The 60,948-nt window shown below is 48.3% G+C and overlaps 1 protein-coding gene across 1 annotated transcript; it reads right to left on the reverse strand.

Moving 5' to 3' along the window:
• Positions 1 to 16,875: 16,875 nt before the first annotated feature.
• Positions 16,876 to 60,377, reverse strand: MAP2K6 (mitogen-activated protein kinase kinase 6). The gene is made up of 12 exons (XM_075169412.1): positions 60,100 to 60,377; positions 35,386 to 35,452; positions 34,382 to 34,430; positions 31,776 to 31,889; positions 30,115 to 30,234; positions 29,225 to 29,341; positions 28,708 to 28,759; positions 26,510 to 26,637; positions 25,712 to 25,789; positions 24,804 to 24,943; positions 21,837 to 21,882; positions 16,876 to 18,370 (listed from the first exon to the last, which is right to left on the reverse strand). The coding sequence occupies exons 1-12, from the start codon at positions 60,113 to 60,115 to the stop codon at positions 18,293 to 18,295; spliced, it is 1,005 nt and encodes a 334-aa protein (XP_075025513.1). The 5' UTR covers positions 60,116 to 60,377; the 3' UTR covers positions 16,876 to 18,292.
• Positions 60,378 to 60,948: the final 571 nt, after the last annotated feature.

A 60,948-nucleotide genomic window follows, 5' to 3' on the forward strand; every position in this document is an offset into this window, starting at 1 on the left:
TTTTTTACAAAAAGAAGACTGTTTTGCTCAGAAATCATTCCACTTCCAAAACCTCAAATAAAGTTTCATATCTTTCAGCAAATCTTGGACCGGGATTATAAATTCAAAATAAAAATACAGAAATTTCCTATGTTGAGCTTATAAATGCTAGTTTACGACATTTTCTGGTGTCTTAATGAGAGCCATGTGACCAAAGTTACATATTATAGGAAATAGCCAAAAGGCACATATTATTTTACAGGTATATTTTTAAATGTAGAGGATTGCTTTTTAAAATTTTAACACAAGATGTTATTATCCTTTTTTAATTAAAAAATTACTGGGCTATTTTTTCCATTTTTAATATGCTCTGCGCTCCACAAGAGAACCAAGTCCTGTCTCCAGAGTCCCCAGTGCACTGCAGATGGTTGCACCAGGGATATTTATATTCCCCTTGCAGCTCCCAAAAGCTCAGACTCACCCTTTTCTTCCCTGGAAGCCCTCACAGCATTGCTTCGGAAAGGGTTTCGTGAGTACAGCACCGCTGATGTTCTTGGATAGTAACAACAGCATCATTAAAACACATTTTACTTAAACCCAGCAAACTATAATGGCACGTAATGGTATCGGAGGGGGAAGATTCAGGGCCATTGCTAAGCCTCGCCAGTTATATATTATCAGTTTTAATATCACGGGATTCCTGAGCTCTCTGGTCCTCACAACCTGGTCCTTGTAATTATCCCTGTCTCCAGCCCCATCTCCGCTTGTTTGTCCCTATTGACCGTGTTGCTATTGAATACCCAGTAGCGGGTTGTAGCCTCCAGCGATCCTCCCTCTCAATCTCTAGCTCAGGGAAAACACAACAGGTGAGCCCATACACTAGAAGGATGGGAGGCCATGCTCGCTTAAGACGGTGGTTCCCTGTAAAGTCATCAGTGGAGGTCATTCGGGTCTTGGGCACATGGGGCACACACCAATGATGACCCAGTGGCGGTTTCTGTCTATCTATGTGGTGCTCAACATGGGCTCAAGACCTGGTTTGCAACCAAATCCATCAGCTAGGTGGGCATCTTGAGGCTGACCTAGAGAGAAAATGCACCAGGTCAGGTTCAGGAGCAGTACGGAGAAGTCCTTCACCCTGGGCTGGCTCACGTTGGGAAGGAGCCACAGCTGAAATCCGTCCTGGCACCTCAAACCTCCGTATGCTACCACGAGATCAACACGTATCCCTCAGACAGTCCATAGAAGCCTTCAGTGGCACCAATTTCATTGTAAAATATTTGCATGTTTCCAATTATAATTTAGCCCAGGCAGGCTCGTGAGGCTCTTTGCAATACTGAGACCGTGTAATGGATGCATTATATCGTTCTCTTAAGCATTGCCTGGTGGGCCAGGAAAACACTGGGTTTACAAGAGTTAAGGACTGGGGGCTGGGAATTAATTGACATCTTCCATCTTCATATGATCTCAGGTGGATACTTTATTTTTTTGTCTGAGGAGGTTTATTTTCCTCCAGATTGATTGGATGAATTGTGTTCCCAGAGATCAGAGAGTTCAGATGGCAGAGGATCCTCTTACCAGAAGATGAAAGCCAATATAATCAACTGCACAACTTCAAAACATGCAGCTTGTTCTTGTTGGCTGCGCCTAAGTTTTCCCTGCAGAGAAGCTGTCGACAATGATTTGATATCAATCCAGTAACAATCCCTGGTTTCTAATAATAATTTGCACTTCAGTAGAAATGTTCATGTGAGGCTCTGAGAACATTTAGCAGATGGTCATTAGCGAAGCTCCCCAGTTCTCCTGCAAGGAAGAGATAATAATTATTAGCCTTGTTTTACAGATGGTGACACTGAGGTGAGGCACTGAAAGGTGAAATAACTCTCCTAATTTTCCATAATGAGCCAGTGGCAACAGATCTATGAATGAAACCCAGGCATCCTGCTGCGATTACTCCACAAACCCTATATCCTTATCTCTTACAGGAAAACGTGGTCAAAGAGGTGAGCCTGGAAAGCAAAAAGCAAATGACTCAAAGGCAGGATTCATGACACATTTCTGGAAATAAGGAATTAGGTCTGGGTCAATAAATAACTGGAAAACCAGGGGGACGCAATCTGAGAGGCATGTGAAATGAGGATGGGTGGAAAAGAAAGAAGATAATGGAAGGGAGGGGAAGGAAAACAGAGAGTAGCTCTGACTTTTTATTTCCACTCTTGGTTTCAATCAGCGTTGTAAAATTAAAGGTTAGGGCTCTGAAAGAAAGAAGAAAGCGAACTCCATCTCCTCCCGTGGGTGTACATCTAATGGGTGAGGCTTCAAACGTGAATTGCCGATAACAAAACCCTCCTCCTCGCGTGTCTGACGGTACGTCACCCCGCAGCAAAGTGCCGGCCGCGGTGCAGCCAGGGGACATCATTGTGTTTCGGGTGCCGCAGAGACGTGCCTCTCCCTGGGCAGGGCAGGGAAACGGGGCTGGAGCTCTCGGGAACACCGGCTCTGCCCAACGGCATCCGCACGCCCTCAACCACCAAAAAACCCAAGTGCTGTCCGGGCTAGAGAGGGCTCACCCCTGTTTTCCTCCAGCCAGCCACGGCCGGGCAGTAGGTCAGCCGCCGAGCTGGACGTGCGCGGATGGGTGCTTTGGGGACTAATTTTAGCTTGCAGTTACACTGTCTTTTCCTTTCTCACCCAGAACGTCTGGACTGCTAATACTGATGGACTGGCTGATGCTACAAACCGCCCTGCTAACATCACACATACGCGACAAGGGGAACACAGCCCAACTAGCTGGCCCAGCGGTGGAGTTCATAAAACAGCCAAGTGGAAGCCAAAAGACTTGAGTTTAATCCCTCCAGTTAAGTCATCTAGATTCCTTCTCGCCACCAGCCATCTGATCTCAATCAACAAATCTTGGCCTTCATCTCCTAACCTAGCCGAGAGTCACAATGCTGAAGCCTGAAGTAATCTGCATGCAAAATGCTTTAGTAATGATTCCTTCAAGAGGGATTTTTTTTATTATTATTATTTCCCAAAAGCACTCTAATGTGAAAGTGGTAGGCAAACAAGAAAGGTGTCTTAGTAACGTTTGCCATGAATAATTTGTTAACACTCTGTAATGTTCTTCCATTTATTTTCAATACCTATAGTTAACAGCAGCATATTGAAAGAGACCTATTAACATGAATATGTTAAAACCAGTCATTGGGTATTAAAATGGGATGCTTTTTTGAGACTGAAAATACTTCCAATTTGGCTATTCCTCTCATAACATTAGTAGGATTTGGCAAGCAAATGAAACAGAATTGAACATCTGTATCTCTAACATCAGTAAACGACATCATCTCTAGATGCAATGTGTTCTTAAGAAACTTTGCAATATATTGCTTTCAGCGTCATACCATGCACTTCCAGCACTGGAGAGCCAGAGAGCCAGAACTGTAACCAGAAGTGTGTCGGAGTGGTAATACGTGGCTTTGTAGCAGGAAACATCAGGGTAATTTGAGAGAGCAGAAATGATGTCTGCATTGGCAAGATCAAAAATAGAGTTGGAAAAACCATAACCATGAACATATACGCGGATGCTGCTATTGCAGGTGCTCCTGCGGGGCACCGGGGTCTTGCTGGAAGGAGCAAGTGCTCACCAGCAGCTGACTGGCATGAAAATTGGGACGGGGATTTCGGGGTGCTTCATTTGCCATATTTGCATTTTGGAAGCAAATATTACTGCACACCCAGAGGGATCCCAAATGAGAGGAGAAAAGAGAAGACCGAGGAGGGGAGCACCGTGCTGCTGTGCTTGGGCTAACTATGATCACATTTTTCATGATACAGAGAAGACAGCAGAGCAGCTCATGCCGAGGAAGCGTGTGCGTCACCTCAGATATTCTTACTTCCATACCCCATTTTATAAAACGCAATGGCTAAATTTCAGAGCCACAGGAAATCAAATAGCAGTGGAGCCAACCTGCAGAGCAAGAACTATATTTGAACAGGTACTGTGTGCTTAAAAAAATTCCTGCAGTTTCTTCAAATCCTTGGTCCATAGTCCTGGACATCTGTCACCGTGGAGAAGTATTAGGAAAATGCCATTTGTCAGGCCAAAGTGTGTCCCAGTAAAAGTCACAAATCAAAGTTGGATTCTAGATGTTCAAGGCTGTCTTTAGCAAGAAGAGTTGTGAAATACATCTCTCCTCCATTTTATAATCTCTCATGACTGCGAATTGTTTATGCCTAGGCATTTGCTTTTTCTTTATCACCTCTTTCCCATTTCAGCAAGCACCACATATATAGAAAATGAGGACACGGTCAGTGGGTGAGGTACTTTCCACCAGGGCAGGGACATTTCTCTGTGAGTGCTACTTGCTGTGCCGGAGGATTGCTCTTGTGCCATGTGAAGGGAAAATAATCCACAAAACTGTGTGTATATTCACACATGCAGAACCACCGGGCAAAGGCATTTCAGCAGCCACCTCTTTCTAGCTTTGAGGATTTCAGAAAGCCTCTAGTAGCAAATTTATCACCATCAGTACAGAAACTCCCAGGCCAAGTCCCTTGTCTTGCATGGGTGCAAGACCAAAAGGCAGGAATCCCAGCCTCACAAATGCTTCAGTTTCTGCAAAATGGCTATTCTTCTTTTTTTAACTCAATACCCTGAGACTGCTGCTGTTGAAAGGTATTTGGGACTTCACTCCAGCTTACTCTACATTTCTCTTAGAGAAAGTTAGACCTTTGGTGGTGGTCAGAGTGGATTAAGATGGGTGCCTGCAACTTCCGAGAACCCATTGCCAGCCCAACGTTGGCCCTACAAGTCACGCCCAGTGCGAGCGACTCTGTTTTGGGAAAGTAACCCAAAGAAGGACCATATAAAGATACGCTTTAAGCTGGACACATTTAAATATTGTCTTGTACAGGGCTGGAGTTCCTGTTCGGCTGTGAGGACCTCAACTTTCATTCTTTTTCTTTTCCTCATTTCAATCTGACATTAGTTGTGATAATGCAGGACATTATTTCACAATTTCATTTTCTGCACATATATGAAATACTATATAGTAGGCAAGGGAGACAGAGGGAACGAGATCTGCCATTTCGCCAACTAAAATAATTGTATTACAAAGCTCAGCACAGCTTACATTATTGTGCCGTGTTCAATCAAAGACTATCCCAAAGGTGCATACGTATCTCCAGACTATTTTAGAGGCTGACAGCTGCTTCAGTACACTTACTCCTTTTTATTTATTTTTTTTTCATCTAGGGGCTTTTAAAATTGATGGGAGGCTGAAGGCAAGAACTGATGCATTGTAGATGACAACAAAAGAGGCTCCATAAAATTGCTTTTGGCATCTCGTGTGCGTTCCGTCTACATCTTATAAATTACTGCTGCATTTCAGTGATAAAAATAGTTTTGTATTTGGAATTGATTACAGTGAGATAAAGCTCTAATAAAAAAAAAAGTACTGATGCATAAATATTCTGAACATACAAGGGTAATTTGATTTGATAAAATAAAAGTATGGCTCTTAATTTCTTCCTTTTAAACAGAACACACATACACACACACATACCACAGTGCAGATAAAACTTCAGCAGCTGTTTTGCTTAGGTTTCCCAGAAATGGTTATGTGCCTCTTGCAACTCTTCTCTTCAGACATTTTTATGGCAACCTCCGTATCACCGGCATTCCCATCACCGACGCCGGGTAACATTCCCCCTGCAATCTGAAAGCATTCAGCCCAGGCCACTGCACTTTCTTCTATGTGATAAACATTGATTCCTTTCCTGTGCCCTTAAAGGTTATTATATTAACCGGGCTGGTTTTGTTTAGTTCCTTAGCGCATCAGCTTTGCCTTAACTGGGACTGCAGGATCAGCAGAGGGAGCTGATATATTGTTTTCGGCAATTCTAATATAAATGGAAGCATCATTTTATTTACGTGAGAAAGCGGGAAATAGCGATTCATGTTTCAGTATGACCCAGACCAGCATGCTTTACTCAAGCAAAATCCTATTTGACTTAGCCTAATAAATTAAGGGTGAAAATTGGCTTTGCATCATGACAAATGCAAGCCTAATAGTTAACCTTTAAACAAATGCAAGGCTTAATTGCAGGTAATAGTGATGGGGCTGGCAGTGGAATCAAAGGTTGGATCCAGGACCTGGTGAAAAAGCAGAGCAAAGCATCATGTCTGTTTTCCAGCCTGCGAGCGCAGGGGCCGAGAGCTGCACAAAACCCACTGCTCGCTTCGGCCACATCGGTGCAAGGTGTTGAGCGAGCCGCCGGGCTTCCAACCCCAACAGCACGTGTTGGTGTCAGCCCAGCCCCAAGACCCGCACCCCAAGCAATGCTGGGCATGGAGGCTGTGTCCACTTGCAGCCCCTTGAACCCCCCCATCCCCGCTGGAAAGCTGCTTTTTGGGGGGGGGGCCAGGAAGCCGGCTCCTCTCGTCGCACCAGCACCCTGCCAGAGCCGCGGCGGGAGCCGGGGCTCGCGCCTTTGATGTGGGCTGGACGGGATGTGGATGTGTCTGCTCTCGCCAGCCACGCTAGCCGAAGCGCAGAAAGAAAAACCAACGGCAGAATGACTGACAATTATTTCTGTAGAGCAGCTTGAGCATTCCTGAGTTTTCAGTAACGTACGATAAGCTGTTACGAGTAAGACGATCCTTCAAAACCTTCCACATGAATAGGAAAAGCAGTACAAAGCGTGTCCCCGACAACTGGTAGTACTTCCACTGGGTAAATACAGGTAGACTGACAGCGCGTTACTTTTAAATTTCATTTATTTATTTTTGTGTACATTTTTCTTAATTTGACTGACATACCATTGCTATAAAGATGCCCTGCTCTTTGAATATTTAATCCAAGACCACTAGTTCAAGTGTGGTTATGAAAAGTCACGGCAAACATATGACTGGAAAGAGGTGGTTGGTTTTGACTTCCAGGCAGTTGTCTGAAGCATTTCATAGATGCACACAATATTCAGCAGAACACACGCACACACAGTGCTGAGTTTAACACACACACACGCACGCACACACACACACACACATCTGGAAAACGGTTACAGTGGTTGAAGTTTCAAAAAGGTGTACTGTCCCCTTCTCTCAGCAGCAGTGATAAACCTTTGGATATCCTGAGAAATAAAATCGAAGCGTAGGAAAGAAGATTAACTTATTCCATCAGCAAGGTTTGGGTTTTTTTTTCAAGTTAAATATATTCTCCCAATCTAATTTTTTTTTAAATGAGGAGGGTGGAGGGAAAGGATCTGGGGCAGTCGGGGTTAAAGAATACCAGTTCAATTGTTCCACCAAAATCCTTAAAATCCAGTACAACACGGATCCTAAAAGCATCTCATTAAAACAACAACAACATTAAATAAAAGCCTATCTAACGTTACGCACATGGTCCTACTGTCAGTCTCCTACTATTTATCATCTTCATAGTACAAGGAACGGCTTTGAGATGAATGAAGACAACACAGGCTAAGAGAAGTGTTTCAGAGGGAGCTGACGTGAAGCCGTACGGGTGGGCACCCGGGAGACCACCAAAGTACTTTGGAGCGCAGGGAGGACCCCGTGAACTTTGCAATATCTGACTGATGAAATTTCACCTGGTGGCAGACAGGAATAGGAGCTCGGAGCAATGGTTCATCACGGCATGGGGCGGCACTGCCTCCTGGCCACCGGCTCTGCACCGCTACAAACCCCGGGCAAAGCCCCAGGGGACCTTAAGCAGCACTGACAAGAACGTGGGTGCCATCTCACGAAGAGGACAGCACCTCATTTCTTTTAAACATACCACTAGTACATGTTCACGAGAACTGGCCAGGGCAGGGAGAGTCTTTCTCAAAGCCGCTATCTCTGGACCAATCCACCCGCCCCCAAAGCTACGATTCGGGGTCTTGGATGCGGGCAGTTTTGATTCTCATGAGGACAGAGTTTCCTCAACAAGGCTAAAAATCAAAAATCGCTCATATTGCATTGTCCTGCCTTTTCATCTAACACTACCTTTTCTGTTCCTCCCATCGATGTGAACACCAGTGCTTCTCCTGAGGAGCCGCAGAGCCTGTGCTCCTGTGAGCCCCCCCGTGCCATGCGCTCCCTCGCTGCGAGAGGGGTTGTGTGAGGTTACGGGGGCTGCTAAGTAGCACTGAGCACTGCAGAGGAAACAGGCCAGCAAAGACTTAGACAACAAAAACAAACATGAAGCAATTAAAAGAAGGATGGGAGATGTGGTCTGATGTACTTTTGCCAAGAAATAAATATTTTACATTGCCTTTTTTAAAAACACTTGCATTGTGTTTTTTAAATCTCCAAAATGGTAGACTCGCTCACTCCACCCACCATGCACAACACGTGCACCGACACACACGCTCACACACATACACACACTCTAACGCACATACGTTTCCAGCTTTGTAGAGCTACTGGATTTACTTTGAGACAAGTTTCTTGTGCATTTTGACAATTTACTTTGAGACAAGTTATTTGCAAGAAGGCAAAGTTCATGCATGGCTTTGACAGCTCCACTTTCTCATAAATGGTTTTTGAAAAGCAGAAAGCAAATGAGGGCCAAAGCTCCATTTAAAGTTCACCTCAGATGCCTGAAAAGCATTTATACCCACATCCTTCTGAGGTCCCTGCTTTATGAACTTCTAATGAATTCCACATTCTGCTACCCAACATTTCTTATACATGGGGGGAAGAAAAAACAAACCAGAAACCAATGCAAGCTGTTTGAAAACAGATGCACCACAGCATTCTTTATCAGAAAGGCTGGGGAGGCTTTTGAAGCAGTAGAGCAGCAAGGCACCTTTGCAAAGAGGAGAAAGGGAATAAAAAGAACAAAAAGCTGATGTTTTTGAGCCCCCAATCCTGCTTGTCTCCCACAGGTCATGCTTATGGGATTTCACCTCAACATCTCTTATAGAGCAAGAAGAAGCCGTTCATTAGTTGCTCCATCATTTCTGTAGGACTCGTGTCCTCCAAACCCAGAGCAGATATTTGGCCAGAGGGTGCCTGGGTGGCCCTCTGCGCTGCTTTGAAGCAATCCTGGCAACCCCGAGTCTCATTGGCTCGAGGGCTAAAGGAAAACTCCATGTAAATTTGATACAGAGAAGCCTGGCATGAGACTTGGACAAACCAAATTCATCACAAACCAGATGTTATTTTTCAGGTGGGAAATTATTGGGTTTTTTCAGAATTCCAGTGCGCTTTTGGTTAATGATGTTGTGACCTAGAGCATTTTTACCAGTTAAACTGAACCCTGACGCTAGTCAATCCCCTCTTGAAGGAACAATTACAACTGGTGCTTTTCCTATTAAAAACAAAAGTGTGAGTAGGTTTATTCAGAAGCCTCCAAGATGTTTAAAGAAAAATTGAAAAATGCAATTTTTTAAAAAACATTCCTTATCCCCATCCCTAATTCTAGAGCAAACCAGGTCACTAAAAGAAAATCTAAATTGCTGTAAATATAATTTAAAATAATAATTAGCCATCTACTGCCATTCGCCATCCCAGCTGTTAGGAGATACTGCAGTGATTCCATATGGCTCGAGGGCAGGCTGGGAGATACCTTCAGCACATCTTGGATAGTACCAGAAATAAATAATAAGAACATGAGAAACAATAATCAGCCTTCCACATGTAAGGAAAAGTAGAGACTTTCACAGTTATAAAACAAATGATGTTACTGTAAAAAAAAAATCCTAAAAATAAAGTAAAATAAGGACTTGCATTACAGCAGGTTGGAAAGCCTTCTCTTTTCTAACATGTTCAAAACACAGGTGCTTTGCCTGTGCCCTCTGCAATACCAGCAGACTACTGGGAAATGATTGCTTTTCCATTGTGCTCATACTTTTTTTATTTTTTCTAGCTGAAATTATGTAGAAATATCCTTCTTACAAATTTACCACTATCTCAAGAAAAAGCAGATTTCACACCTTCAGACAGAAACTCTAGAAATTTCATATATTTTGATGTTAAACATAGATCTTTGCCAATAAAACTGTAATTCCTTAAATTGAAGATTTCGGACATTTTTAGACAGTTATTTTTTTCTATGAGAAATGACAAGTTTTACTCCAACACATTTCCAGTTTGCAAGAAACTACGTTTAGCAGCTTCCCCCCAATGGATTGCTATTAAAAAATAAATGCAAAATTCTGACTATCTTGTAAGTTGTGACTATTTCCAGCAGCCCCACTGGCACAGTGACAGCTGCCACCAAGCACAAGCCGCTCGATTCACAACTATGGAGGAAACAAAACGGTGGCAGAGTTCTGGGAATTCACTTCATACATAGATTATATAGGAAATGTTTGGAGCCAAATCGTGGTTTTGGCAATACTGCATTTTGAACCAGACTTTTTTCTGCCTGTAGAGCCCCAATCTGCCAGAAGCCCACCAAATGGCGCGGTCCGTGCTATTAAATATTTATGCAAGACTCATAACTAAATCTGGGCTAAACGTGGTCGGAGAGCTCTGCAGCTGCACCTGTATATGTGAAAATTTGATCCTGACTTAACAGCTATGACAGAGAGTGTAATTTATCTTTAAACACACCTTTTTGGCTCTTACGAGGCACTTAATCTACATCTCTTCACTCTGGCTGCGTAAATCAAGGACACCTGGCCCTTCCTGACTTTTCACAGTATCCATCTTGAAAAAAACCATACAACTGAGCTGGGAAATACCGAAGGCTTTCAGATATTGTTCCAGGACACTCTGAAACGGCTGAATGTTCTTTACTAGAGGGAAAAAACGAGACGTGGCAGACCCTGATACCTCCATCACACAGCCCCTGGGGAAACTGTGTCTACCTGTTTTTGGAGGCCATGGGCATGCTTGCTGCCAGACTGCTCTTTCCAGCCATCAGACGTTGGCCGCCTCTTACTGTAGCACTTATCTCCATCCACCTTCTGGCACAATTTGCTGCGTACCCTTGCGTGACGGGTCACAGCGTTTTGGAAAGACCATGGTCTGATCTCCTATTTTCTCAAAAAGAATAATTATCTGGGGCAAAACCAGACTGAATTAGGATAAACCCTGAGCTGGCCTGAATTATTCCTGTACGAGAAACCAAACAGAAACTTTCCTGATCGGTTCAGTAATACTTGGGGTGTGTTTAATCTTTATTTAAAAATTACACTATTCTGAGTTTCCTGGATTTAGCTAGGCCCAAAAGCGAAAGTAACATATCAAAATACCCTGAAATAAACTTCTAGGGAGGGTTTTCAGGTCTGGGTAAAACCACACAGCTTTGGAAATTGCCGAAAGACGTCTGATCTTTTGAGATTTCCATCTCTATTTCCAGAGCGTTTAAGATGCTTCCAAGCTTTTCCCAGCTTATCCTCGCGGTACCTCGCAGCCGCTGGACTTTTGCCCCATCATTTAGAGAAAACCAAGAGCCTTTCGAGGAAGGAAACGCGGCCCGTCCTGCAGCCCGGCTGCCGGCAAGGGCCAGCCGCCTTGGAGCGAGGCGGGATTTTTAATGCAACGGCAGCGAAGCACGAAAGGGGAAGCTCTCGCTTCGGCTGGGTACCTGCAGGGTAGCTAGCCTCTGGCCGCGGCTTCCCGTTAAGCAGGCACTGGATAACAGGCAGGCGGCTCCTTCCCCTCCCAAAGCGCTCTGCGGAGAGCTGGCTGGAGGCCCCTTCCTCTTGCCTTCACCCTGACCAACCGCCTAGAAAAAAGGCTGCTAGTAAAATCCCAGACAGTAAAATACAAAAAGTAAAGGTGGCCGAGACGTAAGGTGTCGATGGAGGCGAAGAGCTTTCTAGCAACCCAGGAGCGCACTAAAGGAGGCCATGTAATAAACGTCATGCAGCCGAAACTGCTCCCGGTGGAACGGCACTGGCGGCTGCATAGGCCCCTGAAGAATTCATTTATCCCTGTGGCCTGTAAATTAGATACTTCCACCATTAGGCTAGTTAGAGACCACCTTAAAATGTTTACCCTCTTCTTTCTCAGCTACGGCGGCCTTTCCCATGCTTTCCCCGTCCTTTAAGTCGGACCTCTGAATCTCGCCGACGAGCTCGGCAGGGGAGGCAGCAATGCACAAGGCCACGCTGCAGGCAACAAGCGTCAGCTCACTTGCAGTGTTTCCCTGTGGGCTTCCTTTGGGGTTTAGATTTTGTTCCTCTTGCTGGAAGTGGGGATGTGGTGGCAATCTGAGGCTTGTGAGCAAACCCATTACTACAATCAGGGCCTGAAGGAGTACGTGGCAAGAGAAAGGGGAGACAGGCTGCTCTCGCCTGGCTATGTACTCGACGGAGCCTGTGGCCGCCTCTTCTGCCCTCTCTTTCTGCTCCAGCCTTCCCCATCAACTCCAGACCTTCCTTGGCAGAGTGGATTGACACCGGCTCCCTGTCAGAGGACCCCTTTTGCCCCTATGCCATTAAAACCACCCTTGTACTTTACCACACTCCCTGTAGAGTCCTCTTCATTTACACAGCACATGAACCGTTGTGTTCAGACCCCTGGCACCACCACCTCCTAGCTGTGTCTATACGCATCTGCGAATACATAAAAGCTGAGATTCAGCTGAGCTTTTTCTGGCCCTCTTTATTAACAAAATCAACTGGTTTTATGGTGTGGGGTTATGTGAAGGAGCAGCGTCCTTTCAACCTGCAACACAGCTGCCTACTGCACAGAAAGGATCTCTTCCAGCCACGATTCGGGAGAGCGAACCTCGCTGCACGGCAGAGCTCTGGCCTGCCAGAGCGCACGTCAAATTTCATATTATCCATCTGCTCCAGTAAAGGCTGAGCTGAAATATTAATTAGGAGATCTGATCCCTTCTCACCAGAAACAATCTGGATTTTATAGCTCAGCCAGAGGCCAGCGAAGCAGACAAAGCTCTGTGATACATCCTTTGCTGCTGGTTAACGGCTTTCAAGGAAACAACCAACTTGGGGGGAGGACACAGACTGTAAAACACATGGACATCTGGTCTGTTTTGTCCACCCTTCATCTCCCCCATGCTCAACCCCCACCTCCTAAGTGCATGTTCAGAACAGAGAGAGACGACTCATCTAACATAAACAGCTATAATATGGCAATAAAGATTAATGAGTAAAACTTGCCATTTTATGTATAATCCGTGGGGATTTACAATCATTAATCTTTATTAGTGTGTAATAACTGTTTAGACATTAAGGACAGATTCTCAGCTGGACAAAACTGGCCTTATTCCAGCCAAGCCAATGGAGCAATGCCAGTTTACACCCTCCATGACCCTAGCTCTCAATGAGACCCATCCCCATCTGTAGGAATCATATCACTAACAGTATTTCCCCAACAGCAGGGGCAGACCAGTGAAGGCAACTATTTGTCTTTCTCTGTATCCGAAAAAGAGAGCTGCATGTGTCCAGGAAGCTCAACAATAGACATGTCAATAAACATGAGGAAATTCAATGAAAAAGCAACAGCAACAAAAGGAACCCCAAGGAGCAGGGAAGTGGATGATTTTTGAGGCAAGACTATAAGATCTGGTTTGGCAGGAGCGTAACTAAGAGGGATGTAGCAATCTTTGGCATGTGAAAGAGTGAAAGCACCAAGACAGGCTCCCAGAGTTCCTCTAAGAGGAACAAGATGGAAGAGAGAAAAAAAAGAGCATCTTGGCTGGCTTTTCTGAGAGAGGAGTTTGGGTTTTGTTTTTAATAAAAAAGAGGTCTATTAAGCAAGGGAGCTGGTGGAAACCTTGTCTGAACTACATCAGACCAGCCACTAAAGCAATGCTGCGTTGACCGAGCAGGATTTCCTCTTCCAAAATGTCTAGGAAAGAAGGGAGATGTGCAGGTACAAACTTATCTTGCAGCAAGCATGGAGAAATCCCAGCTAAGGCGGTGCACGCCGGTGTCTCTGCCCTCAGCACCAGGCACTGCTCCGCTGCATGGGCGAAGGGCCTGGCAGCCCCTTCCCACCAAGACAAGGTGCAGTTAGCACTGACCCAACAGGCACACAGCCACCTCCCTCTGCACCTGGTGAAGAACTGGGAGCTCAACTGCGTATGGTTTTTTAGAGCTTTTTCTGAGTAGTGACCCACCAACTGCCTTCTCCATCACACAGGGGAGGCCAGCTGCCTCCAGAAATGGTGTTCCAACCTCTAACAAGTCAGAAATGCCTCCTTCCTCACCAGTAAACCCGACAAAAGTCAGGAAAAATGCAGAAATACAGTACGTAGATATCCATGTAAAGTTTTGTACACCTGGAAAAACTCCAGAAAAGATGGGCATTTCACCCACTGCAGCAGCACAAACCTGGTGCTTGAAAACAGTAACCAGCAAATGCCCTCCAACTCCTCTTTCAAGTTTAAGGGACCAGTGGGCTCTTGGGGACCCAGAAAATAGCTTTTCTGCCAGTGACACTTCAAGAGCTCTAGCGATGGCAAGGCCTCAAGCATCCAGGAGGTTGCAGGATCATCAGGAGCTGTATGGTGGAGGAAAAAAGAGGATGAACATCATGCCCTGGCGGTCCCCCGCTGCCTGCCATAGGGATGGGCTGTGCATCTTTCATGCAGCCCGATAACCACTGCCTGCGGCGGAGCGGAGAGGCCCTCTCTGCCTTGCAAATGGCTAACGGTGCTGGAATTAATTCACGCAACGGGTCCAGGTCACAGCTCAGTGCTGAGCTCTGAGCAGCTTTTCTTTCCTCTCCACTCCCCGGTGTGGTTTTGGTTTGTTTCAGGGTCTATGGCACAAGACCTGCTACTTTTGCAGTTCAAAAATCCCAGTTCAGGACAATCTAACATGCTGCCCACAGTCTGAAAATAAAAGAGCTTTTTGAAGAACAGCTTTAAGCCTTAACACCTTGGCTGTTCAGGGGGCATGGTAGTTGAGAAAGATTTAATGTCCCAGAAACCATGCCTGTCCTAGGCAACCCTGTGCCCATGTTATAGCTAAGCAAAGTTCTGACCAAAGGCTGTTCATCTTCACAGAGGTTACAATCAAATGGAAGAGAAGAGAGTCTGATTTTCATCTTGTAGCCCAGCATGTTTTCAGAGCTTTTAAGCACACAGGAGTCCCTGGCTGTCCTCCCTGTGTCAAGGCCACCAGCTCAGGCTTCTCTCTAAGAAAATCCTGGGTCAGGCCAAGCTTTGTGTCCACATGTGCCACGAGGGATGCAGAGACAGACAGACAGCCTCTGCACTTCTCTCCTGCCATAACTACCTCCGCAGTGGTGATCACTTGGATCACTGTTTTCATTCACACTGGTCATACGGACTCACACTTACTCTGGGCTGACGCAAATGACTTCTAAAGGAACAAAGTCATGGAGAATCAGGAGGGAAGTGAAGTGATTTGTTGCGTGCCCTATTGTAATGTCATTAAAACAAAGGGATTAGACAGCCCAAGCACTGCAAGAGCAAAAAGCATAAAAGAAAGCACTCAGCCTGTAGTGTCGAGGCATGTAGGAATCATTTTAGAGGGTTACTAGCTGCAGACAACACTGACATTAATTTTCTATTGGAAAACGCTGGTGACATTAATATCTGCTATTAATACTGAACTTTGACAGTATCTCATAAATTCAACCTGTCAATTACAATGGCACTGAAATAAAGGTGCTCTGAGGTCAAGGAGATGTGGTGTCCAAATGAGACTTATATTCCAGGAGAAAAGCGGCAAAAACAATCTTTAACAAAAGCATCAGATCCATATGTAGGAAAACCAAAGGGTGGTTTTAAATGTCATGTTTTTCAAAGCGAGAATTGATGCTGGAACCAACTCTATAAACTGGCTGGCTGGACTTTTAGCTGCAGCTGAGGACAATCAATCAAAACAGCTCTGCAACTCTGAGAAAGTGAGAGAGAGAAAACACACACACACACCATGGAATATGAGAGGGCAGATTATGAGCCATGTGAGGCCTCTTAAAATTACACTGCGAAGTAAAACATCCTTGTGTTTCATCCGCAACAAAATGTAACCTGAAAGGTTCCCCTCGACACAAAGCGGAATATAGAGCTTATCGTTACCAAGGGCCGGGCAGGCTCGTGAAACATGGCTGAGGAAGGGGAACCTCTTCCCCAAAGTCTGCACGACCCATGAGCTCTTTGCAGCAAGGAAACCCCTGCACCCCGACTCCTGCAAGCTCTCCTCAAGCCACCCTGCTCTGCAGCTGGGTGGCACAAGGATTGATGAATCCCCATGAGCAATGCTCCCCTATCTCCTTCAATGCTGGCCCCAGGGCAGAGGTGCACTATTTTAGGGTTCATAGCCACCTCTGTGTGCCAGCCATGGCTGTGGCGGTGACAGTGGCAGCCCAGGCACTGGCAGTGTCTACGTGCACCTCTTTAAAGTGGTTGGCATGTTCCTAGCACAAGAGTTACCACCGTCTGGGAATCCCTGCTCTAAATACTGCCCTTCCCATCAGCCCTTCCAAGGGATCGCCTCCCAAACAGATGCTCACGCTAGTCCAGAAGCCCAACCTGCACCAACAGAGACTGGAGCCACTAAACAGGGAGAGAAAGGGCTGGATCCCAGGCTGAATTACATCCTGCACAACTTAAATATTGCAGAGCAAGGCATGCTTCTAGTTGGGATTTGACTCTGGGCTGAAGCAATGGATGGAGAAGGGAAGCATGTGGAGGGGCACAAGGCACGCGTGCACGCTCCGGCACAGCCACACGCGCAGGCACTCTCCTTCGCAGGGCCGGGGCAAGGAGCCACGGGCAAAGGCAAAGGACCTCATAGCCGAGCAAGGCAGCTATGCAGGTTTGGCTCAGTCAAACTGAGTCTCAGTCAGACTCGCTCCAGACTCACAGCAACACCTTGCAGTGCACGGTCCCCCCTTTCGCTAGACAGTAACTGTGTTACCTAAAAGCAGCACGATCTGCTGTCTTCCCCTCCCACCCCGACAGTCCCCGCGCTCCTGCCCTTGGCTAGCAGCTTTTCTCTGAGGACCTGGCCATCACCAACAAGCTCCTGGTACGGGTGGGCTGTGGTTTCCCTGCGTAGTTTCCCAGGCTGCAGCTCTTGTGGGGGACACCTGCAGCCTGTGCCGGAGCCCAGTGCTCCTGGCTGTCTTCAGCATCCCGACCAGAGCTGGGCACGGCCCAAACCGCATGCCGGCACAGGCTCCAGGGGAGCTCGCTAGCACTCCCAAAGTCCATGGGCAAGCACAGAGGGATTGCTGCCGAGGCAGTGCCGAGAGCCCTGGAAACTCGCACTGAGATATCCCATTTTTCACAGATGTCGTGCTATGCAGACTGTTATCCTTTCCCATGTGGAGAAGGCGAGAGGAACTCCCTTTTAGGCCCAAAGCAGCTCATCCCCAGCCCAAGGGAGCCCCAGACGCTGCAACGCTTGTGGGCTCGTGGGCAGGTGGGGACCGACCACTGCAGCCTCCTCCTGATCTTTGTGCAACTTATCTGACAACCTATTTCCCTCTGGGCCTTTTGTCCCAGACGCTATCCCAGCAATGTCTTCCCTCTCCAGACCTCATTACTCGCCCGATATAGCAGAGTAAGTCGGTGGGACGTAGGGCAGGGGCTTTCCCTGGGCAGGAGGCTGGCAGGGCACCGCAGGCAGCAGGCTGGCTGGGACGCGCCGGCCGGACTCGGAGCACGGTGTCCGGAGAAGAGGCGACCTCGTGGGACGCTGGGGCCTCCCTCCCTTACAGTGACGCTGCCTCGCACCCTGCCTGTGAAAGCAGCTCGAGTAGCTGAGCTGAGATCCTTGCTTATAAATTCTTTTTACGATGCACATTAAATATTTTCCACAACACAGACATTTCTCTTCTTTCTCTTTTCCTTTGACACCTTTTCCCCAGCAAAGCCCTACAACTATTGCTTGCTGTGGCCTCATTTAGCATCATCATCATCACCACACATTCATCCTCATATAAAACAGAAATCTATTCCATCAAGCACTTAACATAAATATTAAAATAATGGAAGGGACAAAATATAAATCTACATACAACTTCATGACTACCATAGCACCTATTACCATGACAAAGCAAATTCTGGTTCAGGGGGAAGGGAAGGGGGATGAGGAGAAAGTTAGGAAGAGGGACTTCGACTGTCATTAAATATGTAAATCACTCTTTTAAATTTTTTTTTGTTTTGTTTTTGTTTTAAGGTTACCAACCTTATTAAAATTCATTTCACTAACCAGCTCGTTCTATGTCACTATGGATACCAAAGAACCCTTTTAAAAACTTCGGCGAGGAGGGGGTTTCTCAGAATAAAAACAAAACAAAACAAAACACGGCGACTTTCTGTTGGTGCTTTCATGACAAGTCCTGCCACGCGCCCCTCCCCTGCACCCACCAGTCCACAGAAGGGCAATTCATTTACAAGTCCAGTTCTCAGTCTCCCAGGATGAGTTTGACAAAAGAGGCGACGTCTGTCTCTTTGGATTCGTGCAGGGTGAAGAAAGGATGTTGCTGGGAAAGAAAAGAGAGAAAAAATAGAAAAGTTTATTATGCTGAGGACCAAACCTAAAATCTTCTCAGACAATCTTCTAGACAGTGAAAAAGATTTTGTTGCTAGCATCATAATATTGGGCTTTCCATGTTTTGCAGCTGAGGCAAGTCAGGGAGCCCGAGGGGCCACTTCATGAAGGCTGCAGATTTGTGCTGCCCTCTCGGATTCCCTCTAAACCCTGCCCTGGTTGGGAGGGCTGAGCTGGGCTGCTCTCGAAGCAAGGGAAAGTATTAAAAAACACTGCCTCCATCTCTAGCACATCGTGCCCTTCGGCACACGCTGGCTCGCAGCTCTGCGGTGCCCCGGGAGGAGACGTGCTCCTCCTGAGCCGGTGGTTACCCACCCTACCGCGCGCCAGCTCCAACGGGAGCAAGGAAAACCTTGCAGGAAGGCTGACTGCAGTGGGTTTTCCCTCAGCTTCCTGCTTTATCTGTGTATTTACCCTCTGGTGACTTTTGAGTCTCATTTCTTCCCTGCAATTGCTCATACTCGCAGCAGGAGATGGCTACTTTACCCCTAACCACCGCAAAGAGGAAAGCCATCCCGGCTGGAAAGCCATCCGCAGCTGTATGTTTAACTACTTAATCGTGACCAACATGGGAAGACATCCTGCCAGAAAATCTTGCCTACATTTCAGCACAAATGGAAAAATATGTGTAAGGAGAAAAAAACACAACCAAATGCCCCCTGACAGCAACAGCACCCCTCTCCGCTAGCACCAGAGATTCAGTTTGCTACGAGGGGCTGCAACACATCAGCTGAGATCAGCCACCTTCCACCTGAAATCACCAAACACTCTTTGACACCCACTGTCCTGGAAGTTAATTATATTTATTTGTATGGAAGGTGTCAGAGAGAACCAAAAGGCAGCTGGGGCCCGGCGGGGCTCACAGGTGACCTCCGCTCTGTGCAAAATGCTGTTGTGCTTCCCACATGCAGTCTGGGGGAGCTCGGTTTGATTCCTGACCCTCTCATTTCAAGCCAGATTTTTAGAGACAATTTGGGGTTTCCAGGGTTTTTCAAAACTGCCCCCAATGAGCATTGGCTATTTCAATGATCATTTATGGCAGTGGCCAAGTAGAGGGAGAAGAGGAGCAAAGAAATGAGACTTTCCAAGGTGGGCTTGAGCGGAAAGTTATCCAGTGAATAAAAAGAGCAGCCGGGAAGCGACCCAAAGACACACCAGCAAGGAAGAGGAAGCACAATTATGTGGGAAACAGAGCTGAAATGGGTTGAGGCAAGGATCCAGACATAATTTAAGGTCTCCCTGGGTCAGACAGTCACGGGAATCAAAGTGTCCTGAACAACTCTCGTCAAGATGGCCCAAATGGCCTGCTCTGTTATTATCCCAGCGTGATGCCACTGCTTTCACATCCCAGCTACGTTGCACCCAAAGCAGAGCTACCGCAGCCTGGAAGCACCCACAAGCGTGACATGGGTGGCAGCGGAGGCCTCCAGCCCCATCTCCCAGTGAACTCAACCCCTTTGCAACGACTGAGTCTTGTTATAGCACAAAACACCCCGTGCCAGGTGGGATGTGCTCCATGTAATGTGCAGACCACCAGGGAGGAGTCCTGCAGTAGTTTCATGCTCCACTTCACCTGGGGAAGTGGGTTTTAAAATGAAATTAAGCATCCGTATCAGTTTTCCTGATGCTCAAGATAGCACAGAGTCATATTTTCCATGAGAAACCTCAATTCCACAGGAAAGCAAGGGAGAAGTCTGGTCTAAATGACAAGTCCAATCCAGTACCGCAACTTAATGCCATAAGAGAGAGAGGAGGGAGAAAAAAGACCCAACAAAACAGCAACCCTCAACCACAGGACCTCACAACATTCATGTCAGCCATAAAATACCACAGCATTGAGATACTCTGGAGAGGTGATCCAAGAACCTAATTCAATAGAAATGCGCTCGCTTGCCAATGGGTATTAATGCTGCAACAGACGGAGCTGCTCCGGTGAACCTTTTTGATAAAAGGCCATTTGGCAAACTTCAGAAATTTGCTTAAAATATATATGTATTTATTCAATAATAAAAAAAAAAAGGAAAAAAAAAAGCCATAAACCTCAGGCCTCCCTTTGTCTGAAACCAGTATTTGGGCAAACTGTGTGTAAATCGGATCTATATATAGTCTAATTGCATTACAGGGCCCAGCAAGAAATGCCGCAGGAACTATTCATTGCTTACAACTCACGTTCAAAAGGTACATGGATTTCCAGCATGTCTTGCAGCTAGAGAGCACCTTAAACCCTGGCACCTTCACACCACAGAGGTCTCAACACCTCCGAGCAGCCACTGCGAGGTAGCGATGAGGCAGACCCCCTGGATGGCATAACGCACATCCTACAAGTTATGGGGCAGGAGACACCAATGCCTGAGGAAATTCTGCAGCAGTTTCCACCCTTAACCCAGAAGATCTTGCTGCTGGCACCGGGCAGGGGTGGGCACGTAGGGACAAGCAAGCATTTGGGTCATGATCTTCAAAAATAACAGTTAGGCACCTTCCTGACTTTAGCACGCTGTGAATCAGGTGAGAGTTAAAAAGGGTCTAGATGCTTATGGGAGTGAAACACTGACTTCCTAAGCTCTCCTGCTTTTTGCCGGCTATTAGGAGCACCAGGATCAATACCAGAAAGTCAGGAGAGAGAGAGGCCATGAAGCTGTGGAGCCCTAGCAGAAAAATCTCACCACAGACCCTGTTCTTGCCAGCTCCAGCCCACAGCTCTGGCTGAGTATACAGCAGTGTCTGCACTGCTGGGAGTTCATCAGCAGTTAAGTGCATCTGACCTCAAAGCCCTGCACTGCCTTGCATTTCCCCCGTCGTAAGCCTTTATCAGCATTTTCTTCCTTAGTTATTCCTCTGTCCTAGACATGCTCACAGCAAACAGTCTCTAAGAAGCAGATGAAATTCAATAACCGGAATTATTAGTCACAGACTCGTCTCTGTCCCGAACATCCAGGAATTACTCTGTCCAAAACGTCTCCTCTCCAAGGCACCATGACAGTAAAGCCTAGCAGGCCACTCGGCTCCTGCAGCCCATGTGGAGCATCCGTGGTGCATCCATTTCACTTAGGTGTTTGAAGCCATCACACAAACCCAAGAAGAGGATTTTATCCTCGCTAACTGACTCTTTCTTGTCCCTTAGCCTCATTCTTGTCCCTTAGCAAATTTGTTAACTGCTTTTACATATTTTTCTCCCGTGATCTGGCTGGAATAGCACCTGAACGACATTTCAAAGAGCATCTCTGATTTGCAGTCACCCTCCCAAGACCCTGAAGTGCCACGATTCTCACATCTGTTATGAAAATAGAGATGCTAAGTATCCCAAATCACCAGTCACTATTGGAAACCCTGTCCTCAGCCTCTCATTGTAATCCATCTCAGCTCTGAACCAATACACTGCTTAATGCAGGCACACTCACCATAAGCTCTGGGTATGTTGGCCGTTCTTTGGAATTCTTCTTCAAGCTTTAATGAAAAAAAAGAAGAAAAAATTTAAAGGTTACATTCTGTATGCAATTTAAGCAAGGCCATAAAATTATACCATGACAAAAGCAAGGTTTCAAGTCCCTGTGGAATAAGTTCAACTTAAGCATGTTAAGCGAACAGCTTAGGCCTTGAGGACACCTACAGCCAACGCAGCCTGCACATGGGCCCGGTACGGTACACAGTGCTGGGTACACACCAGCGCAGTGAGCTCAGTCAAGGTCGAACAAGAGACCCAGAGACACCACATATAACAGCCAAGACACTGTCTGTTGCTGGGGGCCAGGTACAATTGTGGTTTTGGGTACTATCCAGTAGGCCAGTGACTAAGGCATGGATACAGCCTCCAACCTCTGATTGGGAGCGGTGACCGAGTGGCTCTGAAGCACGTGTACAACTATTTGTTTATCACCATGCTGTTATCAGCGGGGACGGTTACATGGGACATCCTTTTTTTCTCCTCTCCTACAACAGATGGCTCTGGAGGGTTGTAGCTGGAAGTTATTTTGGTTTCCCTCCAGCAGAAAATAGCTTTTAAAAGACAGGACGTAATCTCTGCTCACTTCCTGACAGTGTATTTAGGGGAAAGACACTTGGAGCAACTTGAAAAGATCTTCACACACGTACACGTTGGTGGCGGGGAAAAGGTGTCACACTGAGCAAAACAAAAGTGAGAACCTCGGCGATGATAAGTCGCTCCTCTGCTGGGATTTGCTGGAGCCCAGAGGAAGCGGAGGACACACACTGAATAGATATTTCCTGCTTGCTGTGTGTAGCGGGCTCATGTTCAGTGTCATGTTGTGAATGAACAGAGGAACCTAGTAACGATACGTGCCAATATTGCCGAACTGAAGGTACGGGATGTGTCACATCCTCTGAGCAAAAAAGCAGCCCAAGCTGAGATGCTAAGGTGAATTTGAAGGTTAGGTGTGTCCAGAAGCAGGATTTGGGTATAATCCTCCTAATTTAGACTCTCTACAAACAAAAACCTTGTTCCCAGGTTACTAATACCAGGAAATCTGGTGACAAGTTACTGAAATCAATGTAAATCTTCAGGAATGAAGAGCCATATTTGGATGTGATCCCGACTCAGACATCCCAGGAACTTCCCTGCAGTGGCTACAGGTAATCAGACTTTCGCTGATGGTGTGAGAGGGTGTGATTCACTCTGCGACCTCTTGAATTTGAGACAGGCCTAAGCTAGGCCAATCTCAATACACTGAGTTGATGTGACCTGCTTCAGTGTCAGAAGAAATTCTCAGACTGCAACAACATAAAACTAGTGCAATCTGCAGACAAAGTGCACTTTTCCGAGTCCGTGCCACTCCACTGGCATTGAGGGATCTTCAGTGATCCTGGAGGACAGGATTTGCAAAGAGAGGAACCGCCACGTGCTCCCCAAAGCATGACCTTTCAAGACATGAGTGCTGCTCAGCGGGGTCATTCTTCTCACTGCTTCCCTCATGAACGGCTGTGGATATCTCACTCCTAAATCAGCCCACAGCGATAGCTGCAAGACACCGTGCTTGCAAAAGCAAAATATTCAGTGGGGAACAACAGCCTGCCTGGCACAAACAGGCAACTTTGCAATAACAAGTAGCGAGCCAGCAGCATGGGAGAAAGGCAGCTGGTCCAAAATCTCAGCGTGGGCCTTGCAAAAACGGTGGGCATTTTGTGAGAGAGTTTTTCCAAGCCAGCTCCCACCTCTGATAGACACAGAGCAGCGTGGGCACGGGCAGGTATTCCCCAGCGCAGGTCGGTAGAGAGGCGTGCAGCTGAATCACGGGAACCTCAAAAACATGTTTGAACAAGACTCCAAAGAATCTGAGTGTCAGTACTTAAAGTCCCCGGGCAGGAGTGGCTGATAATCCCCTTCCTGGGTCACAGCAGAGCCGGCCGGGCTCCAGGCCCTGACGCTGGCAGCTCGGGAACAGTCTCACATTTCTGTATTTGTCGATCTGCCGTCCTTTCTTGGCTACCACGCAAACCCACCATCCACCTGCCAACTTGGCAAGCCGCGGATGGCACTGCAGCGCCTGGAAAATAAAAACGCCTCCCAGGCGGTTTCCAGGGAAGCTGGAGGGAGAAGCAGTCAGGAGCCGTGGAGCCGCCGCCAGCTCTCTTTGAACCATACGATGAGGGCAGCTGTGAGTCTCCTCGGGTGCTGGGAGAGCCTCTGCTTTTATGCAGCTCTCGCAACCTCCAGACAGCGCGCATCTGCTCCAACCCTTTTCCTACACCGCAGCCAAATTCTCCCGCTGCTTCCAGCTCCGAGTTCCACGGAAAGCAGCGCAGCAGCCGGAGGGCTCCGGTAGCGGGACAGCCGCTGACGGGGGGCTACCACGGGGCACCGTCCCTGCCCTCAGAGCCATGTCCCCTCGCGAGCGGGAGGCAGGAGGACGCAGCCATTCTGCGCCCTGCTCCCCTTCCCCGCCCCGCGCCAGCCCCGGGGACGTGAGGGGCCCGGCGGACCTGCCTGCCCGCACCTGCCCGTGCTGCTGGCCTGGCCGCAGGCACCCTGCGCTGTTGATATGGGGATGACTGGATCCCTTCCTCCTGCGTGTCCCCCCAAAGTGACTGAGCCCGTTCCTCGCCACCTCAGGCGGGGAAGACCCCCACAACCGCCATCACCGGTGCTCTGGCAAAGGGCGCGCGTTGCCTGCGCAGCGCCAGGCCCCAGCCCGGCCCTCACGGCTCAGTGAGGGCACGAAGGCCCGTCCCTTCCCCCAGGCGGGAAGTTTTGTTCAAAAATTTGGGTTGTACTCCAGAGAGACGCCTGTGGGGACGGGGACGCAGGAGGCTGCCGGCGCCTGCCCTCCTCAGCCTCCCCACAGCATGGCGGAGGCGAGCAGGGCCGGGGCGAGGGGGAACCAGGGCAAGCGGGGCCGAGGGGGGTATTTTACCATTGCGAGGTAAAATCGACGAACTCTGCCGAGAACTTTTCTGCCGGGAGCTGCGGCGAAGGCTCCTCCACCACCTGCTTGAGCTGCTGGAAGGGGGTCCCCCAGGAGTCATAGGGAAAGCGCAGGATGGCCAGCTCGATCTGGGGAGACAGAGCCCGCGCCTCAGGCACCGGGGGCAGACGCCCCCCGGATCGCCATCCCGCCCCACGGATTTCGGATTGCTGTGTGCCCGCCCAGGGGGGTGTTTTTTTAGGCCCCGCAGAAATACATGGCATTTCCTCACCCCACCCGGCCACAACGTCTTGCTTAACCTCCCCCAGCAAAAGGGAAAGGCCTGAGGAGACCCAGCAGCCTCCACAGTCAATCCTCCGTTACCCTCATGTTAGATGTCGCTTGAGAAAGGTTAGAAGTTAAAAAACAACCCCATGTTGCCAAGGGTAACTGCGCTATAAAATGACTCTGCAAGCAGATGGATTCCCCCTAAACGCTGCGTGGGAGACGCTACCCATCTCTCCTCTTCTGAGGGGGACTTTGCTAATTGCTGGGAATATTTTTTTGTGCTTAAAATCCAACCTGCTCCAAGGCGACAGACGCGCGGCGCCGGACGCCCTCGCCTTAGCCCATGCTGCCATCTCCCGGCAGCCTGCGGCCACCGCAGCGGGGTTGTCCCCACCGGGGTGGCACCCCAGCAACGTGTCCGAAGACAGCAAGGAGTTGACAAAGCAGCTCCATCCTCCTCCCCTTCAACCCTGCGGCATGCTCCTCGAGAGCTGTATTCCCATTCCCACCCTGCCACCTTCCCAGGGAACCAGTGCCACCAGTGTCAGGGGGGCTATGGGGAGGAAAATGAATCCACGAGCAACACTCAACCCTCCTGGCATTCGCTGTAAGCCCCCAGGTCACCCTACCATTGTAATCCCCAGGCTCCAGATATCAGATTTGACGCTGTACCCCTTCTGGTTCAGCTCCGGGTTAATTCTTTCAGGCTGTGAACAGAGACAAAGGCGGTTGAGGAACAGGGATGGCCCCAGCGCGATGCCCGTGCCCAAGGCTCACCGACCTCAGACGGGTCTTTCATGGTGGCAGGCCAGGACCACTTAGCCCATGCCACCAGCTTGCTCCCTTGGTTATCATGGGGCCAGATCTGGTCCCACATCCCTGCCAGTAAGGGCAGGCAGTGAAATGGGTCACCAGAAGCAGATGGTACCTGCACCAGGGACTGGGGTGGTGGAGCTGACCCGGCACATCTGGCACGTAGGGGGTGACAAGCCTCAATTCTCCAGGACCATTTTCCTCCTGTGCAAGTGCTCCACAGAGAGTGAATCCTGAACAGCAGCTCCCGGGAGGAGTCTGAGGGACCCAATCCCTGGGGATTGTTTTTTCTCCCAGATGGAAAGTACTATTGTCCCCACAGGGCAAATGGCAAAAATGCAACACAGAGTAACTACAGAGCCTTCCTCAAGGTCACAGGGAGGTGATAAAGCAGCAGGAAGCTGTGCCAGGAGATCTGATCTGACCCATGAGATCTGTGTCCCCTCTCTGCCCCTTTACAAGTAACTTCAGGGATACGTCTTCCAAAACGAGTCCCCAGGACACATGCCGGAGGCTGATCCTTCCCCCTTTAGGATGACCTGATGCCCAGGCTCATGTTCCTCTGGCTGTCCCGCAGCAGCTTTCACACGCAGCTTCTCCGCGGCTCAACTTACAGCCATGTAGGGTTTGCATCCTGCATCCATGGTTTTAGCAACCGAGTCAACGAGGTAACCGCTAATTCCAAAATCGCACATTTTCACCTGCCCCTGCGTATTGATCAACACGTTAGAGGGCTTTACATCTGCAAGAAGGAACACATACCACAGTCACTGTCACGCATGGGTGATTGTGCCAAGCCAAAAAAAGCCAAAGAGCTTCCTATCAGCAGAGGGCACCAAAGGTGCCCGTGCAAACCCCTGCGCTTTGTGCACGCCAGAAACCCGGCTGGCTGCAGATACTGCAAGTTCAGGTGACTGCCTCATGGGCCTGTCATATGTCCTGCAAACGTCCCTTCACTTGCAAACTCCCCTCTCTGATTTGGGGGGGGTGGGAGGTAACCCTGCATGTAGCCATCGTACCCCACTGCACCCCAAGGACATCAGAGTGCTCACAGAGGAACAGCTCAGCAGGGCTGGAGGCATCTCCAGAGGATGTCTGCAAAGGGCTGGAGCTCTGGCAAGTCCCCAGCTGGATCTGGTCTTATGCCAGCAAAAGGAAAAACCCATTGGGAAAGGACAAGGAGTGGGCAGGAAGGGTGAAGAGAAGCAGGGGTTTCAGGGGAAGGAGGGAGCAGTAAACTAAGACAAGGATCAAGATTTCAGAAATGGCCTCTAATTTTAAGGATACCAAGCTTGAAGGCAATGTGAACAGCAGCAGGCGTGTGGGTGCTCCACACCTTATGGAAATCAGGCCAGTGCCTCATCTATTTATTACTGCCAGATTTATCTGCTTCCCATCACGGCCTTATAATCCTTGGTGCCTTCACACTTGCATCACACTCATGAACGCAGTTATAATCACCATCAGAAAGGGAAATTAAGGCACAGAAAGAAGTTAGTAAGTGATATCCACGAGAGGTGCTTTCCTGCACAGCAGGCGATCGCTCCCTGTGAGGCTAATCCCAGATGAAATCTCAACACAGCGCAGGTAGCGCAGGCTGCCCTGCTTTCTCTTTTCCCAGCACTGATCCCCAAAAGGGAGCAGTCTTTTCCCTATTTCTTTTCCCAGAAATAAAAGGTCTCTTCTGCAAGAAGGTCCTCTGTTTACACGTGATAAACTATTAAGCAGAACAGCTGAAACACCATCTCAAGGAAGCCAGAAGCTGCTTTTGAGTCCTGCTTATTAGAATCGGGTGGTTTACAGTTTGTTAACATCTGCTCTCTAATCAGCATTTTGCAATCAAAAGCTTCAGGTATCCGAGATCCTCACCCATCTGTTACTATGCTGAAATAAGACAATTTTCAGTGGAAATCAAACAAGTAAACAGAAATCCAGAAGCCAAGCATCGTTTTCCACCTACTGTAAATGATACAGAAGGCAGAAACTCAACCCCCAGCCACACACAGAATGTACAAAATGTGACTGCCTGCTAGAGCTGAACTCTGTTTGCTTCAGATGCTTCTTTCCCCGGCAGTCACACTCCAGAGAGGGCTTTTTCCTCCTCATGACAAATTGAAAATGACCCTTTAAAAATAAAGGTGTCAAGCAGCAACATTGCAAATTTGTTTCTTTCTAAGTGTGTTCATGGCATCTTTGAGATGCTCTGGAGGGGAAAATGTCAGAAGAGTTTAAGGAGGATATTTATGACTTCACTTGAGGCTATCTTAGGTATCAAACTATTCTACCCTACCAGGGCTCAGGGAAGCTCACAGAAGGGGATGAGGATGGTTAGATCGCTGCATGAGGCATCACGCTGTCACGGAGATGCCTCCTCACTGCACGTCAACATGGAGCCGTCAAGCTAGGGGAGAAGCCTTCGCAAAGCCTGATCCAAAGCCCAACAAGGTCAGAAAGAAAAGTCTGTTTTAATTTTGCAGAGGTGTTGAAGCAGACCATGGATTTAGATTGTGCATTAGGGAAATGCAACCCAGGGGGAAACAGCCCTTTCTCTGCCAGTACAATCAGGCTGGAGCTCATTTCTCCTCCACCTCGGAGAAACACTGGGACCAGCATGCAGTTTTTAAAGAGCAAACCAGCAGACGTTTCCTCTGACTGGGTTTTGCTAGTCATGAGATGCTGGGGAATATTTTTGCTGTCAAAGGCCCATTTTATCTCGGGGCCCTGTGCCTGGCCGCAAGGCCAGCCCTTGCGAGGCTGAGAGCGCAGGGCAGACAGACACCAGCATGGTCATGGCTGCGTGCCTGGCACTTACCTCTGTGGATCACGGAGAGCTTACTGTGTAGATGTTCTAGTGCTTTTACGATCTGAAACAACAAATCTACAGTGAATCACAGCTGGCAGCACCATGATGAGGAGGAAATGCTATCTGGCTTCACCCGCCCCATCCTCACCAGACCTCCTTGGAGGGAAGGAACTACATCTCCCACGAGTCCTACACCCTCACAGCAGCCCGAGGTGGCGGAGGGTACCCAGGAATCTCCCAGAGGCACCAGGACCCTAATGAGAAGGCAAAGGAGCTGCAGGGCCCTCCCCACATCTAGCGCTGTGCCACCTCTCAATTACATGGACAGGCACATCTGGGGTATTTATGCCTTATAAATAACATCACCTCAGACGAGATACTGGAAGCTAGCTAGGAATGTTCACGTGGGCTGGCCCATGGACGATGATCTTCCCGGTGCAAATACAGCAGGGAGACCAGGTCATGTAGGACTTGGTTTAGAAGAGAAACACCCTTTCCCTTCCCTCCTCGCCCTGTTAATACTCACAGAGACGGCTATTTTTCCTAAGATGTCCTCAGGAATCGTCAGGCCTTTGTCAATGACATGTTTGTAGAACTTGTCCAGTGAGGTATCCATCAGCTCCATGCAGATCCACACGTCTCCCTTGAGAATAAAGAAAGCAAATATCTGCCTACTGGAACGAAGCATCCTCTCCTTTCCTTTCACCCGCAAAGGTCTTCTTTGGCACTTGCCTTTTGCTGGCCTGTTTGCCTCTTCCCTGTCTTTTAAAAGTCATCCAACAAAACTGTACTGGGCTTTCTCTTTCCCTCCTCCCCAGCTGGAATGAAGTGCTGTCCACTACCATTTAGGGTGTATTTTCTGCTGTCTTTTCCCAAAGCAGAGTCCCAGTGATTTAGGAGTCCCGAAAGTTATCGGGACTGAGGCTCCCTACATGCTCAGGTCACTGCAAGTGCTCAGCCAGGAAAAGTTCAGCTCTGCAGAGCTATGATTAAAACTCTTCAATAAATCTTGCTCTTCAGAGCTTTCCACATTTTTCCTCCATGTGGCTTTCTCATTGCAAGTCAGGACAATATTAACACTAATGGATCAGGCTGTGAGTCGGTTGTCCCCATCACTCAAACCCACCACCAAGCCCCAACGTCTCGGCACAGGGGCCTCACGCGTTCCTGGCACTGGGGCTTGGCTGTCCTTGGCTCCTCCTCATGTGGGACCGCATCTCTCCTCGCTCACCAAGAAGTAACCATACGTGACAGATCCTTAAGCTGGGATTGTACAATCCATATTGTACCAAGTCTCCATGTCTAGATGGAGATTAAACCCCTGGCACTTGGAGGGAGTCTAGGCATGGGAATTCAGAGCCTGGGAGAGGATCCAGTCTCCCAGGGGCAGCGCGGCTGATCTCCAGGATGCCATACCTCTCGGAAAAGTGCCCCGTAAAAGGTGACAGTGAAGGGGCAATCTACCGTCCTCATGGAGATATCCAGATCCATCAATAACCTCTTCTGCTCCTGACTGTTCACTGTGGCTCGGATCCGCTGGAAGACAAAGCATTTTAGCGTTGGCTGTCAGCACCTCCATACCTGCTGCTGCTGCTGCAGGGGACTCGCCACAGCCATACCGTGCTGGTCACAGTGCCTTGACATCACGCCTTTACCCTTTTATCACACCTCTTTGTGTTACCCTTTTATCACATCTCTTTGTCATGGGCACATGACAACCTGTCACCCTGGGACAGAGGGCAACAGTGGCTGAAGAAGTCTTCTCACCTCAGCCCAAACTGCAGGTGATTTTGCTCTTCCCTGCAAATGCCACTCTTTTTGCAACAGCCAAAAGTCACTGTGGCTTGGGAGAGGAGAAAGGAGCAGGAAATCAAACTCTAGGCTGGTGGAAACCTGTGACTTTTGGAGCTGCAGTGGACATCTACTTACATCAGCAGACTTTGGTCACAAGAGGAGGCTCCAGCCCTGCAGCCAGAGCCCACGTGCTCCCCATGGCTTTGGAAAATGGACATTTCCCAGTCTCCCAGGGAAGAGATGTCATTTATGGGAAATACCTGGAGACCCTCAGCTGGGAAGCACCACAAAGGGGCATGACACAATCTAACACAGGTCACACACATATTCAGGCTCCTTGGACAAAGCCAGTCGAGGTCAATAATGTGACAGAATTACACTGTTCAGCATCACAGATGCAAGTTACAGCCTGAATGTTCCTGCTGTACCTGCTTCAGATCTTCCATCGTACTCAGAGAGGTCTTTTGCAGTTTGGTGAACACCAAAGCAAACAAGAAGACCAAATGCAGAGCACAGAGGCCCTGAGACACATCCCACCATCCACAGCAAAGTCTATCCACAACTCAGGAGCTAAGAATTTTTCTTCAGTTTGCTCACAGCTTCCAGCTCTGCATCTTTTTTTTTTCTTTTTTCTTATTTTGAAAAGAAACTTGAGCCAAGCAAAAATTGGACCTTCCCAAAATACAAATTTTCCCATGACTATTTCCCTAAGCTGCAAGCTTATGAGCCTAACTGTTGTTATGAAAACTTTTCATAATAGCATCTACAAGCCTGTCATGAATCAAGATCCCACTGTAGCAGACAAAATGTGAAAATCCCAACAAAAATCTCCTGTTCCAAAGAGACTAAAAAAGTCCCAACTGAAGAAAATTATCTTCTGCAATTAAATTTACTCTTCTTTACAATTACAATTAGTGTGCAGAGCCCTGAATCTGAGAAAAAAATACGCATATTTAAAAAATGATGGCAAATAGCTTGTAAAATCCTAGTGAAAACAGGAATATTGTAGACAAAGGTGAACAATATGTTTGTATGCACTACAATGCTGGAAACACGTTGAGCATCATACTTTTAAAACACACCCCTTTTCTTGGTTAAATGGCCCAAATCTACCTCGGCACTCTTTGCCCCTGTGTAGAAAGAGGATTTCGTAAGGAAAGAAGTAAATCTCAATAAAGGCATGCGTCAGAACAAGCGAGATTAGAAATGTGCACAAACGAGAGCGCAGAGGGTGTCCACACACGACGATACAGACAGAAAGCTCCTCGGGAGGCTCACTCTACCTTCACTGCCATGATCTGCCCGCTAGGCATGTGCCGCATCTTCTCCACCACCCCGTACGCACCTCGTCCCAGCTCGGAGATGGGCTCCAGGTCATCAGCTTTCACCTCAAAGTTCTGCAGGGGAAAAAACCATCAGCGCGAAGGTGGCCGCTGCGAGTACGTCCTATGCAAGGAGCGAAATGCCCCTAACATCTAGCCCTGCTTGGCACATAAATTCACCCCTCCCTATCTGTGTTCACGAGGCTAGAAACAAAATCATGGTCCTCAGGGGCTGTCAGAAGGATTAACTACTGTGCAATAATTAGCAGAGTTCTGAAGAGGACGTGCCTCGTAATGGCGTGAGCAGGGAGCCTCTGTCGATGAGCATCCTCAGCAAGGCAGGCGCAGGAAGGACCGCTCCTTCGGTGGGATGCTGTCCCCCCGGCCACCCGCCCCCGAGTGCCCCTCCCAGCCACCTTCAGCTGCCAGCGCTTTCAGCTTCTCCATCCTCTAAGGGCTGGGATGGAAAAACGCCGCGGCAGCTTCTCCCCTAGGAATCACCTTCAGTCTTTTTTTTTTTTTCCCTTCCATCCTCCTCCTCCCACAAACAATCATGGAAATATCTCCAGGTTTATTTAAGGCCTGCAAAAGCTTATTTCTCCAGACCTGTAGATGGGCCAAATACCAGCCGAGTGTGCCCCATTTTCAAACCACGAAGGATTTATTTTGTCTAGCATTCGAGATCTCTTTCTCCTGGCCTTACACAAAGGATGACTTTGTTTGGAACCCTGCATTCTAACCTGCCCTACTCCTTTCTGCCATGATATTGTGCAGCAGCTCTATTTTTTGCTTATTATTATTTTTGGAAGTTTAAAATATGCCTTTGCTACTAAAACCAGCCATTCTGTTTGCTGAACGCACAACCACATCAGTCAATCAGCCTACAGAAAGAAGCGGGTTATAATGAACTGATTCACAGTGCATAATCCCACACCGCTTTTTGCCGGCACAGCAGAAAAAAACCTGCAGCCTGAAATGTGCTGGCTGGGGATGCCACGGCGTGCAGGGCCCATACACTGCGTTACTGTGCGCTCGGGCTCCCGGTCATTCACTCGCAGCTACGTTGCCTGCAAAAGGAGCCCTGAGTAACATTTTTGTGTTACGGCAGAGATTTAAGCATCTCTGACTGCCAAACACTGCTCCTACTGTTCAACAGGACCCTCTCCAAAAAAGCACTTTGACTCTCTCAAGGCCACTCTTAAATTTAGCAGCAAAGTTTAAAGGGAGAGGAGGGAAGGTGGCTTTCCCGAGGGATCAGGGGTGAGCATAGAAAGGCTGGTGGAAGAGGGAGCACATCCTAAAGGAACTTGGCTGGACAAATAGGTAACAAATCTATGGGAAATGCAAGCCATGGCATGTCAGTCCCTCCGAGATAGCCACATATCTGTGTCTGTAAAAAAGGCTGAGCTCTGGGTTTTACAAGTGCGTTTCTCCTTGCACCGTCCAACATGGGCTCTCTGCCTCCGTGCATGGAGCCTTTTTGGAGCGCTTGAGCTTTTCCTCATCCCTGGGACTGCAGGGGAGAACTGATTTTCTTGGAGCGGGCGCTTGCTCTAGCAGCAGGCATTTTCTCTGCCTCGGTACTGCACCATTTTGCTCCAGAGGCATCTCACACTCTTTCCACCTTCCAGCCCCTGCTCCATGCCAGGGAAAATACAAAATCCAAAATGAAAGAAAAGCATCCAAAGATAGACATTATAAAACACTATTGGATTAGCATTTCACTTCATAAATTAACTCGCTGACACTGAGGCCTATCTTTTGCACCTAATAAATTTATTGCCCAGCTGCAAAGTGCTTTTATGAATGTTGCTGTGCCATTTTCTCCTATCAAAATAGCTGTCCTCGGTTTTGTTTTTTCCCTGCTATTTTTTTAGAACATCAGGTGGACTCGTTTCCATGCTGTCAGAAGGATTTGTTTCCAGGACAGGAAGATCTACCCTGAGTTAGACTCCTGATGAGATGGCCTTCAATATTAGCAAAGGGAAATACTTCAGATGAAGGCTTTAAATCAGCAAAGGAACTGCAAAGGAGAGTAAAATCTGCTCTTAGCAATCCCTTTGTTTTATAATTGTTATTTCCAGGGGATTAGCTATTGAGGCAAGGAAGGAATTTCCAAGGTGGAAAACATGAAGGGGACCCAGGTGTCACGGGATGCAAAGGGTGAACATTTGGGGGCATGTTCATCAGAGCGGTGACAACCAGTAGGTCACACTGCAACTGGCCATGGGGCCATGGGTCCCACGCAGGGAGCCCTTGTCGGAGAAGCACAAACACCAGACGCTAGTCGGCTCTCTGTGGCTGGAAGTGGCTCTCAGCACCCACACAAGCTCCCAGCCTGGCTCTTCTTAGCTTTTATTCATCCAGCAACTGCCTCCCATTTCAAGCAAAATGGTCTACATTTTTTTTAATAGCTGGTGTTTATTAATCTGTCCTTTTTTGGGGGGGCTGAAGTTAAGCAATCCCACTAGCAGCCCGCCTGGACAAGCAGCCAGCACCACAGCAGCCAGCCCAGGATGGTGACCTGTCCCCAGGGGTTGTCTTCTCACCCTAACTCCTAGTCTTACCTCCTCGCCAATAGAGATGCAGGCTTTGGAGTCTAGATCTCTGGGTGGCCTGCAGGAGAAAAAAGGGAAAAGATGTGAAATGTTCCTTACAAAGATCAATTTTCCCTCAACGAATAAATTGGTCCTATGGTCCCCCAGGCCATCCCCTCGCACCTTCAGGCCACCAGCCCTCGCAGCCCTAGCAGCCTAACCAGTCTCCTAGCTTTGCAGGATCAACAGATACAGCCAAGATCCACAAAGTCACCCCAAAAAGGGGTCAGGAAGGAAGCTGCTGGAGTTGGCATTTCTCACATCCAACTTCCCTGTGCAGGAACCCAGAGAGATTCACTGCGAAAGGCAAGCCAGGTGGCAAGCACCAAATCTCTGCCAGTCTGTATGAAAAATGGATTAAACAGGCATAAAGGTCTAAAACCACTGTAAATTATTACCTAAGTCATACAGCACAGGTTAACAGGCTAATAAAAGTCAATCCTCAAGGAAGCAAAGAAAGCCAAGCAGGCTGGAGTTGCACAAATTGCCTTAAAAACACAGGGTTTTCTTTTGCAAGGCTGAGTATGTAGGGAAAGGGATGCATTTTTATGCCCTGACCAAATGCATGTTACTCAAACTGGGTGGCAGAAGTGCCACATCGGTTAAAATTGGGTGCCCATTCTGTTTTTTCCTTTTCCTGGGCACATCATTAAGCCGCACGTGAGACGTACCACGGGCAGTGATGGGTAGAGGGTGACGGGCTGAGACCCCCTGGTTGTACCCGGGGCTACAAGAGAAATACAAGGGCTGTTAAGTTATCATCCTCCCTAATGGTGTCAAAATGAACCTAGGCGTTTTGCCCCTGTTCCTCGTGAAGGGTCCCCGTTATCCCAGATCTGCAAGCACGAGCCCCGGGTGCTGGCCGTGACCGGCCGCCGGCCCCCGGCCGTGGCAGCGCAGGCGCTAGCAAAGGCTGGAAGGCAGCTGGGGTTCGTGGTTTTCTTTTTATTCTGCCTTAGTGTTTGCAGACTTACGTGGAGCTTGTCTGTGGTTGCTCAAATGCTTCTTTAGGAATTTTCAGCCCAGGGTTTCTCTTCTTGCCTGTGAAACAAGAAAGAGGCAGAATTAAAGAAAGGCTTTTTTTGTTGTTGTGTTGTTTTGTTTTAATCTGCAAAACACAGCTTGTCTATATTTGTTGACCTTATTTAACATAAATGCCCGGCCAGGCTGGTGGTGTAGACTCAGGGCACAGAGTTCAAAACATAAAGTGCCTTTGTTCAGTAATGCTTCATTTAGACCTGCAAGGTCTGGCTGCCAACTTGGTACAGAAAACAGGCAAGAGCTCTGGCAAAGGCAGGCCATGTGAAAATGCAAAGAGAAAGGTATTTCTCCTTCGTCAGCCCTACCCACATAGGATCCCTTAAAATGTTTCTTAGATTTTAAACCATTCTGGATACATAACTGCCATGCAGGATTAAAAATATTTTTAAAATTGAATCTGAAAGTCCAGAACCAGGTTCTGATTCTGTTTAAATGGATGTTTCACCTCTTGGTCATTCAAGTTATGCAAACCCAGCAAAAATAAAGCAGAATTAAGTTTGCAGGCTTCAAAGCCATTTGTTTCTGTTCACACTGACCAGCCAAAATTTCTGAGCTGGATGAAGCTCAAGCTCTGAAGTAGTTCAAATGCAGGCTCTCCTGTAAAGGGGGTCCAAGCCGGCAGACACAAGAGCCAGGCAGACTAGAGAAATACAAGAACCTTTTTATGACTAAACATATACAGCCACATTTCAGCACGGGGTTTTGAATTCATGGATAAAATAACCTGAAAACATAAGTCATGTCACCAAAACCCCAAGGTAAACATCTGGCTGTTTGGCTGTGTAATAAAATCCCTGGTCCCCCAAAATGGCACAAGCATCTAATTTAGGCATTACACATTTTTAACCTAATAATTTATATCAATTACTGTCTGTCTTTTAAGCACGAGTTTTACTCCCTATTCCCAACACTCTCTTCCAAACTTTACCTATACATGTTGGAATTTTTTTTTCCTCTTGACACAAACTCATGTCAATAGATGTCTCTGCATCCCAGTGCCGGAGGGGTGCTAGATCAAAGTTCAGGCACCCAGAACTAAAAATGACCTTTTTGAAGCAATTAGTCAATTCAGATTGCCAATCTTTTTTTTTTAAAATGTTTTTTTTTTTTTAATTGTCTGCTCCAAAAGACAGGATCGCGCTTGCTCCTTTTGGCAAAGAGTCATTCCAGGATGGGACAGGCTGCGACAACCCAGCTGAAACCTCATGGGAAAAGCATTTATTGGAAACTACTGTGCACACTCGCTATTGTTATTAGAAATCTACAGAGCTGCAAATTTACAAAAGGGGGGAAAAAAAAAAGCCAATTCTCTGTTCCAAGGAGCTTCCAGTCTAGCACAAAAAAGGCAAAATAAAAGAAGCAAGGTCATTCAGAAGCATGAAGAATAGCTCTCAGTTTTCCCAAGAGGTAAAAGCTGGTCTGTAAGGAAGTAAAAATCATTGTAAAAACAAGTGGAGGAATTTCCACAGTTAGCAGAGCTGTTCTTTGACCCTTTTCCTTCTAGTTTTCTTAGTTGTACTACAAAGGTCTCTAGAAGGCACAACTGAGAACCAAGCCCTGCTGTGCGAGATGTTCCAGATACCATTTCTTGCCCAAGCTGCACCAAGTGCACATCTGATCCAACAGGATGCTAAATGGGTAACAGTGTTCTTGATGTCATCATGTTTTAGCTAAAAAAGGAATCTCAAAAATACAGGTCTTGCAGTGCAGGCAAACAAAACCCCTGTTTCTCTGGCAATTTCTAAGTCTGCCATCCCAGTGACCTCTCTGCCTCCAAAAACCTGCATGCATCCTCTTACAGTTCAAACAAACAAGACAGCCACGGGCACAGGAAAAGCAGTATCTTCATCCTTATTTTGCAGGTGGGAATCAAGACACCGAAATTTGCCAACTTGCCCACAGAGGCAGGAACTGCCTCTTTAGCTCTGGAGCTGAACTCTTCCTATTAACACTCGCCAGCCGTCCCTTGGCATACTTCTACACACGGACCATCCATCCACGCTGCTGCAATGACTTTCACACAACAACCAAAATCAAAAGAGAAACAAGCACAAATTTGCTCTGTTCTTGCCTTTTTTCTTTTTTTTCCTTCGTGGATTTACTTGCACAATCCCATGTGCTGTACCTGTACCTCAGGAACCTGCTCTCAGGCAGCTCTGGAAGGGTGAAAACGAACCGACGGGAAATTAACCTAATTTGAACGTGAACCAGAACAGGTTGTACAGCATTGAACCTTATCATGGTTCACAAGTGGTGTCAGCAGAACTAGGTAGCAAAATGCCAAACCCAAATAAATATTAAAAGCCTTCCGTCTTCTGGTGAAATAAAATCTGCACTTTGGGGAGTTTATTTTCCTTGTCTCTTCTTCACAGAATACAATATTTTGAAACTTTGCCATTTTCTTGAAGCACAATCTGTTCGCGTATTTGAGTTGCCAAGACACAGACACAGTTTAACGTTCTTTGGGGTTTTCTTTTCAAGAAAGGAGAAAGCAACAACAGTAGTAAGAATAAAACACGGATTTCGCAACGGCACCAGGAGAAGGGATTGCAAACGGGAATTGCCGTGGCCGGGACTCGCACCTGCAGCACCAACACCTCCTGTGGGATTAGCCCACGGTGTGGAGGGGGAAAGCGGTTACCTCCGCACTGCAGCTCACCGCACGGTTATTTAATGAAAGTCTCGGGCTGCGATCAGGCAATTTCATGCCTCTCAACTGGATCAGGCGAAGTTTCTGAGCTCCTTTTGTTACAACATGCAAAATGCTTGTCTCTCCAAGCCTTCTGGGGCCAGTGTCTGCAAGTGTCTGGCATGAAGCATTAGCAATCCTGAACATGACACTGCCTGAAAACCAGAAGCACGGAGCAGCGGTCAGCACCGCTCTGCAGAGCCGTGGCTGCCACCCCGGCAGGCTGCAGCGGGGTGCGGGAACCGGGGTCCCCCCCTTGCCCTGCGCCTCAGCTCCCCGGCTCCCAGCTGCATGTGGGGGGAGCTCAGCTAAGGCTCTGCAGCTGCTCTGAAAAACAAGGGTCCAGGTCACACATGCTTGAAGGAGTTTCTTCCCAAAGGCAAACACTTACACTTAGAGGGCTTTTTTTTAAGAAAAAAAATAATTGGGAGTCCCAAGATCAGTTCTCTTTAATAACAACTGCCAAGCAAGTATCTCACTGTCAAAATAAAATCCCCCAGTTTACCATAGCAGACATCAACTTTGAAAGACAGCGCTGTATTAAATTGCAGTTTGCAGAGAAAATCATCTGTACAGGAGCTCAAAATGTGGAGGCAGCTTAATAACAGACAAAATTGGATGTAACCTGTTCCATCCACCAGAAAACCAGTATTTTCCATAGTGTTTTTATGAATCATTATTATTTTTAGCTTTGTTTCCTGAAGAAAATCACCGCATGTGTGTATTTGACAGTCTGTGTCCCTTGTGGCAAGTTTAAATCCACTGGCCAGTTTCAGCCCTATCTGACAGAGAAATTGAGCTTTTGGAGATTGCAAATCTGATAAAAACAGGTGACTAAATAAAGAAGTCCCCGCTCAGAGGCAGGCTGAAGCACAAAAGCAACCCGTGGCAGACACCAGACATCCACGTTCAAGCAGTGCAGAAGCCCCGGGTGTCTCAGACACCAAAATAACAGCACGAGGCTGAATCCTGAGGGACAAACCAGCCGGGGCCTGAGCATCAGTGGGGGGGGTTCATGGCAACTCCTTGGGATTTTCAAGAAGGAAAGCCCCAATGAGCCACCATACAAAGCATGACGTCTAAATGTGGCTCCTGCAGAAGGTTCACAGTCCTGGTTGATCAACAGACGGGATCGTACATCTACTCCCCAGCATCCAAAAAGTCATGAGTTTGCCATGTAAACAACCACTGGTGGCTTTCTGGTCTCCAAGCCTTCAAGCTAAAGCTCATTTGAGAGCTCTCCCTGCAATTTTCCACACAGAGACTTCCACAAGCACTTGACTCAAAAGCCAGGTTTGAAGAATAATTGAGGGAAAAAACCAGACTGGTTTGGAGCGATGCTGAGAGACATCTCCAGAACCGAGTTTTGATTCAGCAAAACATCCAGGGTATCTGTAACGTTAAGCACAAGCTTAAATCTACTTTCTTTTAGCAAAGCAATTACCCACAGTAAATACTGAACCGACTGATGCTAGAGAAGTTGCCACCTTTAAAAAACCTCAGTGCTTTTTTGGCAAGCGCACCGATCAGGACAGCAGTAATGCAAGCGTTAGCTGCAACACCCCTGCAACCTCCTCTGCCCAGGTACCCACTCTGCGTGCCTTCTGCACGGGCATTGGCTAGACCAGCCCAAGAAAGTCAATGCTGAGAATGAAGGGAGGTCTGAAAGCAAAATTGTAAGAGGAAAAAGAAAATCTGACTTAATGAAAACACATTAAATACTTCCCTGTGAAGGTCTTAAACCCAATTCCTGAGGGAGGGGAGAAAAATACAACTTCCAATGGGCTTGTTAACCTCTTCCCACCAGCACTGACAGAGCGTACAGAGAGATTAATGTCGCTAGCCCCCTTCAATTAGGGCAGCGCTAAATATCAATATTGAAAAAGGAAACTTCAAAGTTTCACAGCAAAAGGGTAGGAAGCATAACAGAGAATAATAAAGAAAGGGAAGACAGAGGAATCCACTACCCACATACACTGTAACAGAAAATAAACTTTTACTTCTGAAGGAAAATCCCATTCCTCAGTCTCCAGACTTTTCACTGCAGTCAAAAACTTTTTATGATATAATCCAAAGTAAATGGTTCCTTGCCACAAAAAGCTCCTATTTCCTTCAAAGGATATTAACCAGTTCTGTCTTCACCGCAATTTATTATTAAAGCTGTGTTCAATAGCCATGTAGCAACACTTTCTTTCAAATAACACTCTTTAGCATATAATTTGCTGGTAAAATTTCACAGGCGGAAAATGCCTCTTTCTCCAACTTTTTTACGAGATAAAAGAGGCTCATTTACTATTCCTGTCTTTACTAAGGATTTTTTTGTCTGATTCCTTGAAAGGTTTTGAAAGCCAAATAATCTGCTTTTCCCCTATCAGCTGTACTCAAGTGTGTAAGCAAAACCCCCACCGCTAACATGAGGGCAAAATGGAAATGCTTGATGTGTTTCCATGGAAGAAGAGTCAATCGGCATCTCATGGGCTCTGCGAGACAGCCCTGTACCATACGCCTGCACAACCAACATCTCGCCTGATACTGAAGTGCCATTATGCCACTTTGCAGTGGGAAAGGACCCATGGCCACGGCTTAGGTGCAAAATCCCAAACTGAGATGGTTCTTGCAAAACCAAGAAATTAAGATAAACTTTGTTTTGTCCCAGATGCCCTGGAAAAGCCCAGCAGGAGTCGGCTCTTCATGCAAAGACTTGGTATTCAACTGCAAAAGGCATCTCTTATCCATAGCCCAGTTCCAGGCCGTATTCATCTACCAAGCAATGGTAGATTTGATGCTGTCAAAGAGAAGTTCAAGCCTTGCAGGCCAGGTGGAAATACCCAAACCTCCGAGAACTTCGCCCATTAACACGTCCGGACCCAGGCACATAAACACTGAGGTATCTTAAAGCTGCTTATGGCACCCGGGGCAGAGTCACCTGGAGCAACTGCTGCTGTAGAAGATGTAGCAATCTCACGTTTAACATCAGTCTCACACAGGATGACCAAAAAGGAGGAAAAAAATGGTTTTTAACCAAGTATTAAAGATCTTCTCACAGGTTTATTATTTATGCTTGCAAATGACTAAAGATTAAGGCACAAGTAATGGTTAGAGCTGATACAAACCTATCTTTCTTGGCACACATGAGGGCTCAAGGGCTAGTGATGGACTTGCCCATCTCCTTTGGTCCTCAGTCACCTGCCCCAGCAACAGCTCGTCACCGCTCATCAGTTCTCAAGGTGAAAAGCCTTTAATTCTGCCCAGGTCTCTCCACCAAGGAATCCCACAAGTGGGGACGCCCCAGCCAAGCGTAAGAGGAGCAGGAAGGCTGGGTGCAGTCCTGGTGTCCCCACAGTCAAACACTCACGGCCTCTAGACTAAACAACAGTCATCGAGCAAAGACACTTGATATTCCTGCCAAATCATTGTGCTTAAAAATTAAAATACATGTAGATAACAAAGTATATTTTAAATGAGTGGGTCTGAGGGAGAAGCTACGCTGCCAGGGCTGTACCTGGACTCATTTTTACAAGCTGGCTCTGTTCCAGCTGAAATGGAAATCAAGTCCTCAGTCAAAAAGAACAAACAGAAATGGGTGTAAATTCATGAACTAGCCACTTCTGGTGGTTTTAGTAGTACAAATATATCTTTCTGGGCGGCCACTTCCCAGAGGCAGCCCCACTTGCCTTCCCACAGGTTGTTGTGGCATCTCCACAGCCATGACCACAGTGCCTCCTGCATCACCACTGCCTTCCTCCACGGGCTTTGGCTGCGTGAAAGCCTTTGAATTTTGCCAGGCAGTCAAAGTATGGGATCAGACCATGCCTCTCCATCCCTGCCATGAGCAACTGGGTCAGTCGGAGGCAAATGGAGATGCTCCAACAAGGAACACGGTACGTCCTCTGCGCAGGACAGGGACGTTTCCTGCATGTCCTTTATCTGTGTCTTCCCTCGCGGTTGTTTGCAGTAACTCCTTGGAAACGGCAAACTTGAAATCTGTTTCCTTAACAACTCATTTCAGGGCTGCTCAGGAGAAGGGAGCCGAGCCTGCCGCGGTCATGGGGCTGCGACGTCTCCCAGCTCCGGGCTTTCTTCCCCCCATTTTGGTGCCGCGGTGCTGACGGCTCATTTGGTGGCCGTTGGCACATCCAGGTCTGAGAACACCAGCACTGCTGCCAGCCCCATCACTGCGCCCCGTGTCCGTGCTGCAACTCACACCTTTATGTCTCAAGAATTGAAGCATTATTTATTTTCCTTTTTTTTTTCCCCCAGGAACTGCATTTCGGGACAGGAAGCAGGAAAGGCAAAAGCTCTTTTATGACTGTGATGGATTTTGCCAACGCGTACCAGAATCAGAACACGCCTGATACACTGCACCAGGCGCAGAGATACCACGGGACAGCCCTAATTGCCCATGAAGTCCTAGTCCTCCACTCCTCCTCTTGGGTGCTTTTTTCCAAAAATAGGTAAGTAAATCTCATTTCATACCAAACCTGGAAATGCCAGCAGGCTAAATGGAGTGCTTGAGTCACTTCTCCTTGTTCCTTCCCTCTGCCTCTCCTTTCTGGCTCTGATGGCTGAGACACATTGCACTGAGCGGGAGGAACCTGCTCCTAAAGACACCTCCCAGAGACTTAACCAGCCAACACATCGCCCCAAGTGCAACCCAATTTGCTTTGGCAAAGAGGAGATGACCTCAGAGCCACAGCCCAGAGGCGGATACTTTCTTTTCTCAAAGTCAATCTAAGCAATGAAAATATGGAGACAGAAAAACCCTGCATCTCCATCTGGAAAACCAACATCTGGAAACCGGTACAGTAGGAAACCCTGAACCGCTGGCACAACGCCTGAGCAGATGATGCTGCATTCATCTTCCATTTTAAATTCCCAAGGCTCCTGAAGATAAGAAGAGCATGGCATGCCACGGCCTGGGCACAGCTCACCCAGTAACCGTGCACCAGCCGATCCCAAACTACTTGCCGATACCGTTAGCACCCACATTACAATGCTGAAAATGCCATTCGCTGTCCTGCCCCGTCGGCGACCGTGCCCCACCACCCAGCTGCGCCGGCGGCTGCCCCAGGGTTTCTTTGTCGCAGGGCTCAGCTCGCTCCTCTGACTCAAATCCTGCAACCTGTAATAAACCCAGCGCAGGAGAGGCCCCAAACCAAAATAGCAGGGCTTTTGCAAGGAGCGACAGAGGTGCACCGAACAAACCGCGTGGCAGAGGTTGTGCAACGTCTGCTCGGATCACGCCAGGGTTATTTGCGTCTCAGGGCCTGTCTCCGCTGCAAGAGCGAGCTGCGTTTTCAACTCGCGGCGGCTGACGTAGGTCAGCTCTGCTGAGGCACAAACACAATGGAGACAAAGATTTTCAGCTTTACTGCAAGGTAAATTCACAAGGTCAGTCCTTCGTGCCTGCCTCAAGATTGGCCTCCAGCAGGAGACAGTTTGGTGGCGAAGCTCTGAACAGCACAAGAACAGAACGCTGGAAGAAGGCGAAGCAGAAAGCTTTGCAATAAGGACTCCAGCAGACTAATCTCTGGATCCCGCAGTGCAGAAACATACAGAAATGTCACCAAACTGTGCAAATATCAGAACCTATTTGCCTGCCTTTCAATAAGCTCTGTATTTCAGTAATTCAATTTTGAAGGTAATTTCCTGGTTCAGGCTAATCTCTCTTGCTCTGCCCATTTTCCTCTTAACACATCCTGCAGAAGGCCTGCAGGCTGCTGTGTTTATTCGTGTCAATATAGAAACCAGAGGGATGCAATTTCTTATCTATCTGCACATTTTGGTTATGAGAGTCTGTTTGTCACTCTGATAAGAGTGCATCTCTAAATTTTAGAAGAGTTAAGACCTTCTGAGTGTGAAGCGGAAGAAGACACTTTGATAGAGATTAGACATGAGATCCTGTGCTAAGACACGCACTGAACACAGGGCTGCAGGGACCCTGGGAAGGGGGCAGGGAGCTGATACAGATTTTCTGTACCCTCCTGTAATCCCCCACCAAACAAAGCTGAGCCCCCCTGCAGCTCTAGTCCGTAGGAGCTTGCAGGGAACACCGGGCTAATGATGTGCTGGAGCAACCTTCCAGCAGGTTTTGTGGGACACAAAATGCCAGTTTAGAGATGAAGACTGGCCGTCTGATGGAGGGGGTAATACAACACGGCTGCAGGGGAGAGGGTATGATGGTTTAGGATGATCTTTTGTGGCCCACAGAAGTTGCTGTCACCTCACTGGGCTGTTTCATGGGCTCCAACACTGGCTTGGACCTTCCATTGCCAGGACCTTAGACTTCACTTCCCAACTGGACTCTGCCCCGATGTGTTCCCTGCACCCCACTCCAGTGTTTGCTTGCAGGAATAACAACATGAGAGAGGAAACGGGGCCTTCAGCGCCCATTTTCACGCTCACATACCAACAAAGAGCAGCCACATGCTCCCTTCTGATGCTAACAGTTCAGAGGAAACGGGGAGGTGACAACAAACAACTTTTCCAGACAATGTCCCTCCCCAGCCCAGGTGCAGCATCACTCCCAATCTCAGGGAGGGAACTGCAGGCACAGCATGGGGCCACCCATCATGTTCCTGTTGAGCTGGTGCCAGGACCATGTTGGTATCTGAAGACATGACGAGGCAAGACAGAGTCCTCCTCTGACATCCTGCACTGCCGAGGCAGCCTTTAGATTAGCCAGTTTTTCTTTAGAAAACAGATGCAATGCAAAACAGCCCTAAATCCATCGTACTTTAGGTGCTAATGTAAGTGGAGATGGTAGATACGAGAGTTTTGCCTGCCTACGCCTTTCGGCATAGGGCACAAGAGACTTTAATATTAAAAACCTCGTTACAACACTTTGGCTGAACTCATCTGGCGTGTGCATCCAGCTGCTTGAACTTCGATGGCCTGGGGGAAAGGGCACAGCTCCTCCCAAACAGCAGCACCTCTGTGCAAACGGTGGCAACATCCCCGAGCAGGAAAGGCACTCGATGCAGCAGAGCTGGGAGCATCTGCTGCCGGGAAACTCCACCCAGGCTGGGGCTTGGTTGCCCCGAGCTGACCCCCAGCATCAGCCCTGCCCCTGCACAGCTCTCCAGGGATCAGCACCTTCCTCCTCGGTGCTGGGATCTCCCAGGTGGGCGCAAAGTGGAAATGTTCAGTTCTCTACTGATTCACCCCAGCTGCGAGATGCTCTGTCAGGGACAGGCGCTGCCTCGTGACCCATCAGATAAAGAGGGGAGGAGGTGGTGGAAGGAAGGGACTGAGCACCGGGATGCGCATGCCCCAGTTTCAGCTCTAACGACCCCATCCATGGCCACAGGAAAGTTAATCATAGAATATCTCGACTTGGAAGGGACCCATAAAGATCATCGAGTCCAACTCCCAAAGTTGCACAAGCCTTGTTTGCGTGCATGTCCCCTCTCTGCCTAGCGCGCAGGTGTGCCGCAATAATGAATTAAGACAAAAACACCTCAGTTGCTTTGGGCTCTGACTCACATCCACCAAAGCAAAGAACTACCATGGATGAGGACGTTGGCAGCTGCCAAAGGATGCTGCCCGCATTGCACGGGGGGCTCAAAGCAGCACAGGCTCACACCACTGTCCCATTCCCCTTGAGAGTGTTAGCCCAAACCCATTGAGGTGGTTCAAGCCAAGGATGGGAGAGCAGCACCAATCCCCACCAGGCTTGTGAGACTTCTGTGACACCCTTTAGCTGCAAGGAGACACCTGTCCATGCCAAGGCTGGAGCCGTCTGTGTCTTGATGCTCCGGACATGCTGGATCCTCCAGAGATGGTCGTGGAGACACATGCATAAAAACACAAAATGCAAAAATTCGACAGTTTGCACACCCCATCTCCAATAGTCTGATGGAAATCCTATAGGGACCAAAGCCTCTTCCTTCTTCTCACCTTGCTTTGCCTATTTTTCCACCCATCAACTTAATCTCATGGGTGCGCCCAAGCCTTCCTCGTCACGCACAGAGAAAAACCACTTCCACTCCTCTCCTCCCATCACGCCGTCTCAATGCCCTCAAATCCTGCAAATCACTCGCAGCTGCCCGATGTGAGGCTGTGAGAGCCAAAAGCTCGGGGAGATCTTACTGGGGTCAAAGCGATGCCAAAAAGGACTTTGTTTCCTGCTCCTCGTGGTCGCTGGAGCGGGTCGCATCCCTCGCGGGGCTCCTGCGCCTCCGGCATTCGGGCAGCTGCATCCTCCCGTTGCTCTGGGAAAGATGCGATGAGCATCAGAGGCCACCGGGAGCCTCGTGGCCTCGGTTATCACAAGAAATCACAGCAGTGGAGCTCCGGGGAGGCGAGCGGCAGGGACAGTCACTCCCTCCAGTCACCAGAACACCATAAATCAAGCCCATATTTTCTCTCTGCCACGGTCCGCTGGCTCTGCTGCCTCCCCATCCCAGAGCCTGTTTTCTTTGCTGCTTATCTCAAATTAGGAAATCCACAGGAATTGCAAGCCGGGGAAGCTGTTTGTCAAGAGCCTCCAGCCCTCGTGGGGATTTCTTATGAGGGACTTTTGGTTTAGTTGCTGCTTTGTTTTCAAACCCTCGGCTGTCTGCTTGCAGTGGGAGTTTGCTGGAATCAAAACTGGAGAAAAGCTCTTGGAATTCACCCGGGGAACAAAAGGGCTTTTGTGCAGGAGGATTTGGAGGACGCGGCTGCTTTCATTGCCGCTACCTTCATTTCTATTTTCTCCCTGCCAAAGAGCACCTGCCGGCGGCGCCGGAGGAGGTGGGCTGCTGCCCGTGCACGGGGGGGGGACGGAAGCAGAGCGCTGCAGGCAGAAGGGTGAAATGCCTTCCAAACTTTCATGCATCGCGGCGTGCAAGGCTTACCCCAGACCTTCGGCCAAGTTTCGTGCTCCCTGCCCTGACTCTGTCTCTCGCACGGAAGGCAGGGTGGGCTCTGCCTCTCAGTGCAGCGGCAGCACCCTAAAAAGTCTCCCACGGACGGGCAGGCTCTGCCGTGTCGGTGGGTGCTCCCACGCGATGCAGCCCCGCGGATGAGGGGCTGAAGCTCCCATGGCCAACGTGTGAGAGGGGATGCTGCGGGTTCGCCCACGAGCTGAGCATTACTCCTAATACTCCGCTTGGGTTTTTTTACTTCCCCTTATCCACTGAGATTTCACCTCAAAACACCACAGTGAGTGACCACGTGCAGCTACAGGGCTCTGACCAACTTCCCATACAAATATTTAGCAGGCAGCAGCAAGTCCCCTATATGCAGCATAAAAGCGGGTGCCCTGTCTGCCTCAGCCACAGCGGGAGCAGGATTTGCCTTAACCCCACCAGCCCCAGCCCAGCTACAAACACTTCAACACTCTCCAAACCCACCGCTCCCTGGAAAACTCGACACAGTAAAGGAGCATCCCCCTCCTTTCCCCATTGCTCTGCAGAGCCTCAAAACCCAACTTTCTTAGCTCTGGCTGCAGGGAGGCGATAAGAATGCCCTCCCCATCAGACAGATTTTTTGCTTGAGGACTCCCTCCAGTTTCAATTTTGACTTTCAGGTTTTTTAAATGTGCTTGGTGCAGCTGGGATTTTCTCCCAGCAGGTCCTGCAAGGTGTTTTTAAAGAAGCATCGCAGGCGGAGCGAGGGCCCCGCAGCAGAGCTTTATTTCCCCTGAAAAAACAGATCAGCTTCTGCATCTGCCCCAGCTGCCCGGACGCCGAGGGGTGACGGGTCCGTGCACCCGGCAGAGCGGGCGAGGGGCAGCCGCCCCAGCAGCGCTGGCACCGCGCTTTCCGAGCCAGGGCCTCTTGGAGCTGTCAGATGTGCTGCCAGCCGGGGGAAATGCAAATTGCTTTGGAAAACGAAGGTGACATTTCCACCCGCTTGCTGATTTCTGCTGTGCTGCAGACTCAAAAGCCCGATTCAGGCTTGTGGCTCCAGCTATGAAGGTTCTTACATCTTGATGGTGCTTACGTTTAAGCACGTGCTTACTGTGAGCATGCTGAGCAGGAATATGTACGAAAAGGCTGTGCCAGACTGTTGTCTTAGCCTTTGCAATAGCTGCAGCAAGTGTCTGTCCCCTGGGTACCCGGCTGCAGGCTTCAGCCCATTTCTCAGCCATACCCACCAAAAGGGACAACCCGCAGACGGGCAGAAGTCCCTCTGCCAGTGGTGGTGCCAGCCAGGCTGCAGGTTCCTCCTCATTGCCTCCCCGTGCCCGAGATGCTGCCCCGTAGCATCCTCTGGCAAAGCTACATGGGCAAGCGCTGCGGCTTGTCCAGCCAAAAATGAGCCAGGAGACTTAAACACCAGAAAAGCTAAAATCAGGATGGTGTGACGGGCCAGGAAGGACTTCCCTGGGGAGCTCAGCAAACTGGCCCTTTGGGGTGTCACTGTCCCCAGGAAAGCATGCACAGTTATTTGTCCTTCAGCTCTGAACCGCTGCTCCCCACGCGTTAATGCGGCCCCATTTCTCGGCAGATTCCTTTGCTCGCTGGGCAGGATCACACCTTATCTGTGGGATACCGGTCTTGGCGTCATCACCCTCGCAGCAGGACAGAATAAAATCTAATCAATACCACAGGGCAATCTGAGCTATGGTTTTATTTCTGTTACCAGGTGCTTCAGGCAGCCACAGCAGTCTCATTTTGCCAAGCACAGATTTAATTTGTTCAGCATATTGTAGATGTTGGACATTTAAACTACATCGCTATCAGCCATCTTCTACAGCTGATGCGCTGCATATAAAGCTCGGGTTTATCATTTTCTGCTCATGAGTGAAGCCACCTTAGGACAAGATGGGCAATTTATGTTCCATAGAGAGAAAGCTGTCCATTGATTTTGTCATTCGGCGAGGTATAGAGTATCAATAACTCTTACAGCCAAATGGGAACATCCATGGAAATAGAGGAATGTGCCACAAGCCGTTCATTTAGCGAGTATCCTCACCCTCTGCAGAAGGTCCCCGATGAACAGGAGGGCTGTGTTAATCCATGTGGTCTAGCACCCACTGTGCTCCTCAGGGGAAAATAGCACCTCTGGGTTGAAAAGATTTAATAAATAGTGCCAAAGTTGTACAAGACACCTCTAAACTGAATTACTTCTCTTCAGTTCCCAAGTTGTGCTGTGCTGTTTGGCAGCTGGCAACTGTTTGTTTCAATTAAAAGTGTTGAATTGAAGATGATTTTAGGACCACTTTCCTCTTCTGTGGTGCAAATAACACTCAGAAGAATTTCAAATCAACACCTAATTTTCTTCCCAGGGATATGCTGCTCACGTTCCGTCCTTCACTTGCGGCTCGGGCTAAACAGATAAGTTGATTAGAAATCTGGTGGCAATCTCGTCCGGAGGTTTTCCTGCATTAGCACAACGCCGCGGCACCCGCAGTACTGGCTTGGAAGGAGGGGATCTGCTTCCTTGCTTCACATTTTGGCACGGGGAATTTTTGTAAAGTCTCAGCCAAATATTGTGATTAAGTTTTCAGCACGGTCAAGACTTTGACCAATCTGCCTTTGTGCTACCCTGTTAGACAGATCTCTTTTGCTTTTTTTTTTCCATTTATGAGCTTATTTGCTTATTTTTGTACCTAAATTATTAAAGACGGTATTTGACAGTTCTGGACAGCGCAGATGGGAGGAACTAACTCACGCTCCCTCTGCTGGCAATGCCTCCCAGCAAATGTGTAGGTCCTACTTTATAAACACACAGGAACTCTATTCACAGTGAGAAGCCAAGGACAACTGCAGGAAAGCCAAACCCACGTCCCCTCGGAGCCCCAGCACCCACCCAGGTCTCCAGCACTGCAGCTTTGGGCACTACCCCTACACCGGAGCAGGACAGGAGGCACTAAGAGAATAACTGCACCCGGTTTGTACCGTCAGCAATAACAGCAGCTGCTCCAAGAAACCGCCGGCAGCAGAGACGGGCGAGAACCGGAGCTGCTCCACCACCACCATGGCAGCAGCAAGTCTGTCCAACCACGCACATGAAGTCTCGGTCCTGCAACCGCTTCAGCAATGTATCTTGGCACATGCAAGAAGTCTCAGAAGCCGGGCACATGAAGGTCTGTAGGATGCTGCGCAGCTCTCGGGGCTTCCAGGGAAGCTCTTTCAAGTTCAAACAGATTTTAACCAGAGGTCAGAGAGCATGAACTTCTAGCTCTCCTTCCAGACACCTGCTAAGAGCATAGACTTGCTTGTATGTCATAGAATAAAATAAAGCAAGCAATATGTAAAGAACAAAGCCTTTCCCCAGGTTTTATCATGCAATTTTATTTCAGTTTGGAAAACATGTTGAAGAAATGCATTATGGCATAGTACCCTGGCAGAAGACAGCAAGTCGTCTCCTTTTTTTTCCCAATAAAGTGTCCCTGACACAACTGGGCAGATTTTTTCCTATCCACATATGTCCACGTGGATCAAACCCTGTCAGGTTACACCTCTCCACCCAGATTTCTAAATCAGGAGCTGTAAATACAAAACTCCCTTTATAAGCCTTTCTATCAAAGCCTCTATAGAACTCCCTGAGCGAGGTTCAAGACTGCAGTTTCAGTTATGTACATAGACGCTCGCAAATACGACACTGCTTTCTAAGCTGCAAGAACAGATAAGCAGAAATGGGAAAAAAGAATCCAAGAGAAAGCAAGGTAGTATAAATCATCTATGCAGGTCCATAATGTCCATCCTACTTAGCAACCAGGACAAAATACATCCCCAACCTTGTAAATTCTTATGTGTGTGCTCAACCCCAAGCACATTCAGTCCCACTGACTCCTGCAAAAGGACTCGTATGCTCCAAGTTTAGCACGTGCACAAGTAGTTTCAAGATCAGAACATGAAAAAAGCCCTATTTAGCTTCTCTTCTAAGGGGAAAAAAAAATTCTTCAGACCCCACTCGTCCAAATGAGGGCCGTGCTTGGCTACAGCTGCTCTGAATCGGCTCTGATTCAATCTCCCAGATTGCTCCTTGCGTTTCAGCTGCGGCAATGCCTTTTTAAAGCAAGCTCCTGAAAAAAAAGCCCCCCCCCTTCGCAGGAGGTGCTGGCTGGGAGAGATGCTTGCACAGGATGGGCCCTAAATGAGTGTGCTACGAGGTAAAGTAAATGCTTGTTGATGCTGGAAGCGCTGGCATTGTTCTGAGGTCTGCGCAGGAAGAGCGAGAGGAGGAATGCTCTCCTATTGCAGGAAGCTGTTCCAGCCTCTTATCAGACATAAAGCTTCTGATTTCTTGCGGGGGAAGTACCAAATGTTTTTGAGGGGAAGAAAAAAGGGAAAAAAAAAAAAAATCACATGCTTAGCTATAAAGGAAGCTGCCTAATGACATGAATGAAACTGAAGTCGTGCTATGTGGAAGCAAGCTTGCTGTGCCGCCCAGCTCAGGCGGCTACGAGCAAGGGCACGTTCCCATAGTGTCACCCTGCAGAGACCTGGAGAGGTGCAAGCCCTCAGGTCCTTCTCTCTGCCAAAAAGGTGCCTGCTGCAAATTCAATCTTTCTTGTCTCCACAAAGCAAATTACTACTAATCATGTTTGAATGCTGTGTCTGTGTCACCCTCCCCAGCTGTCAAGGAATATTTTGGGCTTTCCCTCCAGTGGAGATGCTGCTCTGTCGGGGGGCTGTTTTGCGATGTCCTTTCACGCAGCGCACCGCACCGATCTGGTCTTTTAGTTAATTTGTAAAACTGATTCCTTGGCAGGAATGCAAGTTCTCTGTAGAGATGTTCCAAGTTTTATTAGCAATGAGCAAATTACTGGTGTCCTTGGGAAAGGTAAGGAAGTCAGAGTCTCTGTTAATTGCCTTTATTTTTTTCTCGAGGGTATCTCCCGAAGGACAACGCTATGCCACATAGAATGGCTCTCTGGTTACATAAGTACCTGTATATATAATGGCTGTTGTGGCTTATTGCCTAGATCTCTGTGCAAACCTCAGTTTTAAGTATGTTCACTATTTTATCAGACTTCGTGCTTTATTTGAGCCACGTGCTCTTTGTTTCCAGCCTGGTTTCTCCCGGTAGGTTATTAGGGGATTATGGTTTCCATCTCTTATAGTTAAAAAGCAGAAAACACTTTGAAACAGGTTGAAAAACAACAGCATCTAGAGCATTGCCTTTCTTCTCCTTTAATAGGCTACTCTGTCAGCCCTGTGCTTGTTAAATGAGAGAAAAATCTGTGGGCATGCAGTGAAGGTCGATCTTGTGGTTTTTGAAAACATTTAATTAGTACAGTTAAGTACTGAGGTCTGCTCGGGAGTGAGCTTCTGCATTAACCATCAGCATCTTTCGATTCGGAGAAGCAAACCTGCAAGAGGGGACTGCAGGTTAAGTCTCCATGTCCAAAACTTCAGTGGTGGTCAAGCTTAGGATGAAAACTGTTGCAGCTGCCCTGTCCTGTTCCTAGCTCCAAAACCCTGCGTGGGGTTTGGAAAACAAGCTCAGATCTCTGCACATCACTAACAGCACAGAGTCCCAGCTGGCCAGCTCCTGGCCTTCTTGTGCAGGGGCTGGGGGGACCCATTGCACCTTCAGGGACCCATCAGGGCTGCCAAAAGCCCTGTGCTGTGGCTTGTGCTTCTGCTGAGGTATTTTTGCCAGGTGCTGAGGCTCAGTGCTTAAACAAACCTACTGAAGACGTAGCTTTGCCCAAAGGGGTTTTGGCATTTTGATGATAGTGTGTAAAGTCCCTGTCTTTTCCTTCATGATGCATCTAACTGGAAGAAGGGGGACAGCTGTTCTCAGCTCCTACAGGTGCTTCCCTCCTTGAATAAAACTACAAAAAGTGGCACATATCTGTGCTTTAATCCCTGGGCAGTAGCAGGCATAAATGCTATGATCACAGGCTGACAGTTCCTTTTTAAAAGGCCACAGCATCAGCTGTTTGAAAGGAGAAATCAATTCCAGTCCTTTCAAAGCCAAATTTGGGTTTTATTTCTTCATACTTCTGCAGCATTGTAGACTCTAATTGTAGGCAATGAAAGCAGCCCTAGGAAGAAAGGGCTATGTTGAAATCAAAGCTGGAAAGTGTGCCTCTAAATGGGTGCCAGTTGCCAGCACTGGAGAAGTGCCCCGGGAACAAGGAGCTGGTGCCAAGGGCAGTGCTAGGCGCTGCACAAACCCTCCTGGTGCCAAAAGGACCTTCTTATATGCCCTGTTTGTTTTTTTTTTTTTTAAAGTGAATGCTTCACCTCCTACACGCAGGTACTTGCGTGAGCATGCAAGTCTAGCGGGCTCTTACTGGGGCTCCTGTGTGTGAGAGATGGGAGATGCTGAGAGCTGATGAGAGCAGATATAATGGAGCAAGTCCAGGGAAAGAAACCCAGTAATCAATGCTGGGTTTCCCTTTAAAATTTTCTACCTCCCTTTCTTTTCGATGCTGGTACTCTGGCAAGGTTTGGCTCCATTACTTTAGAGCTGTCAGAACAACAAAAGACTTTGAGTCATTTTCTATATCTGACCTTGAATTACTGGAGAAGCAATAAACATTCTTAAGAGGAATGATAACATGGAGCGAAGCTGTAATTTTTGTAATATAACTTGTTGCTTGAGTGTCAAATAAGCCCTGCTGAAAACACACGAATGAGGAACTTCAGGATCGGACCCCACTGCAGGATGAAAATAAGCACAAAAGCATGTTGCCTGGGACTTCCACAGAAGAACAGCCAGATGATGCTCTGAGGCCATTTGGCACTGATAAGCATTGTTTCATTGAGTGCAATTACATATTTTTGTTTAGAAAAAGATTCTCCTTCAAAAGCAGCTACCAAGTCTATGCTGATTCAGCTTTCATTAAAGGCCTCTTACTGCAGACACAGTGAAGTGTTGACTCCTGTACTTATTTTCTATTGCTGCCTTATCTTTGGCATCTCATCTGCAACTTCTGCTGGTTTGTTGGGGTTTTTTTTCCACTGGTTTCATTTGAGTGCAGTAAAAGTGGATGCTGCTTGGGCTTCAGTTCTTCTAATGATTTTTGATCTGCTTGGGTGCAGGCTAGGAAAATCTAGCCTCGATTATAAAACTGCAAGCTAAGTAGGCTAACAAAACAGCAACAGCAAGAAACTGGATCAGCTCTGCTCAGTGAAGTTTTCCTGCTCAAACGGGGCAGGGGGGAAATGCTTTCTCTCTGCAATCTTTCTTACAAATACGAAACTATCTCAGCTGCAGAGGCTGCTCCCTCCGGCTCTTTGCACACAATGCTCCTTGGGCTTCGCTGCACTCGCCTTTTTGCAGCAGCCTAACAAGCCACAGCATCTGTGGGGGGAAAGTAGCCTGAGTAGCTCCAACCCCGAACTGCTCTTCGGATGCTGCTCTCACCATGCTCATACAAATTCAGGCCCTTACTTGACTATGGGATGCAAATCCAGAGCGATGTTTAGCTGCAGCTTTGCTAGTACCAGCAGACCAAGATGCTTCTTGGAGCTTCCGTAAGATGTTCAGCATCTGTTTGCAACATCTCCAAAGTAAAGGTGACTCAGAAGTGCTTTAGCACCCCAGAGACTTTCATGGTGGGATGAACCCTCTGAAACATCAACTGGGTGTTTGGAATTTCTAGCTTAAAAGGAAGGATAGCTTTAATTTTGGCTTGGAGACAAAAGAAAGTCCTACAAGCAAGAGTCTCAGGCTTCCCCTCTCCAAATTGCTTTTTACTGAGCCAGGATTACTGAGCAGAAGACACTTTTCCATTCACACTTGTCAACATGCAGAATATTTTGGATTTGGAAAACAAAAGGAAAAAAAAACAAAAATTTTTGCACAATGAATAGATATGGAAATGGCACTGAATGGCCTTCACCACTCTGCCACCACAGGCATGGTATCTAACGTGGCATAGCTCCAGGGTCCTAGATCTGCTTTCCTGCTAACATTGCTCTAGCTGATAATGCCAATCTCTTAAACTATTCCCAGACCAGCCCTAAGGAAGGAAGCTAAGTAACTCTACAGGTAATGAAACTTTTTTTTTTTAAATTATAGCTCTGGCCATGTCTAAAATTAAAAGAACAGTCCTGCAATTTATCCGGCCACCGACTCAACACAACGATGCTGCTGGTGGCCACGCTGCCAAACTCGTACAACGCCCTGATCGTCCCCCAGAACGAGAGTGACGGCAGCAAGGGACACCCGGTGCTCTGGTTTCTGACTCAGAATTACCCGTGCCACCCGCGGCCGGGGGGACGCTGGGACCTGCCCAGCCTGAGCGGGACCTGCCCAGCCAGCGCTGCCCGCGGGCGCTTCAGCTCCCCGTGAGCCGGGATGCGGAGCTTTGCCTTCGGAGCTGGAGCGGGAGGAGACCTGTGGGCAGGCTGAGCATTAGAAATGCAAGGTCATGGGGTGAAGGCAGGGAACCCCATGGGAAAGGGTTGGGGATCACGACCGTGCCCAATGATCAGGGTAGCAGACGCGGCGGTCCTCCAAATGCATTCACAGAGGAGGGCTGCGTGTTCCCACTCCTGTGCTATCAAAGCTCCCATGCTGTTTTTCTTTTTCCTTCTTTTTCCAATTTAAAAAAGGGGTCGGAGCTTGCTTCAGAGGTGTTGTTTTTAAATCCCTTTCTGAGAGGCTTCTATAGGTGTTGTTATGGATCTTTTCAGCAAGAGAAAATGGTCAAGTGACATCAAATGCATGTATTGTTTGGAGGAAAAAAAAAAGCAACTTTTTAGGCATCTTGTGTATTTGCAACCACAGCACACAGAATTTGCAAATCTGCCATGTGACTTTGAAGGTAATTGTGTTCCATTAATGCCAATACTCTTGGAGGAATGAAGTGTCTCATCTCTCTAAATTACTCCTGTGGTTTTAATTGAGTATCATTTGCCTCACCTTAGCAGCTTATGGATGTGTCATGGGAGGGAATTCACCCCAAAGGAAGCTCCATTTTTTTTGGCGACTAAAGTAACAAATGAGCAACACTTACTGTGGCAGTGAGAAACCTAAACTTTTTTCAGCTGGAAGGAGAAAACAGATCTTTGCTCCTTTTTCTCTGCAACTTATCACTTTTATTGCTATAATTACTTGTATAGTTTGAGCTTTTAAATGCTTGCGTCTTCCTGTCCCTGCTTAGCACCGGGGAGCTGCTGCCCTGACCAGCACGTTGCTGGCTGTCGTGCCATGTCGGGACACCGGGACAGAGCACCCTGCAAACGCACTCTGGTTTTTGCACCCCCAGTGTTGCTGCCCGGGGCGGAGGAGGCGAGCAAATGCCCAGCAGCATGGCGAGCAAATGCCTCAGTGCAACGCAGAGGGAGCGGGCAGCAAACCGCAGCAACCGGAGGGGCTCGACTGGGTGTCTCGGTTCCCACTTGCTCAGCTGTGTAGAGCAGTGATTTGGCTTATGTCAGACATCATTTCTAGCCTAATGCTTTCTACCCCAACTAGTTGGTTTTCTTTTTTCCCCGTGCTGGTTAATTCCTCCACCATTGCATTGCATGAAACTTTTAAACCTCTTTTATAAACGTTTGACCCCTCTTAACCCAAAGCAAGTACAGAGGCACCTCCATCACAAAAGTGGTAGCGCAGAGCAGGCAGCACATGCAACAGGGTGAAACAGTAATTCAACACAGTATCCTTAAAAAAACCCATAGAATTAGAAATAAATCAACAACTCGATCTGAAATTGGCTGTGTTTGCTGCTAGACTAGGCTTTGCTAGACTTGCACCTCACTGACCATGCCACAGCTTTGCTCACCGTGCTCTTGCAAAGCCTGCCCTTGCCAAGCACCTATGTCATGGGAGTGTGTTAATGGCGAGAAGCTGAGGTGGTGCTGACGAGGCAAACTGCAGGTTGCACAACCAACGGGAGCCGCACGCTGCTCACGGGTTAATTTTATACTAGCAAAAACCTGCCACCTACCTAGGATTTTAAAAAAAAAAAAAAAACTACCACCATTTAGGCTTTACATCTGTTCCACTGAGACTCCTAGCTGGAAAAAAAAGAGCATTTTACATAAAATGTAGTATTTTGAATAGGTGCAGGGCCTTTGGTCAAAGTCCGTAGGGTACACGTTCAGCCAACATCACGTGGGACGTGGTTCTCACAATCTCCATATCCCTTTTCAGCTAGAGCACAAAAAATCATATTGGAAACAACAAAGTCGAAGAATTAGGAATGAGATCACTGGACAGCAATATTTAGTTAAATGTAGCTCATTTCAATGTACTATTTATGAATTAGTGCTCTAATGGGAACTGCTCCCCCTTCCCTTTTCTTATTTCAATGGAGAAATTTGCATATTTGCAGGTTGCTTCTCTGATGTGGGCTTCGTCAGTGAATAATTCCCCCATTACAATGAATTTGGAAGACTCTTGAATGTATCTGCTGTCACGAGAGTTCAGATTTATAGCCTCAAACTGTGTTTAGCTTGTAATTAATATGGACTTCCGCATTTTTTTCTCTTCCAGAATAATATCCTATTAGTCATGACAGCCAAATGTGCCACATTTGGGCAATGATTCAACATCTTCTGAGCTACCATCAAGTCCCACTTGTCCGGAGCGGACTCCTCTCTGAAGGTGAGAAACAGACTGCAGGCACCTGCTGTGCTTGGGGAAATCTTATTTTCTATGGATTGCTCCAAGCAACTAAAAATACCATTTTACAACTTAAAAGAGGGAATGAAGGTAGAAATGAGCACGGGGTGAAATGCAGGGGTTTGCACCCGGTGGTGTCTTTCTGACTTGATCTGTATTTTGCTGACCGCAAAGTCTTAAGGAGTCCATCAAGGCTGTCCCTTCAGCCAACGTGGCTGAATACTGCAAGCGCGATGCTGGAGGCATCTGCTGGTTTCTGCTGTGGAAAGGGCCAGAATAAAACCGTTGCTTCCAAACTCCAGGGAGAGTTTTCTCTTCTACAGCCCGTGGTATCCTTGTGCAGAAAGCAGATCACCTCCGCTTCTTCGCATGGCACAGGTAGGGTCCGAGGAGCGGTTCTGCCCTCTTAACTAGGTGAGACTCCTTGCCGGGAATAAGTCTTATCAGAGAATAACCCTCCCGATTACTGTCCCCCGACAAGCAGCATTAAAAAAACTAATCTCTGGCAAATTCTCAGAACAACTTTGGAAATAATTCAAAGTAGGGAGAGGGCTCCAGAGCTCAGCAGCTGGCTGAAGCTCTGTGCAGTATTTTAGAAAGCTGACGAGGAACCTCCTGTGCAACACATGAAAGCTGATCCTGAAATGCAGATTATGCCTCCCTTAATTCATCCTGAAGAACGATACCTCTGGTGCAAACCCCCTTCCCGAGCAAAACCTCAGCCTGAACAGCTGAACTTGGAAAAGTTATCTCTGTAAGGAATTCAAACTTAGACACTCGTATTGCAGAGCGTGAGATGGACGGAAAATGGATTCAAGAACGATGCCGTTCATTGAGATCATGTTTTGTGGGTTGGCTACTTGTATTTTCCCATTTTCCCGGTACTGAGAAGGACGGACAAGGCCGGGGCTGGGGAGCGTGGGGGCTAAGTGGCACCCCAGGAGGGTGGGTGGCAGGGCCACCAGCACAGCCCGTCACCGGCTCCCCGTGGTCAGGCTTTCCCACCCTGAGGCCTTCCAGGACCCCCGGGAAGCGGCTGCTCCCCTGCCCAGCCCCTGCTCCTCCGTGGGTCCCGCAGGGACCCTCCTGCGAGCGGCAGCGTGCCGTGGGTATCGTTTGATTCAATTTTGCATTATCAAAGTTCCTTGGCTCTTTCTATTGGAAACTTTTACAATTCTCTGCTTGGCTGGAAAAGATGACTGCAGCAAACCCAAATTAGGAATAAATTATACAACAACTTTACATTTTTCTTACAAAGGAAAACTGTGTGGCAAGAGCTGTGAAAGCACCTCCTTCCCATGTCCTCCCAGCAAGGCTTATAGTAGAAGGCCACTGACTTCACAGATGTCTTTTTTTTTTTTTTTAAAAAAAAAAAAAACCCAAACAACAACAACAAGAAGCAGCCCCAGTCCCAGTTTGGGAACTGGTCTCCCATGCACGGTCTCTCACCTCCCCACTCCCCAATACGTGCGAGGGCTGCAAAATGCAAGGAGAGGCAGCTGCAGTATCAAATCCAAACATTTAAAAGAAGCTCCAAAAGCTGCATCTGTGCGGCCAGTCGCTGACATATGTGCATCTATTTTCACAATGAATGGCCAGAGCAACTCCTCCTTAAACATCTCAGCCTGGTCTTGCAGGGACTATTGCATTCCCACAGCATTTTTGCAATATTAAATTCTCCACCTCCTCCCACCACCCCCCTTGCAGGACACAAGGCAGAGCCACTCCGGAATAATCCTCAAGTTAAAAAGCAAAGATCAAACCTTCCCCACCGCGCTGGCAAAAAAAAGAAAAAAAAAAAAAAAAAAAAAAATCACTGTTGTCCCCTACCCAAAACCGCCCCTCCCGCTCCATCCCAAGTGCTAAATGCTAAATAAAGCAGCCCTCCTGCATGCTCTTAGCGATCTGGTGTTACAAACCACACTGCTGCCTCTGACCGAAAGTTACCAAATATTAGGGGGGGGGGAGAAATCGGTGGAAAATGATCTCAGTCCTGGCACAAGAACAATACTTTCCCATGGAAACATAGGTATATATTTAATTCCTGGTAACTCCACTCAAGTTTCACCTTTCATCTCCTCCACGGACTTCTTTAAAAGTTTCATTTAATTTTGCACTTGAAATTAGCTGCAATTCGCATGCATTGTGCCCATTTTGCATGCATATATACAGTAGCGAATGCATCTGCTCTTCAACACCCTTTATCTGTCCTGACTGTGCAAAAGGCAAAAAGGGCTCAGTAATCCCCGCAGAAGAATTCAAATAACGTCAATGCACAGCTGAACTGCAAGCCCTGCCTTACAGGAACTGTGTGTGTGAGTGTGTGTGTGTCTGCAAAAAGGCACATACTAAACAGGAAATGCAACTGAGAGCCATTGAAAGCCTCAAACTTCAAAATGCAATTGCATCCCGAAAAATGCATGCATGCACTTCAAAATGCATGCACGACTTTTTGCATATTTGCAACGAACAGAAGTAGGAGCCTTACCTCTCGACTGAGACATTTTCCCCTTTGCTTTGATGGGGGAGGGGAGCACAAAAGACTTTGCCTTGCCTCTCTTCTGGAGCTAGTTTTGCAACAAAGATGCAAACTGCAAGCGCTCAATCTTCATGCAACTGGAGTTTTCCTGACTTGCTGCAGCAGCTCTCCTTGCAGCGGGGGGGGCCGTGCAATTGCACACTTTGCAGGGCAGCTTGCAGAGCGGGGGGTTTCCTCCCCCCCTGCTTGCAATGGTAGGGAAGGCTCTGCTGCACCTACATGATGGGCCAGGGCTGGCAGCTAAAAGCTCCAAACTTGGAGCTGGGGGCGCAGTGCGCAGGCGCGCTGCCGACGGCCGCCGCGCGGCCGCCTGGGGGCTGTAGTCCCGCGCCCGCCGCTTCCTGCAGGGGGCGGCGCGGTGCTGCGCGCCCGCGGAGGCTGCGCGCGGGGGGGGGCGCCCGCGGAGGCTGCGCGCGGGGGGAGAGGCGGGGGGGCGCGCAAATAGCGCGCAAGCAGCCATGAGCGCCGCGGCTGCGGCTTCTCCCGGCGGTGCGCGCCTGCGGTCTCCGGGTGGTGCGCGGAGGCGTGGTGGGGCGGCGGTGGATCCGCACCGCCAGCGCGGCGGCTCGCCTGGGGTTTTTTTCCCTAAAACTGCTGTGGCTGCGAGGGAGCGGGCCCCTGCCTGCGCCCCTGCCTGCATCCCTGCCTGCCGTGCCCCTGCCTGCGCCCCTGCCTGCATCCCTGCCTGCCTGCACCCCTGCCTGCACCCCTGCCTGCACCCCTGCCTGCCTGCCGTGCCCCTGCCTGCGCCCCCGCCTGCCTGCGCCCCCGCCTGCCTGCGCCCCTGCCTGCATCCCT

This window comes from Calonectris borealis, chromosome 20, assembly GCF_964195595.1.
Source record: "Calonectris borealis chromosome 20, bCalBor7.hap1.2, whole genome shotgun sequence".
In the NCBI taxonomy this organism is placed as follows: Eukaryota; Metazoa; Chordata; class Aves; order Procellariiformes; family Procellariidae; genus Calonectris; species Calonectris borealis.

Bases quoted from the DNA above. Each gene is read 5' to 3' on its own strand.
- MAP2K6 (XM_075169412.1), bottom strand. The intron at 34,431-35,385 runs GTAAGTCTGCAA...TTTCTCCTGCAG, and splicing joins CAACCACAGACAAGCTCCAC to GCCACCCAGAGATCTAGACT. The intron at 25,790-26,509 runs GTAAGTTGAGCC...CTCTGTTCACAG, and splicing joins GATGCAAACCCTACATGGCT to CCTGAAAGAATTAACCCGGA.